The following is a 71313-nucleotide window of genomic DNA, read 5'->3' on the forward strand; positions in this document are numbered from 1 at the left end:
TATTTATTGCTATTAATTATTTATTGCTATTGTGTTATTTATTAATCTATTGTATAGTAGATTATCCCAAAACTTGTTAAAATTACATATGTTTATTACCTCAGTTTTGGGTCAGGAATTTGGGCACCGCTTAGCTGGGTGCCTTTGCTTCAAAGTCTATCACAAGGTTGCAGTCAGAGTACCAGCCAGGGCTGGGGTCTCATCTGAAGGCTCAACCAGGGGAAGGTCCACTTTCAAGCTCACCCATGTTGTTGTTAGTAGGATTCAGTTTCCCACAGCCTATTGGGCTGAGTCCTTAGCTCCTCACCAACTTTTGACCTGAGGTCCCCTTGGGTTCCTTGCCACATTGGCCTCTCTATAGAGCAGGTTACAACACGGGACCTGGCTTCCCTCAGAGCAAAGAAGGGTGAGGGAGCATGTGCAAGACGGAAGCCATGATTTCTTTTCAACCTAATCTCAGAATTGATATCCCATGGTTTTTGCCTTACTTAAACGGCAGAAGCAAATCACCAGGCACAGTGACTCTCCAGAGGAGGGGATTACACAAGGACATGAATACCAAGAGGTGGGAATCACCAGGGGCTGTCTCAGGCTGCCTGCCATCCTGTGTGGAGAGTGGGCTGAGGACAGGTTGTGGTCACGTTGCGAAGAGCCATGTGTGCCAAACGGAGGGATTTGAGTTTCATCCCATCGACTTTTTGGAGTCATGGGTGATTTTTAAGGCATGAGGTGCGTAGATCAGTTTTTAAAAGTTCACTCTGTGAGACTGTTTGATGCTGCAAAGAGGAATCAACCCACAGGAACACAGCAGCAGTGACGTACCCTGGACAGGCACGTGGAATGCACGTCCCAGCCATCCACAGAGCTTATTCTCTCATACTCTTCAGGTCTTTGCTAAAATGCAGTCTTCTCCATGGGACCTCCTCTGACCACCTGATCCAAAATTGCACTTCCCAGCCCCACCCAGCATCCCCTATCCTCTGCTTTATTTCTCCATTACCTATCCCTATCAGGCCCATTATAAATCTTGTCACTTAGTTCTTTATTTTTTGGTATTGCTCTCTCCCCACTAGAATGTAAGCTCCATGAAGGCAGGGATTTTGGATTGCTGTGTGCCTGTCTGTATCCCAGTGCCTGAGCATTTAGTAGGTACTCTATGAAGATTTGCTGAATGAACTATTTAATAAGTAAAGTATATCTTGTTTCTCCAAATGCCATTTCCTTACGGGAGTGAATATAAAAGGACTGCACCCTGTGAAGCATGTGGGTGCAGAGAAGCATGAGGAGGCGGTGAGCAGCGTGCTCTGAAGGGATGAAAACATAAGAAGGATTCTGAATCTTGAGAGAGACCTGTAGAAAGGAAATCTTTCCTCCTCTGATCCTGATGGGTTGCAGAATTAGCTAATGCTTTGGGAATGACTACAAATAGGACTTTCTAGTAAAATAAGAAAAACTACAGATGTGGCAAACTCGATGAGATGGTATGAGTGGTGTAAGTGTTACTGCTACAGGCTGATTGGGGAGAGTTCACCGAGGCCTCTCCAGGGCGCCCCAATGGGCAAACACCTAGCCTTTTTAGGACTAAACTGAACTTCCCCCAGCCTCTTTCCCTTAGAGATGCGCAGCATGCTGCCAAGGGAGGAATCTGTGGCCCAAGATGATTTTGCCCAGTGTGCCAGGAGTAGCAGTCCAGCCTGATTAGGATGCAGATGGGGCTGGGCCTGGGGTAAGGCAAACCAGGCACCTGGATCCTAGCATTTAAGGAGGCACTCACTCTGGGGATCATGACAGTGCAGACTCAGCACTTGCAGGAACCTAAAAATGAAAGCCTCCTTAAATCATGTTCCCTGGGCACCTCATTCTTCATAGGATGCTCATTTTCAAGGCAGAAACCATTATGACTTTTGGGGGCCCTAGGCACTTTTGCCTTTGTAGATTCCTTCCTCTATCTAAAAAATACCTATACATACACACACAAAATTGTATTTTAGAACTGCATTGATATAGAGACAAAGAATTCAAGCTAGATTCGATTTCTTTTTTCTGATTATAAAATACATTAAAACATTTTCACAGGCTCTAAAACTATCATGGGGCCTGGCACAGCTACTGCAGGTGGAGGACAAATTCAACAAGGCAAGGGAGGGAGAGAGGGACTAGTAGTTTGCACCCTAGGTGTTTCACTTGCCTCGCCCTCGTCCCAACCCTGGGCACAGGAATCTCTCAGCAAACTTCATTGAGGGAATTCATTTTCTGCACTTTTCTGAGCTTCAATGTCTTTATGTTTAAAACGGTTCTAATAAAGTAGGAGTTCTTTATCACAATATAAATAAGAAAATATAATAAAATTGGGCCAGGCACAGTGGCTCACGCCTGTGATCCCAGTACTTGTGGGAGGCCAAGGCAGGCGGATCATGAGGTCAGGAGATCGAGACCATGCTGGCGAACACGGTGAAACCCCATCTTTACTAAAAATACAAAAAATTAGCCGGGTGTGGTGGTGGGCACCTGTAGTCCCGGCTACTCAGGAGGCTGAGGCAGGAGAATGGCGTGAACCCGGGAGGCAGAGCTTGCAGTGAGCCAAGATTGCACCACTGCACTCCAGCCTGGGCGACAGAGCGAGACTCTGTCTCAAAAAAACAACAAAAAAAAGAAAATATAGTAAAATTACCACAAGATCCAGCAATTCTACTCATAGATATATACTCTAAAGAATGAAAAGTAGAAACTCAGGCAGATATCTGGACACCAATGTGCACGGCAGCATTATTCACAACAGCCAAAAGGTGGAAATGACCCAAATGTCCACTGACAGATGAATAGACAAACACAATGCAGTCTCTACATACAACGGAATATTATTCAGCCATAGGGAGGAATGAAATTCTGATACGTGCCACAACATGAATAGGCCCAAACACATTCTACTAAATGAAACGAACCATACACGAAAGTCCAAATATTGTATGATTTCACATATGTGAGTTACCTACGTTAGGCAAATTCAGAGAGACAGAAAGTAATTGAGCTTCTGTTCGGAACAATGCAAAAACTCTGGAAATGGATGGGGTGATGGTTGCACAAGGTTGTGAATATACTTAATGTCACCAGATTTTAGACTTAAAAATAGTTAAAATGGTAAATTTTATGTGTATTTTCCACATTAAAAAAGAGAATGCTGTATCGGCATAAGCGTTTTATACAGGGTAAAAAGGCACACAGATGTAAGAAATCCTTATTGTCCCCATTGACAATTACCATATTGCAGTGGTGAACGAGTCTTCCAAAGTTCACAGACAGATTGGCAGGCATAAAACTGCTGTGTAAACACAGCCTTCTCCAGCCCAGACCTGTTGCTCACCGCCCACTATGGCCCACAGATTTAATGACCAAGTTGATGAATGGACGATAGCCAAGATTCTTGAAGCTCTGGGTGGCACAGGGCGTACACTTCCTGGAAACCTGTCACTCCTTGCTGTCTGACGGCATTCCCTTTGGGGGCCCAGAGATTATGGTTTTGGCCAAGACATCTTAGATAGCCCTGGTGTTGGTAGCATAAGGAGTGACCCACAAGACGCCAAGTTACCCACCAGGCCCTGACAGTGCACTTTGTACTGACGTTGGGCTGATCCAGTTTCCTGGTTAGGAAAGAATGTTCTGATCTCTGAATAAACTGAAAAGGGAACTTCATTTTGACCTGGGACAGGGACCTGTAGGCCTCAGTGTCTGAGCTACTTCTTTTGCCACTGAGCAAATCCTACTTTCAAAGATGAAGTCTTAAAAAACATACAGAAGAGGTGACATGGTAGAGGGGGATCCCTGGGACCAAAGGACCCTTCACAAAACAATTCACTCCAGGGTTTCTTCAGTAACAAGTCTGTCTAGTGCAAGCTGGGTTTTGGGGATGCCCTGCCTCTCACAGGAGCCTGTGGACTCCCTGGAATTTGTAAGCCTATGTTGGTATTTGCAGAGAGAAAATCCATAGTTTCCATCAGATTCTCAAAGGGATGCAAGACCCCCAAACTGCTTTAAAACCACTGTTTCTGTGAATTTAAGATGCGATCATTGCCAGTTTTCAGGGGACATCTAGATTGGCCAAACCAGATACTGGACCGCACACATCTGGTGGCAGGAAAGGTTCAGTGTTTCAGTGGGGCAGGGGTCAGGGGTTACCACTGAACCCTCCTACCTCTTCTCCTAAATGAAGTGATTCATTTTTGAACAAACTATGACCATGAAGCTGTTATTTTACATCTGTGCAAAAATGCTGGCCCCAAGTGACAGCAAAATCTCCTTGTTGACCATGATTCCTCCTCACTCAGCCAGACTTTGGTATATGTGTGTAAATGACAGGCCCAAGTCAACAGTTCAGAACAGAGTCTGAAACAATTCCTCCTAAAAGAAAGATCCTCCAGGCCTTGCTGATCCCTTTAATAGCTCCTTGTGGTCTACTGTAAGCCACCAAACAGAGTCTTGGTTGGTCTGCAGAGTCTTTTGGCCAGGCTGGGAAGCATCGGGCAGATGGCAGTTCGCCGGTCCTGCAAGGGAGGGTACGTGATGAGGAGAAGGGTCATAATGAATGGGTAATTTAAAGGCTCTGAAGAATGACTCAGACATTCCAATGGAGCTTTATTTTTTCCTTTTGTTGATGTGTGAAATGTAATTGTAGTCATTTTTTCCAATGAGTTGATAAACAGTGATTATCCATGCAGCTTGTGAGCTGGGTCATCGTGAACTAGTTCACATGCCAACATTTTTCTCTCCCTCACCTCCAGCACCTGAGTTAACTGCTCCAAGCCTGAGGTTGGAGGTTTCTTGATCCCAGGAATTCTAGCAAAGGTGCAGGATGCAAAAGGTCAGAGGAGGCTGTCTGGGAAGGGTGGCCATAGGGAGAACTGGAAACTTGTGAGTTCTGTCTTGACCCTTTGCCCTACCAGACAGTCCCTTTGTTACCTAGGATAAAGGTTAGAGCAGAGAAGTGATTTGTTTGGCATCAGAAAGATGGTCATCAAGAAAGGGAGAGAAGGCAATATCTGGTGAGCACCTTCTCACCACCTATGGGCTGGGTGCTGTGCTAATGAACCCTTTCCACAGGCATCAATTCATGTCATGCTCAAAATAGCAAAGAAGGGGTAAACCTGAATACATACTCATACCTGATCTTTGCAATAATTCCCCTAAAGAGTTGTTGCCTCCTCCCCATTTATAGATGAGGAAACTGAAGCACAAAGAATTAAGTCACATGGTCAGATAGTGGGTGGTGGGGGAATCGGGACTTCAACCCAGGTCTGTCTATTTCCAAAATCTGTTATCTCACTACCATACGAGGCTGCCTCTCATCAGAGACTGACCTCGCTGGCCCTCCTGGCCCTGTAAGGAGGACGATCTTATATGCCTGGCTGTGGCAATGTGGTAGAGCCACAGGTAGTTCCTCAGCACCAGCTGCAGAGATGCAGGCTGCCACAGTGAACCTGCTCTGCCCATCACCTGGGCGCTGGTTAACAGACCTGCAAGGGAATGACGAGAAGCAAAACTGGCTTGGGAGCTGTGTGTCATTGATGTGTCTGTCCTCCTGTAGGTGAGGGGACAGGAGTGCAGCTCCTTAGATTGGCATCACAATTGTATTTGAGTTCTCCAGAGAAACAGAATGAATGAAGCAATTTTACACACACACACACAGACACACACACACACACACACGAGCAGATTATTATAAAAATTGGCTCATGCGGTTATGGAAGCCCAAAAGTCCCACAATCTGCCATCTATAAGCTATGGAAACAGGCGTAATTCAGTGGTATATTTCAGCTCAAGCCTGAAGGCCTAAAACCCAGGCGGCTGAAGGTATAGAGTCTGGGTCTGAGTCTGAAAGCCTGAGAACCAGCAGTACCAGTATCCAAGGGTTGGGGAAGCTTGATGTCCCAGCTCAGGCAGAGAGAAAGAATTAATCCTTACTCCACCTTTTTGTTCTGTTTGGGCCCTCAGTGGATAGGATGATGTGACCTCCACTGGGGAAGGCATCAGTCCGCCAATTCACCAATCCAAATGCTGATCTCTTCCAGAAACACCCTTGCAAACACACCCAGAAATAGTATTTTATCAACTACCTGGGCATTCCTTAGCCCAGTCAAGTTGATGCACAAAACTAACCATCTCAGCAATGCCAGAGCACAGCCTTCACTCTGTGGGGAAATTGTCTGTGGTGGCAGTCAGCAATAGCAACCCTAAGACTACTGTGGGGACTCCCAGGACAGGATCCTGTAGTCCAAATCTCACTGCTGGCATTGCATAAAGGACAAAGAAGTAAGCCAGGACTGGGGTGGTTCCATTGGGGCTGTGTAAGGGTGTCCTAGCTGCACTGCTCTCTCGAATCCACTTAGTGAGAACCCCTGACACAGTCTGGGTGTATGGGGATGAGGCTAGCCAAGGGTGGGACAGTAACAGTGGTGAGAGATAGAAGGGCTTCGGGGAAGGAAGTCTTGGTGAAGATTGGACTGGGCAGGGCAAGAAATTAGGGAAATCAGAAATGAAAAAGAGATCTGAGGTAGAGATTACAAAAAATGGAAAGATATTTTTCAGTTAAGTGTGTACTAAAAACTAAGTGAGGTTTTGACTTCCAAGCTAAAATATGAATCAGATTCACAAGCTCGATAATCACAAATTTAAAGAGAGCATTGGGTGAGGAGGAGCAGGTAACTTAGAAGAGCCTTGGAGCCTTGCAGCAAGAACTGCCACTAACACCAGGGGCCCTGAGCTACTGTTCCTCATCATTGAACAGGGGCTGTAACTCCTAAAAGCAGTTGATGACAACATTTCACATGTAGAAGGCACATGATACATCATCATACCCTTTCTAGGAAGGGTGGGTACATCTATAATTATTCGGATGATGTGGAAGCTGCATGTTTAACAGACAAACTGAAAAATAAATCATTGCAAAGTCTATTTATATGAAGAAGAAGAATTGGGTGCAGGAAGAAAGGGACAGCAGGCCTCTGTAGCTTTATGGCTCAAAGTGTGGTTTGTGGAGCAGAGGCATCGGAGTCCCAGTAGCTTGCTAGGAATGCACACTTTCAGGCTCCACCCAGACCTGCTGAATCAGAATCTGCATTTTAACCAGAGCCCTATAAGAGTCACGTGCACTGCAGTTTGAGAAGCGCTTCTGCTTTACAAATTTGGTAGAGAAAAGCAAAATCACCCGAAGAGTTTTAAAAATACAGATGCCTGTGTCTCACTCCCACAGATAGGGATTTCATTGGTCTGGGCTGAGGCCTGGGCACTGAGATTTTTCTAAAGTTCCTCAGTGATTTTAATGCACACGAGGATTGGGAACCACTCCTGTGTAGCCATCTCAGGCCTAAGGGGCATCTGGCAGGGGGAGAAGCAGAAGAAATGGAGAATGGCAAAAACCTCCCAACCAGGGCAAGTCAGCCCTGGTTTTTGTTCCAAGGGCACCTTGAAGATAAAAGGAAGGAGGTTGTCCTGGGATTCTGAGTTCTAATCTTAAATTTGCCTCCCCCAACTGGCTGTGTGTTCTTGAGCCCAGTTAATGCTGATCAAATAAGGAACAAGTCAACGAACTGTCCTTCTCTGAGTCCTCAGTGTCCTCACTTAAGCGTGAGGCTATTTATTTCCTCCAGCCCAAACATCCTGTTTCCCCTGCTTTTTCTGCCCCGATTCTGCTTCTTGATCCTGCTGAAGTGGAATCATTCGCAGCTTCCGTGGGATGCGCTCCTAAGGGGCATGGGGGCCTGCTTCCATTCACATGAAGGTCAGACTCAGCTATGTGACAAGGACAGAACAGTGGTTACTCTTTGGAGGAGTGGTTGACAGCGAGGGATACTAGGGAGCCTTCTGGGGTGTGATAGCCTTCTGTGTCTTGACCTGGGTAGTGGTTTTATGGGTGTACAAATGTTAGCTGAGCTAGTCCCCCGCAATTGAGCACTTTGTGTAATTTATACTTCAATTATCAACAAAGAATGAGTAGTGCTCAACAGGCCCCCAGGAGAAAGCCAGGTCCTCAGAGTGTAGGTGGGGAGCGGAGGGGGTGTCTTTGCTCCTAGCGCTCCAAAGATGGTGGTGGACCGCTTCCAAGACGGTGGCGGGCTACTTCCAAGATGGCGGTGGACCGCTTCCAAGACGGTGGCGGGCTACTTCCAAGATGGCGGTGGGCCGCTTCCAAGACGGTGGCGGGCTACTTCCAAGATGGCGGTGGGCCGCTTCCAAGATGGTGGCAAGCCTCGTGTTCTCTGACCTGGGGTTCTTGGCCTCACGGATTCCAAGGAATGGAATCTTGGGCCGTGCAGTGAGTGTTATAGCTCCATTAGAAGCTGTGGGTCACGGAAGAGTACCGTGGAACCCAGTGACTAGTGTTCAGCTTGATTGGTCACTGTTGCCAGCTGGAATGCCTGGGTTTATATCCCGATCATTGTCCCCTCTGCTATGTTTTCAGGCGATAGATGCTTGGTGATTTCTTTACCTCCTGGTTTTGCCTAATTAACATTTTAATGAGCACTCTTTACTACCTGATTGGTCGGGAGTGAACTAAGTTGCAAGCCCTGTGTTTACAGGTGGATGTGGTCACCTTCCCAGCTAGGCTTAGGGATTCTTAGTCGGCCTAGGAAATCCAGCTAGTCCTGCCTGTCTCTCACAAGTGCTGGGAGACAGGAGCTGGGGACATTGGTAAGCTTGGGAGCTAACACAGAAATTGGGTAGAAGGTGAGCGAGTGACAGCCAGAGAGAGACAGATGGGAACAGAAATGGAAACTCAGATAGAGAAGGTGCTATGGGACTAACTTGACCCAAATTCCAGGCAGTTGAATTAGTACTAGGTGAAAAGGGTGGGGTTTGGACCAATTGTACCCATTTGCCCTGGGACTTTCCCCCTTCTTAGCACTAAAATTTCTGTGTCTCTTGAAACCGCTAGGCCAAGGTAAACGGGGACATGCCCCTGCTCCCAGGCCCAGGGCTGTGGGTGGCATTTGGATTGCTAGGGAGGGAATGGAGCAGGCCGGGGGGAAGCCACTCCCACCCAGGGCCACCAAGCTGTTCCGGGGCAGCCCGTGTCAGTGTAGGTGGATGGGCTCTCTCCCCTCTGGCCAGGAGTAGGTTGTGAATCCGCCAAGGGTCTGAAAGGAGGCAGTGGCCCCCTGTTTCTCCGCCCTCCAGATCCCACTCCAGCCCTCCCAGGCTTTCCCAGCCATGCCATCTGCCCAGACAGTCTCTGCCTTCACAGCACCCATTAGGCTAGTGTGCAGTTGTTTCTTTGCTTCTGGATATTTCTATCTGGCACACTACTGTAGTTCTACTCAGGGCTGGAGCACCATCTTCCTGGGGAATTTCATCTTCATCTTTTTTGTGCTGAGGATCTTTTTGGCAGCTTGAAGAAGTTTTAATTCCCTTCTCAGAATAATGCTTTAAATGCATAACATAAAATACAGAGAGTTGCAAAGAAAATAAAGTATGCTGAGATATAGCCATCAAAAAAATTTTAGAAACACATTTGTAAAAAAAAAAAAAAAAGTCAGAAATATCCTTCTTTATTAAAGCTTTACCTAATGAGATCCAGTAGCAGCTATAATTTTGAGGTAGCCATGACTACAAATGTCATTTCATGATACCTGCAACAAGTGTACTGTGAAAATGAAAATACCTGTGATTTGTTATTAGTGACAAATTGCAGGTGCTGCGGACACCACTGAGGTTTGTTGCCTGCATTCCTACGAACAGGAAATGCTGAATTTCGCTTAGTAGTTAACTAAAATAGAGATGCAATTTTTTTGTCCTATCCAGTGTCACATGCACCCCTGAATTCTAGGAATCCCAGGTTAAGAAATGCTGTGTAGGTAGATGGAAGATAAGAACTGTGCTTTGTAAACTGTCGAGTGGAAAGTCCTTGTGAATACTGTTCATCCTTGAGGGATGTGGGTGCTCTTAGGATAGGTAAGGGACGTTGAGAACCAGGCTGAAACTAGATGATTAACCAGCAAACTGTGAGATCAGAAGCAAACAGGGGACCCTAGTTTCTATGTGTCAGAGCCAGCTGCTAATCCTCAATACGCTTTGTTGTAGTCAAGTAAATGATAGAGTTGGATATTTGTCCCCACCCAAATCTCCTGTTGAAATGTAATCCCCAGTGTTGGAGGTGGGGCCTACTGGGAGGTCGCAGGGGTGGATCCCTAATGGTTTGATGCTGTCCTCGCCATAGTAAGTGAGTTCTTGCAAGATCAGGTTGTTTAAGTGTGTGGCACCTCTCCCATCCCCTTGCTTTCTCTTGCTTCTCTTTCACCACATGACGTGCAAGCTTCTGCTTTGCCTTCTGCCATGAGCGGAAGCTCCCTGAGGTCTCCACAGAAGTCAAGCAGATGCCAGCACCATGCCTGTACAGCCTGCAGAACTGTGAGCCAATTAAAATCTCATTGCTTTATAAATTATCCAGTCTCAGGTATTTCTTTAGAGCAATGCAAGAATGGCCTAATACGGTAACGTCTGATGTAGCTCTGCCTTCCACACCATTCATTGGTGTGTGGGAGGATGTGCCAGCTGGCAGGGATCGGGAACCATGGGGAGCCTGTCTCTTTGGTCTGGAAAGAAAGGTTTGGAGAACAGTGGGAAGTGCTTTTGGGTCAGCACGGGGTCTGGGGTCATAGCCTGCCGTAGCCAAAGGAGAGGCTTATAAGGCTGCTGGGGCTTTCTGCACAGCCCCTACCTGGGACAATCCTTTGGGTAAGAACTGCTGGGGCCTTGTTTTAAGATGAGAGTCCCCCTGGGAGAGGTGGTTCATTCAGACCTGAAGGTCTTGGCATGAGTGATTTTTTAAAGTACCACCTTGTGCAAGAGATCAGGGGAGGAAAAACTCTGCAGGCAAGTGGCCCCATGGCTGGCGCCAGCCCAAGTGACCTTGGGCAGGAAAAGTGCCCTCTAATTAGCAATCAGGAAATCAAGGCACAGCACGGCGCCAGGCAACATGACCCCAGCTGTAGCCTGGTGACACTTCAGCCCTCTAGATGGCATGCCCTTGCCCCTGCACGGCAGGGCTGGGACCCCGTGGGTCGTTTTTTACCTGATGTCGCTATTGTTGGTTGTCTGGTAGCTGCTGCAGTGGGTGCCAGCAGCGACAAACATGCAGTGAGGGTTTCCTGTGTAGCTTCCGCCTCTTTCCCCATGCACAGTTCCCTCCCTCCTCCAGGGCTCAGCAGCAATTTGAAGGCTACCCAGAGTGTAATCCTGACCTTGGAGGAGACCAAGGACATAGTGGCCTTCCCAGGCTTGTCCCCTACACACTGACAACACAGTCTCCACCCTTGGGTGTGCCAGCCCCATTTCCTTTGCAGAGAGGTGTATTAAGCTACTTTTCCTAGTTGCCTGTCTCACACTGCCATGACTTTACTAAGTAAAAGTACTGCTTTCTAGAAAGCCAGTTTCCCCAGATCAGTGGCTCTCAAACTGTTTTGACTGTGACCCACAGAAAGAAAAGTATTTTTTTTTCATGACCAAGTACACACACTCATCCATATGTAGGGATGAAACAAAAAAAAAAATCAGGGAATAACATTTATTCCTCCTATATGTGCCGTACTCTGATTTTTCCTTTTCTATTGTCATCCTTTCTATTTGTTTTCTTTCTTTTTAAAAAAATTCTGGTTGCAGCCCACAAATAGATTACTTTCACAACCCCATAATGAGTCATGATTTAGCTTGAAAAATACTGTGCCAGATAACTTTTCAGAATGATTTCTCTTTTCCAAATGGATGAAGGGCACTAGAGTTTATTGAGTCCTTGTGAACTAGGCACTGTCCTGGTTTTTTAGTGATATCCATCTTATTGAAAAGGAGACTGAGGCTCAGGCAGGCTGAGCCCATGTTCTTCTAGCATAGAAGTGGAGGATCAGGGATTCTAGAGGTGTGCTGCTATAGGCTTGCATTGGCTCCCATCTCATCCCAGTCCCACAAAATCAACCATGGTGGGAGCTTTAAACCATGGAAATTGGCAAACACTACAAATCAGGGCTTTTTTTTTAATTTCAGAGAGCTGGTTGTTACACATTTTACCAGCACACCATTTGTTCTAATTCTACTCTTTTCCAAAATCAGTGTATATTTTGAAGTTCTCTGACCTCAGCTTCCTCGTCTGTAAAGTAACATTAAAAACGTCCACTTTGTAGGAAAAAGTTATACTCGTTGAGCACATTCTGGTAAGTATGGGGGAACAGTGACTGGAAGGAAACCAAAATGCAAATAACTGATATGTTACCATGATGGGATTTGAAAGATGAAGTCCCTAAATTTCACCATCTTTTATAATTTCCATCATTGCTAAATGAACTTTGTGCAAAAACGAAAACATTATGTATATGAAAACCCACACTTTGCAAGAAGTGTGATGAGAATTAGAAGAAATGGAGGTAAACCAGTACTCTGTACTTGGCAGCCGCCAGTAATAGAAAAGTGTGAATTCACAGTTTTCTGACTGAAAACGGCAAAGGAAGTACTGCAAATGAATTGCATGTCAAAGTAGGACCTTCTATCCAGGTAAACAGAGAGAAGAGAGTAGTCTAATGAATATTCTGATTCCAAGACTATACTGATGATCATATCACACACAAATCACTAATTTTTGAAATTCTAAAATAAAGGATCTATAGCCTCAAATTTATCTAGTCATAGGTCAGTCACGGTCCCCTCCATCTGACAGATACCTCTAGCTAGTGGCACCGAGAGAAGACTGAGCCTTATGGGAAGGTGTGGGCTCCAGCTGCTGGATGGTGGCCTCAGCCTGCCTGCAACCCCTTCCATTCATTCCCTCATCCCTGTTCTCTGAGGCCATGCGGAAAAAGTCTATCATCATCATTATCACGGTTATGATGATAAAGGCTGAATTTGTTTCCTATTGTAGCTGTTAGCAAATTACCACAAACCTCGTGGTTTACAACAAATTTATTATCTTACAGTTCTGGAGGTCAGAAGTCCAAAATAGCTGTCACTAGGATAAAAATCAAAGTGTTGGCAGGGCCTCATTCCTCTGGAGGCTCTAGGCAGAATCATGGCCTTGCCCTTTCCTGCTTCTATAGGTGCCTGCATTCCTTGACTGGCAGTCTCTTTCTCTGTCTTCAAAACCAACAGCATTTCATCTTGACATCTCTCTGACTCACTCTCCTGCCCCCCTTTTTCATTATGGGGACCTTTGTGATTACATTGGGCTCAAAGATAATCCAGGAGCTCCCTAAACCAAGGTCAGCTGATTAGCAACCTTCATTCCCCTCTGCCAATTAACATTACATATTCACAGTTCTTCAGATTAGGACATGGACATCTGTGGGGGTGGAAGACATTATTCTGTCTACCGCAATGGGCTAACATTTCTTTTTCTTTTCTTTCTTTCTTTTTTTTTTTTTTTTTGAGATGGAGTTTCATTCTTGTTGCCCAGGCTGGAGTGCAATGGCATGATCTCAGCTCACCACAACCTCCGCCTTCTGGGTTCAAGTGATTCTCCTGCTTCAGCCTCCCGAGTAGCTGGGATTACAGGCATGCACCACCATGCCTGGCTAATTTTGTATTTTTAGTAGATGAGGTTTCTCCATGTTGGTTGGGCTTGTCTCGAACTCCCAACCTCAGGTGATCCTCCCGGCTCAGTCTCCCAAAGTGCTGGGATTAAAGGCATGAGCCATTGTGCCTGGACTCACAATGGCTAACATTTCTTGAGCACTTACTATGTGTCTAGCAAAGTTCCAAGCATGTTACTTGTAATATGCATTTAGGTGTCACCACAACCCTATGAGTTAGGTACTTGTTTTACAAATGAGGAAAGTGAGGCATACAGAAGAAAAGGAACTTGCTCAAGATCACACAACTAGTAAGAGGAAGGGCTGAGCTACAGATCCAGGGGCCTGATCTCAGAGCCAATGCTCTTAGCAACAATCACCCTTCAGTAATTTAAGGACAGATGCACAGACTGAATTCCACCTAATTTAATCCTCCTCTGATGATCCAGAAGACCTTTCCGGATATGACAGTGCCTCAGGTCCATCAACATCGACTGCCATAGGCCACCAGTTGGGCAACTTTAAGTGAGCTGACCAGTGGATTTCGGGGGCTGGGATGCCTGGTGAGCCTGCGTCCTTCCCTGAAGGCTTCTCACAATGGGCACCAGTGATTCTGAAACTCACCTTCATGAGGATCCATGAGGCACTGCTCTGTGGTGTTTGCTCTTATCTTTCTCTTTTTGTCTACTCCAGACATTCTAGTTTCATAGACATTCCTCAAAAAGATGGAGACAATCTCTACCCCAGGGCCTTTGCACTTGCTGTCTCCTCACCTGGAATCTCTTCCCAATCGACTCAAAGCTCAACTGTCATTTCAAACAGCTTTCTGCCCAAGGATCCTCTCTTTAAAGAGGAGTCAGGCAGAGCTATAGACCCACCCTGATGAGAGACCTTCCTCCCTTCCCTCTCCAATGTTTGGTGGGCAGAGGCATTACAGTTCTCTTCTCCTTGCCTTTCCCCTCTCAAGTTGATGAAAAAAAGGAGGCAGACTGAAGGAGCTGAATCTTGTCTTCACTTTGAAACTCCATTTGTATCTAGTGTCCACAAAGGACCCAAAGCAAAAAGCAGGAGAGAGAAGGCAGAGGTTAGTTCCTTAGCCACTAGACCCTCAAAAGAGAGAAAGAAAACATCCTGACTTGTGAAGCACCTACAGGGTGCTCAATCTGCACACCCCTATGCAGGAGGTATTAGTCTTATCTCCATTTTACAGACAAGAACACTGAGGATCCTAGACATTAAGAAAATGGCCCCACAGCACCTATGGAGGGGCTGCACAGGACTCAAATGCAAGACAACTCGAATAACACAGCAAAGTCATCCAGGTGCCACCCAATCCTTCTCCTTCAGGGAAAAGGAGGCAACTTGGGGTGAAGCAGGAGGGTATTGAAGCAACTGGCTAACCATGAAAAAGAATGATGAAACTTTTTTCCAAACAAATAATTATTTTGTTTAAAAGTCATACGGAGACAGTGGGAGACAGAAGTGAAGACTCATCTTGCATCACCAGGGGCTATTTTCCTATGGATATCCAATTGTTCCAGCATCATTTGTTGAAAAGACTTCCCTCCCTCCACTGAGCTGCCTTGGCACCTTTTTGAAAAATCTGTCAACCACACATCTGTGGGTCTATTTCTGGACTCTATTCTGTTTCACGGATCTATTTGTCAATCTTGATGCCAACACCACACTGTTTTGATGACTATAGCTTTGTATTAAGTTTTTGAAACTGAGAACTGAGAGTCCTCCAACTTCATTTTCCTTTTTCAAAGTTGTTTTGGCTAGTCTGGGTTCTTTCCATCTCCATATGAGTTTCAGAATCAGATCATCAATGTCTACAAAACAGCTTGCTGAGGTTTCAATTGTGTTGAGTCTATAGATCAATTTGGAGAGAACTGACATTTTAACATTGAGTCTTCAGATCCATGAACATGGTAGTGCTTTCATTCATGTAGGGATTCTATTTCTCTCAGCAGTGTTTTGTAGTTTTCATTGTTTTGGAGGTTTTGCATATCTTGCATCAGAGTTACTCCTAAATAGTTTATATTTCTGATGCTAATGTAAATTGCATGTTAAATGTCAATGTTCTGTTATCTATTTTTTTATTTTTTTTAAGTCCTGGGATACATGTGCAGAATGTGGTTTGTTACATAGGTATACATGTGCCATGGTGGTTTGCTGCACCTGCAACCCATCATCTAGGTTTCAAGCCCTGCATGCATTAGGTATTTGTCCTAATGCTCTCCCTCTCCTTGCCCGCCACCCCCCGACAGGCCCTCCCTGTGTCCCTGTGTTCTCATTGGTCAGCTCCTGCTTAGGAGTGAGAACATGCAGTGTTTTTTTTTTTTTTTTTTTTTTTTTTTTTTTTGTCGTTGTTACCAATATATAGAAATGCAGTCCATTTTTGAATATTGAACTTTGATCCTGCAACCATGCTAAACTCAAATTTATTAGTTCTAGTGCCTTTTTTGTGTAGATTTCATAGGATTTCCTACATAGATGATGTCATCTGCAAATACAGTTTTCTGCAGGGGTGTGTTCAAGGAGCCTGCATTCTAATAAATTCCATCTTCAGGCTGCTGGAGAAAAATAAAGGGGCAATCCATATGAGGAGGGTAAAGTCCTGCCAGTTATCCTTGGGGCAGCACATCTGTTGATCTAGTTGTTTCACTAAGGCTAATGTTAAATTGGGTCATTATTCTGTAAATCCTGGCGGACACCTTCAGCACAAACCACTGGATTTTCTATATTTACCAAGGTTAAGGAACCCAGAAGAGGGTTGGGTGAAGGCAAAAAGGGCCTTGGGTTAGAAAAATGACCCCAAATCCCTTCTGTGAACCACCATTCTCTCACTCTGACCTCCACAAAGCCTCCTGCCTGGTCTCTAAGTTTTCATCTTGCCCCCTCCTATCCCATCTCCACTGAGCCAGGTGGTATTAAAATGTAAAGCAGACCATGCTAGGTCCTCCCCTTAGAATGAAATCTAAACTCTTAGCCAGTACTGAGTAGCCCTCTCGCAAGCTTTCCTCTTCCACCACCCCACCCCATCTGCCAATCCCTTGCCAAGCTGTTCTCCATGTTGGAATCCTTTTCCAATGCCCCCAACTCCCCTCTGCTCCCTGCCACCTAGTACCTGGTTAACTTCTCCTTGTCGCTGCTTCCAAAGACCTTCCTGACCCTCCCAATTGATGTTCACTCTCGGGGCATCCCAGTTTGATCCTGCCTTGCACGCACCATATTCGTCATTTAATTTTTCACTAAGGCAGTGCCATGAGAGCCAGGGCCATTGTCATTTGTGACCTTGACCTCTTACCAATGCCTGCCAAGCAGCAGGTGCTTGGTAAATGCTTTACATGATGGCCTGCGCTTGCCACATGCCCACCCACTCACCCTCCAGCCTCTGTGAAGGACCTTCTGATATGTCTCGGGTTTTTCTTCCTTTAGAAGGGTAGTTTACACCTTGGCTGTGGGTTAAATCCCCCCAGTGCATTCTCCCCGGACAAGCCATCAGGTGAACTACATAAGGAGCGTCTCTTGGGACTCCCTCAACTCGGCCTCTTGCAGGACTTCATCTTGCTCCTGAGCTCACTCCATTCCAACGGAACAGGAAGGGAAAAAGGAAACCAGACCAGAGTGGAAAGCATTTTCAAACTTTATTTACAACTGTCACAGTGACAAAAAGTAGTTTGGAAAAAAAAAATGCTAGTTTCTCCCTGAGCCTCAAAAAAGAACAGATAGAAGTTACAGGAGGTTCATCTCACAACAGGCATTTTTACTGAAATGCTAAGAATTTTTTCAATACAATCAGTTAGAAATACACACAAATTACTTGGGAAAAAAAAAAAAAAAAAAAAGAGGAGGCCAGATAGGAGCTCAGCCACTTGTCCAAGAGCAGCTGGGTCCCCCCAGCAGGCTCCACCGCTGAGGGTCCTGACATTAGCTGTCAGCCCCTGGCCTGCTCAGACTGCAAACGGTCATACAAAGTGGTCTAGGGACCAGCAAAAAGAATAAATCACCCCCATAAACAGACACATACACAAAGTAGATTTGTTACGCAGTTTACAAGCATGTTCCCATCACACAGCAAGACCGGGACAGGTGATTCAGGGTAGCAGATAAGGGAAGACACCAAAACACAGGAATTGAAAAGGCAAGACCCCTGCCTCCGTCCACTAGGGGAGGCGAAGGAATGAGAGTATGGATGAACCACTCTCTGCAGCCAAAACAGAACGAAGCGGGGAGCAAGAGAGAGGAAAGCCCCTCTCGGTGCAGGCTGCAGGCCTCTCCCACTTCTGCGAGGAGTTGGAAGAAGTTATTGCCATTGATGTGTGTCACACAGGCAGACAACAGAGGGAGGAAGCAGGGGGTGCCGGCGACCATCGGCTTCCCAGAACGGAATCCCGCGAACTGCTGTGTCCACAGCACACCCTCATCCTCCTGCCCCGGCATCCCCAGAGCCACAATGACCTTGAGGTATTAAATACAGCTATATACACATGTCCAGAACTGAGGGTCAACCTGGACTGACTGGAGACCTGAGGGGACAAGCTGCAGGCCTTGGTTGGCCGAGTTTAGCTCAAAGAAGGCTCTGAGTCCACCTCTTGGCCACACGGTACTGCTCTCGGGTGGACTGCAGCGTTTGTCCTGCAACCTGCTGCTTCAGATGGCTCTTAGCTACGATAAGAAATGCTAAGTCCAAAGGCCAACTTTCTCATACAACTGGTGCCCTTGCAGGAAGCAATGGGAGGTGGGGAGGGATGAGGACCACCGTTGAGTAAGGACAGTGCAGGTCCCTTGCCATGCCTCCCTTCTGCCCTTGTCCAGGAACAACATGGGGAGAAGCCAGGGACCTCATGGCATCCTTTAGTCTCAAACTCGATCCCAAGGCTGCCACGAGAGCCTTGTCCCCACCATGCAAGTCACCTCCCCAACGAGACACAGGAAAAGCCACGTCTGCTCTCCACTTGGCAACCACAAGAAACACAGACCAAGAGCCCCCATGGGTGTGAGTACTGCAGCTGGGCAGACTGGCGGGAATCCACAGCTGAGCTGGGGACCCATGTGCCCGTGGCTGCTGTGGCTGGGGCAGGGAAGGTGGTGGTGAGGAGGAGGAAGGGCCAGCCTGGGAGAGCACACCCACTCCATCTTGGGAGCAAGTCTTGGGAAGGCAGCAGTAGAGGGAGAGACCTTCATGCCAAGTGTCCACCCTGGGGCTTCCAACAAGGGCAGGAAGTACTCTCACTACTCCTGAAAAGTGCTGGGAAGCAAAATGGATATATCAGGGAGAAAAGCTGAAAAGCACTGCCTCTGAAAAACCGATCACCTTGGCTATGTGAGCCTACCACAGCTGGGAGCAGACAGGCCATGGAGAAGAATGGGGTGGCCTTTCCTTTCCTGTACATCACCTCCAGCTGGCCTTGCAGGCAGCCAACGGCTCCTGCTCTCCTTTCCTCTCCTCCCTGTCATAGACCAACACACCTGAAATGAAAGCAAAGTGTGGGGTGGGTGAAACTGGAGAGAGAGATGAAGACTTTGTTTTCTGATGCACCAGCAGCCAGAGTGAATGTCTGCTGAGCGCATCCTGGCTGCAGTTCTCTGCTCAATGTTTTCTTAAAAACATGTATTTTTTTCTTTTGCCTCATGTTTGTTTTCTTACCCCAAATGTTCCTTGCTTGCTTTGCACATGCCCCACCTCCCACCCACCAAGACCCACTGGAATCCCACCACTGCCTCTACTAGGCTGCCTGAGTTCAGATAATGATCTCAAAAACAGCACTCGCTCCCCCCACCCCCTAACGCCCTGGCTCTAAGCAGCTTCCTTTCTCAGAGGGCCTTGCAAATTGTCAGAGGGCTCCACTGCTCGGCAAGTTTCAAAAAAAAAAAAAAAAAAGGACAAGAAAAGAAAAGAAAACCAACTCGGTGATCTGCAGCTGCAAAACAGAAGCCTCGTTTGACATTTTCAGAATGATTGTGGCTCACTCTCTTCTTCCGTCATGATGGGAAAAACACAGTTCAGGAACAGATGCTGGCTGGTATGACCCATGGGAGTCCACAGGGACTCTACTGCTCTTTATTTTCTTTCGCTGTCTCTTCGCAGTTGTCTTGCTCATCCTCCTGGACCAGGAACTCCTCAGGGGGCCACCGGAGCTCCCCGCTCTCCACCTCCCCTTCTGTGGGTTCCACCACTATGGAGGGGAGGCGGTCCTTCAGTTTGCAGCAGCGGTCAAAGTCTGATGGGTCTGGGAAGATCTGAAAGAAAAGCAGAGCAGGTGCCTGGTCATGTAGATATTTGAAAAGAGAAATTCCATTCCTTCTTTGCACATCCGTGTGGCATACTGGGTGCATGCCGTAGGCCAGGGACTGTGCTTTGCACTTGGGAGGCTGTGGGGTATATAAGGCGGGAGCCACGGGAGAATATTCTGGGGCAACATAGGAAACTGTCCCTCAGTGAGACTCTGATTCTAATCCTGAAGCTGAAAGTTTGGGGGCAGTGCCACTGAGTTTAAAGGTTGATGTGACTCTGTTTGGGCTCTGTATTTTATTTTCAGATAAAATAATCCCAAACCATGATATCCACAGTAAGTCTGGTCTCTCTCTGTAGGAAGTATTTTACGCCAGCAGTGCAAAGAATACAACAGGTGCCACAGCATTAAGTGCCTCCCGGAATAATTACTGGCACTAAGTGAGCAGGCTACCTGGTGCTATCCATGTATCACTTCCAAGCCACACAGTCATACTGAAAAATACGTGTTGCTAATGCTAGCTTAAAGAATCTCAGGTTTGGAAGAGTAGGTGGTCCAAGATTAGACAGCCTAGAAATGAGTGAGGGATGGGATGAGATTGAAAACTGGGTCTGCGCTGTGCACGGTGGCTCACAACTGTAATCCCAGCACTTTGGGAGGCCGAGGTGGGCGGATCAAGAAGTCAGGAGATCAAGATCATCCTGGCTAACACCGTGAAAACCCTAACATGGTGAACTACTAAAAATACAAAAAAAAAAAAAATTAGCCGGGCGTGGTAGCGGGCGCCTATAGTCCCAGCTGCTCGGGAGGCTGAGGCAGGAGAATGGCATGAACCCGGGAGGCGGAGCTTGTAGTGAGCTGAGATCACGCCACTGCACTGCAGCCTGGGCGACTGGGCAAGACTCCATCTCAAAACAAAAACAAAAACAAAAACTGGGTCTGTTCGATTCCCCTGCCCCAACACCAGCCTGTCCCTCAAGTAGATGGGTCCTGATCCCATTGCAACTGTAAAGTCAAACCCAAATCCTGATGAAAGGCATGGCCCCCAGTCACAAGTGGGCTGGAAACAAAATCCAAGAATCCTTTCTTTTTCACCTGTGAACATTCCTGGCTTCTTGCCAGCTCTACACCTGAAGGACTCTACTTCTTTTTCCAGAGTCCCGTCAACCAGGCTTTGTTTTTTCATGCCTACTCTGTGTCCTGCACAGAGCTGGCAGAAACTCCAAACCTGGCTATAAAATCAGGGTCAAATCTGGCTCTGCGGATTCCCTTTGCACACACTGCCCTGTGACTACAGCTGACCCAATTCTTTGTCCAGCAGTTTAAGTACTTAATCTGCTGGGCTGCTGGTCCCTGCCATTCACAGCCCTCAGTGACACACTCCAGAGCTAGAGAGAGGAGCTTCTGTCTGCGATGCTGGGCTCACAGAATCAGGCACTTGGCACCTTCACGGCCATCTCTTCCCACCTCTCCATTTGGTAGATGAGCAAACCAGGGCGCCAGAGGGGTCAGGAGACCTGCTCAAGGTCACACAGTGTGTTCATGGTGCAAGAAAGGAAAGCAAAGCTTTCAGTGGGTGGAGACACATTTGAAGAGATCTAGGGGGCTGCCTGCTCCTGCCTGCACCTTGATCCAGATGGGGACAGGCCCATGGCAGCAGACAGGAGTCCTCTACTACCAGGACAAGGAAGAAAGGCCCTTTTACAAACTCAGGCCTTCCCAATTCTGTGGTGCTCTGAGGGTGCCCGGTCTTACTGCAACCCAGCCCCAAGCAGTGCTGCCCCAGCCAAGTCACACTCTCACCACATCACAGGCCACGAGGGGCTTCCAGGAATCACAGGCCTCAACGAAGCCTTCCCAATCCCTGCAGACGAGTGATTATTAACCATTTATCCAATAAGGCCTATTGCTGGGGATTAAGCCTTAAGCCAGCTGTACAACCAGGCATCATTAAAGACTTACCGAGGCTCATAAAAGGTATCATAATGGCAGCCAGGAGGAAAACAAGCTCAGGGACAGACTGGGCCAGTGTGGGTCACGGAGGCAGGGGGACAAGGACCCCAACTCTGGGCTTTGTCTTCCTGACCTGGCCAGCCTAGAAGTTCTGCCCTCGGACGGTGCTGTGCCCGGACACGCATGTGCCAAGCGAGGAGTGGCCACATGGGCTTTTCGGGGGTTTCCTCATTTCTTGGGTGAAGTCAGAGCCCCCCATGGGCTGTGAGTACACAAGGCACCCTCCAAGCATGAGCTCTGGGAGTGGGTGAGAGGGACCCCGATGGAGGGAAGTCCACTACAGGTAACAAAGCTCTTTCAGATGTCACCTTGTTCTGGGCTCACTGTCACCCTAGGAATAGTAAGACCCGGGACACTGCAGGTCACATGGCAGAGCCAGGATTCAAACCTACATCTGCTGTTTTCAGTGCCCGAGCCTTCTGGAAAATGGATTAGGCTGCTGCTGGGTCTCCGCCCCATTTCACAGATGGAAAACTGAGCAGGGAGGGAGAGCAAGACTCTGGGCCTTGACTGCCCAGGCAGCTGTCAGTCAGGGCCCCAGCCCAGGAGGTGAGCTTCCCAGTCCCGATGCTTGTTCTAAACCTTCAGGATCCAAGACAGCACCATAAGCTGTCAAGAGGAGAGGGGCACCTACCCTGTGCAGAGCCTGGCCCTGCCTCCACCCTCTGACCTCAGTGCCAGGATTGTGCCTGCCTGTGCCAGGGCCACATTGCCAGGGCTGGGAGAGTGAAAACCCAATTCTAACTATGATGGCCAAGGGAAAGCAAAAGGCATGACAAGCAGGGCAGAGCCAGCAAAAGGAGGAAGGGGAGAAGGGGGAGGAGGAGGAGGAGGAGGAAGAGGAAGAGAAGGAGGAGAAGAAGGAGAGGGGTGGGAAACATTGGATTTCATTTCAAGCTGGAAATAGGTCTTTCATTAAAATAAGGAGAAAAATCTAGTGATGATGATGATGGATGCAATTTTTGCTGAGCAGAATCTCAGACCTCGAAATAGTTCTAGTCACCACCCCCAACTTATCCAGTTTTGCTTTCAGTTACCCATAGTCAACTGCAATCCCAAGATAGGTAGGTACAGTGCAATAAGATACTGTGAGAGACAGAGACTACATTCACATAGCTTTTGTTGCAGTATGGTGTTATAATTGTTCTATTTTATTGTTAGCTATCATTGTTAATCTCACATTAAGTCTAATTTATAAATTAACCTTTATCACAGGTATGGATGTATAGGATAAAACGTAGCATATGTGGGTTTGGTATTATCTGGGCTTTCAGGCAACCACTGTGTGTCTTGGAACGTATCCCCCAGAGATAACGGGACTACTGTAACCCTATTTTGTGGATAAGAAACCTGAAGCACAGAGAGGTATGTGACTTGCTCAAAGCCACGCACCTGGGAAGTAGCTGAACTGGGATCCAAACTCAGACCTGTAGGACTTCAAATGAAGCGTTCATTTGATAACAAGGGTAAGCCACATAACCCAGGCGCTCACTATGTCCTTGATCACCATTGTATAACTCTAGTCAAGTCCTCTCAACCCCAAACGCCTCAGTTTCTCCTTTCGAGATGTGAGGTGACTTTCTTGTCTCACAAGAAAGATGGGTACAAGTTCTTGGCAAATATAAAGATGATAAAATACTTTGAGGACATAAGCAAAATTAAAACTATAATGTCCTCTTTGGAGCAGTTTCAACAGAACTACAGTAAGCATCCAATCTCCAAGCAAGAGGCAGTCATACATACACAGTAATTAAAATAATTCCAAACAGCGCCATTCGTACCGAGAACTCCACAATTAAGTCTTTAAAGTCCTTGGAAGAAGTCTGAGAATTGAACTTCTGATAGTGCTTACTGCCAGAAGACTTTGCTCCCTGAATTGCTTGAAGCAAGCACTGTTTAAAAAAATTTTTTTTTTTACAAAGCCTGTTAATTGTATTTTTAAAAATTCCTATAATAATCAAACCCTTCCATCAGAGATCTTATTTTATTATCAGATTATACCCATTTGGGCCTCAAAATTGTAGCTCTCTCCAAACACAAAAAGTACCCAGAACCAACAGCTTCTGGTTTCCTTACAGACAGACAAAGTCTTGCAAAGTGCTGCTGAGTAATTTGCCAGCACAATCTTATCTCTGACAGCTGCTTCAGAGGCTGACCCCAAGGAGGTCAACATTTTTCCACTAAGTCATGCTTTTTAATCATCTAGGCAGCAGAAAAATGAGAGGTTGCAACTGCAATTTGATGGGTGGGGAGGGCAGTGGAAAAAAGGACTTGAGTCAGACTTGCCAAGCACATGACAGGTAGGGTTGAGGCGGCAGGCCAGCCAGGCATGCTGCCTGCCTGCAGGAACTGGCAGGGAGTAAAGAACTGCCCCTGTTCCCAAAAGAAACTGCTTCTGGTTAAACCTCTTACCCCTAAAGTGCTCCTTCTCTCTGTACTACAGAAAGGCAAAAACAAACACAAATCATTTTCCCTTCTCTCTGCGGTGCTCAGAGCCATTTCCCACCCTCAGCCCAGGCTAGGGCAGGTCTAGAAGCATCCACTGCCAGCTGTGATTCTCCCAACCCTACAGCTTCCTCCCTCTGCCAGCCCTGGACTCCATATCCAGCAGCCACATTGGGCTGCCAAAGCTGATGGCTGAAATGAATCGAATGGACACCAAGTGCTTTTAGTCCATTCTCATGTTGCTATGAAGAAATCCCCCGAGACTGGGTAATTTTTAAAGAAAAGAGGTTTTTTTTTTGAGACGGAGTCTCGCTCTGTCACCCAGGCTGGAGTGCACTGGCACGATCTCGGCTCACTGCAAGTGCCACCTCCCGGGCTCACGCCATTCTCCTGCCTTAGCCTCCTGAGTAGCTGGGACTACAGGCACCCACCACCAAGCCCGGCTAATTTTTTGTATTCTTTAGTAGAGACAGGGTTTCACCATGTTAGCCAGGATGGTCTCGATCTCCTGACCTCGTGATCCTCCCGCCTTGGCCTCCCAAAGTGCTGGGATTGCAGGCATGAACCACTGCGCCCAGCCTAAAGGAAAGAGGTTTAATTGCCTCACAGTTCCACATGGCTAGGAAGGCCTCAGGAAACTTACAATCATGGCGGAAGGGGAAGCAAACACATCCTTCTTCACAAGGTGGCAGGAGAGAGAAGTGCCGAGCAAAGGGAGAAAAGCCCCTTATAAAACCATCAGATCTCATGAGATCTCACTTACTATCACGATGAGAACGGTATGAGGGTAACTGCCCCCATGATTCACTTACCTCCGACCAGGTCTCTCCCACACACGAGGGGACTACGGGAACTACAATTCAAGATGAGATCTGGGTGGTGACACGGCCAACCCCTATCACCAAGTTCTATCCTTTGCAAATGGAATGAAGCCTCGACGTTCACACACACCATGAACCTTCCCAGGTCTTGCATGCCCCACAATGGAGAAAAGTAAGCACCATTCTTGTCTCCTTAAGCTCACCCTCAGGCCCAGGATTCTCTGCTCCAACAGCCTCTGCTGTTGGTCGGTCAAACAAATGCCCTGGGCTTCCCTGGAACATCCTGCTGCCTTCACCATCCTCATACTAAATCATCAATCCAACAAGGCAACCACTCACCACAAAGGGCCAAAGTTACTTAAATTGATGTTTATATTATATCACATATAAATTTCTGTTAATAAAAATTAAATAAAAAGTTTAGCCACCTTTCTTATTTTTTATTAGTTTTTTTTTTCTTGAGATAGGGTCTTGTTTTGTCACCCAGACTGAAGGGCAACGGCACAATCTCGGCTCATTGTAGCCTCAACCTTTCAGGCTCAAGTGATCCTCCCACCTCAGCCTCCCAAAGTGCTGGGATTACAGGCATGAGTGCCTGGCCATGGTGAGGGTGAATTTTACAGGGGATACCTCTTCGGAGGCATCCTTTGCCTGGTGGCCTCTAGTCCCAACAAGCCCCGGCATTCAGGGAACTCAAATGAATTCACTTGAAAGGTCAAGGGAGCTTCAAGACTTTGTAGCAGGAAGAGATGGTCTGTAAGATAGTGGAATTTCTGGCTGTATAGATCAGTGCTGCCCAATAGAATGTTCTACGTATGGAAATGCTCTCTATCTGCCCCATCCAAGACAGTGGCCACTTGCCATGTGTGACTATGGAGCACTTGAAAAGTGGCTAAAATTGGCCAGGCACAGGTGGCTCATGTCTGTAATCCTAGTACTTTTTGGGGGGCTGAGGTGGGAGGATTGCCTAAGCCTGGAAGGTTAAGGCTGCAACGAGCAGAGGCTGTGCCACTGCACTCCAGTCTGAGTGACGAAGCAAGACCCTACCTCAAAAAAAAAAAAAGAAAAAAAATTCTACTGACAATAAAAAACAAGAATGGTGGCTAAAAGTTTATATTTTATTTAATTTTTATTAATAGAAATTTATATGTGATATAATATAAATATCAATTTAATGTAACCTTAAATGGCCCCATGTGGCGAGTGGCTGCCTTGTTGGATAGATGATTTAGTATGCGGACTACGAAGGCAGCAGGATGTTCCAGGGAAGCCCAGGGCGTGCGTTTGACAGACTAACAGTGGAGGCTGTTGGACCAGAGAATCCTGGGCCTGAGGGTAAGTTTCTGGAGACCAGGAATTCCTCAGCAGGCTTCTCGCTTAGGCATAAAAGTTGCCAGTGAGCCAGTTCCCACCCAGTTCCTGTGTCGCCCATGGAGGAGAACTGAAAGGCAACACCAGGGCTTCAAAGGCCCCAAATTTGGGGAGCTGGCTATCAACTGTCTGCCTGCACGCCACGTGACCTAAACCTGCCTGTCCCCGGGGTGGGAGAGGAGAGAGATGCCTGGCACCTGGCATGGAAAATGTGAGCAATTCTGGTCAGAGCTGCCCTCTCCTGAGTGTGCATCTCTCAGCCATCATCTCTGACAAACAACCTGAGCTGGCCACAGAGAGGCCAAGGGCTCTGCAAAGAGCCGAGAGATGCTAATGGGGAAAGCGGACACCAGCAGGTAGAGGAGATGAAAGGTGGTTAACAGGACACAAAGGGCTAATTACCAGCTCTGCAAGCTGAGACCTCAGGAGCCTGGACCTCTTGCTCTTTTTCTCAAGGGTGTAAAGAGGAAAGAGGAGGGCCGGGGGTGGAGAGGGAGGGGAGAGAGCCTGAGATACATAACCAAGCTAGCTCCCTAAGGCACTGTGGACAAAACCACACAGTAAGCCTCTACCCTCTCTTGTTGCAGAGAAATAAGAAAAATCAGCCCAAACCCACTCAGGAAAATTGCTCTTCCCACAGGCAGACCACAGAGTCTGCAGGATCTGGCTTTTTCCTCGTCTCCATCTCTCATTATCTCTGTGACCCTGGTCACATCATTTTATTGCCTCTGAGCCTGAGCTGCCTCCTGAGTAAAATGAGAAAACCATTTCCACTTTACGATATGGTTGGCATGGTCACAGTGCTGTGCCTTGAGAGCCAACACAGTGCCTGACAGGCTCATCGAAGCGGTGGCCCATTCTCCTCCTCTACTCCTCTATAATTTGGGTCAGTGCTAATGCTGACCTTGCAGGGCTTTGGAGAGAATCAAATACAGGTATGTGTGAACATGCCCTGTAAACTCTACCTTCCTAATGATGGTTCTTACTAGGTAAAGCTGGGGTGGAGCATTTAGAGTGAAGAACCAAGGGGTCAACAGCTGTAGCTTGGGACAGGAGCAAATATGCAGCACTCCGGAGCTTGTGCCCACACATCCTAGGCCAAGTTCTTTGGAGAAACGGCTGCAACTTCATCACTTCCCTCCCAGTGCCTCTGTTTCCCCAGGGCATGGGTTAGGCCTGCCAGAATGAAAACCATGCCCTTGTCACCACCCCACCCCTCACCAGAGGCCTTCCTCTTCTTCTACCTCTTCCTTCTACTTACTCCAGGGGCCTGCCCCTCAGCTTCCCCAAGTCTGGATTTCTTCTCCTGGAGAACAGCAATGAACCGCCTTGTGTGTTCCTTCCTACGAGGGGCTGGCTTATAACAATGGGCAGATCTCTACCAGCATCCTGCTCTGCCAAGGGATGAATGAACAAGCAGCAGCTAATTCAAATAAAAAACACACCTATTCTTTGCCCCCTAATAATGTGTGAAGGCAAGAAATTCAGTTTTTGAAATACTTGCCTCCTGCTATTTTATTATCATCATCATTATTATTTGCATTTTACTGGCTTTTCCACGTAGAATGTGGCTAATAAGAACAGAAAGAATTGTAGCAAAGGGCAGCAGGGCTACTGACTAGATGCAGGGAAGGAAGAATATTCTCCAGTCTCTACTCAGAGACTTGTCCACTCACTGTCCATCTTTAAGACTCTCATCTTCCTTAAATCTCCCCTGCACTGGGGTTGCAGAACATCCACCTCACTCTATTCTGCCTCATCCTGGTGCCTCTAATCCTATAGAGGACTTAAGTAAAGATTTAGGGCTTATAACAACTGCGAGACCTCCTTCCTTTGGATCAAAGATGCTTAAGCCTCCAGCCTTGAAACTTGAAAGAAAAGGAAATCCTTTGGATAAACACCATCTTTCATAAACATCTCTCGAACACACACCCATCCTGCGAGTCAGGAGTTCCAAATTCTAATTAATTGCACTAATTTCTACTGCTAACTCTGGGCCCAGTAGAATGAGGAAGCTTTTGGAATGTTAGAGAATTTTTTCAAAGTTCTCTGGGGCAGTGAGAAAAGACTTGTTATCAGGCACAGATAACAAAAGACAGTTTTCAGGCACAGATGACTTCAAATATTCATGACTTTTTGACAGCATCATCATTACCTTCTTGAAAAAAGATTGGCCCCCTGTCACCTCCAGGCATCTGTGGGTGGCACATCCCTCTCTCTATCCTCCCTCCACTGGCACTACCCAAATGTCCCATGGTCACACCTCTCTCAGCTGCCATTTCTAACTATCCCCTCATTCTTTGTTTTGGAAACACAAATCTTGAATATTTAGCCTGTCCCATTGCCTTCCTTCCATTTCTTGTCTGGTTCTCTTTCTAACCCCCACCACGTAGCTTCCAAAAACATCCCTGGGTGGAAACAAATCTCGAAGGCCTTCCTTGCAGTCCTGCCCCATGGCCTTCGCTCCACTTTCATTCCATCTCTACCCATTCTGCAGTGCACTACCAGGACAACTCACTTTGTCCCCCTGACCCCCAACATTTTTTTGCCCCACACAAGAAGTCTTGCTTGATAGTAGCTCCCATAAAAGAAGCTTGGAGATTTTAGTTGATCACAACTGCAGCATTGAGGCTAACAACTGAAGCAAACAGGGCTATATTCCTAGAGGTATATGCCTTTCAATGAAACCATCTATGCTAACAGAGGAGCTGATGGCCCTGCTACCCTCTCATCAGGCATATTCTATTTAGCCTAGGGTAGCCATTCTCCAAGCTCAATTGCCAAGATCCTTTCAGGGAGAGAGCCTTCAGGGAGGGAGCCTCCACGGAGGTAACACATTTGCATAGTACTACTAAAGATGTCGTTTGCCTTTTCCACAGTGTTAACACTTGCACTAAGGGGACAGAAAGCAACAGTGGAAGAAACTGCTGGCACCTTGGTGAGAATTAACATAGTGGCAGCAAACCATACTTGGCATCATCAGTTGTTCGCCAGCTCACCCTCATGATTAAAATGAAAGCAAGCAAACAAAAAAAATGAATGCCCTTGATGAAGCAGTAAAAAGTAATTTGTATTAAATATTGACTCCACCACATGTCACTTATATATGTGGCACAGTAAAATGGACAGTCAGCCCACAACATTTCTGCTGCTGACGGAAGTACAACAGCAGTCGCAAGGAAAGCGGTCATGTGACAGAGTTGCCAGCTGAACTAGCCACTTGTGCCATGGAGCACCATTCTTCTTGAAAGAATGACCAACAAATTGTAGTTATTCCAACTTGGGTATTTGGCAGACATTTTCTCAAAAATGGACAAAGTGAGCCTGTCAGTTAGAGGAAAATGGCTGACAGTATTTATCACCAATGATAAAAATAGAGCTTTCAAGTGAAAATTAGAATTTTGGAAAAGTTGTATCAGCCACCACGAGCTTGATAGCTTCCTAATGCTTGAGATCAGTGGAGACATTAAGAAATGTGATTTTATGATATCGTAGTCAACATTTTGAAGACCTGCATAACTCAGTGAACCCATATTTTCCAAATGATCAGAGCATGACACTGAGCATGAGTAAAAGATGCACTCAAAGTGCAAAATAGACTAATTAATTTTAGTGCACAAAAAGGTCACTGATAAGATTTCAGATATCACATTGCCACTAACATTTAAGAAACTACCACTTGTTGGCTGGGCACAGTGTTTCACGTCTATAATCCCAGCACTTTGGGAGGCTGAGGTGGGAGGACTGCTTGAGGCCAGGATTTCAAGACAAGCCTGGGCAAAAGAGTGAGACCCCATCTCTACAATCAAAAAAAAAAAAAAAAAAAAAAAAAAAGCCAGGCATGGTGGCACATATCTATAGTCATAGGTACTTGGGGAGGCTGAGGCAGGAGGATTGCTTGAGTCCAGGAGTTGGAGGCTGCAGTGAGCTATGATCATGCCATTGCACTTTAGCCTGGGTGACAGAGCCAAACACTGCCAAAAAAAGGAAGGAAGGAAGGAAGGAAGGAAGGAAGGAAGGAAGGAAGGAAGGAAGGATGGATGGAAGGAAGGAAGGAAGGAAGGAAACAAACAAACTACTACTTGTTGAATTTTATGAAGTACCAAAGAAACAAATCTGCATAGGCTAGACTTCAACCAACACATACTGCAACCGATTGACTGGAGAAGCACATGAAAGTCTAGCCTAGTCTTCTATTAAACTAGGCATTAAACAGACATGCAAAAATGTAAAACAATGCCTCCCTTCTCACCAAACATTTTCTGTTTTGGAAAATATATTTTTTATTAAAAACTTTTATTTATATTAACATGTAACAGTTTTGTTACTCTAAATGAATAAATAAAAATTTTTGAAAATTCTGTTTTAATTTCTGAAACAGTAAATACCAAAAGATATAATAAAAACAAAAGACATAATCATGAACAAAAGCTCTTTGGGTGGTCTTAAATAACTTTTAAGAGTGTAAAAGGGACTGAGACCAAAAGGTTTGAGAATAGTTGGCTTGGAGAAATAATCCTCTCAGTAAGACGACTATGGACCAGGTGCGGTGGCTCACGCCTGTAATCCTGGCACTTTAAGAGGTAAGGCAGGCAGATCACTTGAGGTCAAGAGTTTGAGACCAGCCTGGCCAACATGGCGAAATCTCGTCTCTACTAAAAATACAAAAATCAGCCAGGCGTAGTGGTGCACGCTTGTGATTCCAGCTACTTGGGAGGCTGAGGCACGAGAATCCCTTGAACCTGGGAGGCAGAGGTTGCAGTGAGCTGGGATTGTACCATTGCACTCCAGCCTGGGTGACGGAGTGAGATTCTGTCTCAAGGGGAAAAAAAAAAAAAGACTACGTAAGTCAAGGTTGAAAAACAACATATTTTAAAACTGGTAAAGATTTGATGGGAACATAAAAGGTGCCTTCTGATATCTGAAAGGCTGATTGGTAGGGGAAGAACAGGTTTTTGCTTTTGTTTTTTAAACTCCAACGGGCACATCTTAGGATGAGGATGGTGGATTTCGTGTCATTATTCAACTTCTAAAAAACACAATAAGGATTAGCTCTCTCACTTACAGACATGGAAATCAGGCCCAAATAGGTGATGTGAGTTGCCTGAGATGACATAGGTAGCAGCAAACCAAGATTAGAAACCAGTTATCCAGATTCTTAGTCTGTAATCCCTCTGTGCTGAGAGGTTCTGGGCTCTGTGTCACAGTGTCCAAAGAATACCTGGGTGACCCGATGTCAGGCTACTGTAGAGACATTCCTTATCAAGCTCAAAGCTGCCCTCCCCTCCGAGAAGCTACAGTGCTATGGCTTTGATTCTAAAGAAAGTATACATATCCGTGGTTTCCAAACTTTTAGTGTAGTCCCCAACAGAATTCTGAACAACTCTGTCTCCTTTCACATGTTCTAAAACCCCGATATATTATAAATATTAACATTTTAAAACAAAATATACATCCCACTCTTTTAAATGTACTCAGTGGATTACAAATACCATAAGAATTTAACAGCAACCATGACCTATTAAAAAACTCAAGAACAAGCTCTTAAGTCAAATCTTGTATTCTTACTTTCTCTACATAAAACTGTATTTCCATTGTACTTCTCCACATAATTTTTTCTTAATGTAATATATTTTTATGTTTGAAAGTTTTTCATCATTAGCTTTTCATACTTCTCTACAATAAAAAGATGTATTTATGCATATACATTGACATTTTAAAAAATGTCCTATGACCTTAAGGCTTTGTTAATTTACAAATTCTGGATTGGTTTATTGTAGCTATTAGTATATAACTGATCAACAAACATATCACAAATAATTATTAAACACAAAGGTAAATTTTTATTGAGGTTTCTTTTTTTTTCTGTTTGTTTGAGACAGGGTCGCACTTTTACTCAGGCTGGAGTGTAGTGATGCGATCTCAGCTCACTGCAGCCTCCACCTCCTAGGCTCCAGCGATCCTCCCAACCCAGCCCCTCAAGTAGCTGGGACTACAGGTGCACGCCACCATGCCTGGCTTTTTTTTTTTTTTTTTTTGTATTTTTTGTAGAGATGGGGTTTCCCTATGTTGCTCAGGCTGGTCTCAAACTCCTGAGCTCAAGCAATCCGCCCACCTCAGCCTCTCAAAGTGCTGGGATTATAGGTGTGAACCACACATCCGGCTTTAATGAAGGTTTCTTACTGTGATAGTGAGTTGAATTGCGGCAGGTTCTCTTGTAAAGGGGAAGAAGGGCAGTTTTGAAGGAAAGGTAGGACAAGGAAGCAGGTGAAGCTAGTCTTCAGGAAATGCAATTTGTAAAAAGCAAGGGAAGAAGGCTTAAGATGTGGAAATGGATTTCCTGAAAACCCTCCCTGCTGTCATGTCCTTTAGAAAGTGTCCGTGAACCCCAGAGGCAGCTGTCCTCCCATTTTAACATTTTGTTAAAATGTGAGGTAGTACAAGCATTATTAAGATGTAATTTGGCATACAAATCTCTAACACTCAACTGCCAATGAAAACAGGAAGGTTCCTGATGCTTCAACTGTCATACCCGAGGGGCACATGACCAAAGAGATACAGATTTTAGAGGATCCTAAAAGGATGGTGCTGTGGAATTTCACACTCAGTTTGGGCTGGTATGTCTCAGCCTTGTGATACTGCCTTCATCATTCCTGTTATGTCCACATACATGTCTTAGTTCTCCTTCACTCATTTGTTTAAAACATCCTTGTTTAAAAATCTACCACTACATAAATGGAAAACTAGTCTTACATTTTTCAAGCTGTCTGTATTACACCTAAATGAACTTTGTAAACCATCAGGAGTATGTGGACCCTGCTGGAGCACTGGCCTAGGCCATGTGTTGCAAAGCACCTAGACCCTTGGAGAGTTGTTGGGTAGAAGGCCCTTCGACACTGAGTCCAAGACTTCCATTATGTTAAGATCTACTTTTAAGAGTCCAGCCCAGGCTGGGTGCGGTGGCTCATGCCTGTAATCCCAGCAATTTTGGGAGGCTAAGGCAGGTGGATCAATTGAGGTCAGGAGTTCGAGACCAGCCTGGCCAACATGGAGAAACCTGTCTCTATTAAAAATGCACAAACTAGTCAGGCATGTAGTGGGCGCCTGTAATCCCAGCTACTCAGGGGACCGGGGCAGGAAAATCACCTGAACCAGGGAGGCAGAGGTTGCAGTGAGTCGAGATTGTGTCACTGCACTCAAGCCTGGGCGACAGAGCAAGACTCCATCTCAAAAAAAAAAAAAAGAGTCCAGCCCATCCTTAATTCCAGGGAAGGAATATTTCTCAACCATGAGTTATCCATGAGCCAGATCTGGAACCCCAGGAAAGCCGAGTTGGTTCAGAGACAAAGCATGCATCTGGTGAACCTTCTTGGGTCTCCAGAACAATGTAATTTTACTGGTCTTCAAGGTTTACACAATGCTCAATGTCATTAATAGAATAAAGGAGACAAGCTGAGCAATTGCTGACCCACGTACATTTTTAATCCACAGAGGGTGTCAGTGTACCTACTATGGGACAAGAATATGATCACGAGCTATTTTGCAATGCTGGCTAAATGTTGCTTGAACATCATCAACTGTATCATCACGCTTGAAATAAGTCATTAACAAACAACAGGAAGATGTACAATATCTCCTAAACACTTTAAAATAGCCAACTATCTTTCTGACTCTATCCAAAAAGCTCTACCATTATCCCGTCTTTATAGATGTTCTACCCTGGAGATTCTATTTGCTAGAGCTTTCGATGCTGGGGGTTTATATTTTGATAAACTCTTTGATGTTTTCTGTTTTTAAGGTGACATATAATCAGGAGGCTTAATGATGCTGTATCTCTTTGAATCAGTAATTCTACTTCCAGGAGCGTATGCCAAAGAAACGAATCAGACCTGTGCAGAGATTTCTGTAAAATGATGTTCAGAATAGTGTTCTTTGTAAGAACATAATATGCCACAACCTAAATATTCAGCATTAAGAAATGTTACATAACAGAATTTTACAAAGAAAACCAAATGACAAGAACATAGTCACGATATTATATTAAGTGAAAAAGGGATCCACTACAGCATGTACAGTACGGTCTCAATTTTATTTTTTAACTATCAGTGCATAGAAAAATACTGAAAGTAAACATACCAAAATGTTTCAGTGATAGAAATATGGGTGTGGATTTTTTTTTCTTCACATGTCTCTGTATTTTCCTAAATTTCTATAAACAATAAATATTGGCCGGGCATGGTGGCTCACACCTGTAATCCCAGCACTTCGGAGGCTGAGGCGGGCGGATCACTTGAGGTCAGAAGTTTGAGACTAGCCTGGCCAACACGGCAAAACCTTGTCTCTACTAAAAATACAAAAACTAGCCGGGTGTCGTGGCACATGACTGTAATCTCAGCTACTTGGGAGGCTGAGGCAGGAGAATCACTTGAACCCGGGAGGCAGAGGTTGCAGTGAGCCGAGATTGCACCACTGTACTCCAGCCCGGGCCACAGAGTGAGACTCCATCTCAAAAAAAAAAAAGAACAAATATTACCTTTATAATAATAACATACATGTAACAGTATATATACACAATCACACTTTTACCTTTTTTCAAGAAATCCTATTCCACAGACTCGATTCTAAGGAAACAGTATAAAGTATGAACAAAGATTTATAAAAAATTGTATATAAATTTTTATATACATATTTGCATATTTATAAAAGAAAATATATGTAACCTAAAAATTTCAACAATTGAATGATAAATTATGTTTTAACTTTATGATATATTATACAGTTATTAAAAATGATAGCTTGGAATTTTTTAAGATAAATTATCATGATATAGTGCTAATGACTTAGATGCCATTAAGTAAAGCAGCAAAATACAACAATGTGTGATCCTGGCTACATAAAAACGTAAGTGCACTGGGAAAGAAGGCAAAGATGCTAAATTGTTAACCATTGCGCATTATGCATGGTGAAATTGTGGTGACTGTAAAACAAAAAAGTTTAAGAAAGAAAATAGGTCTGGCGCGGCGGCTCCTGCCTGTAATCCTGGCACTTTGGGAGGCTGAGGCGGGAGGGTCACTTGAGGGCAGGAATTCGAGACCAGCCTGGCCAACATCATGAAACCCCATCTCTATTCATAAAAATACAAAAATTAGCCCAACATGGTGGCACACACTTGTAGTCCCAGCTACTCGAGAGGCTGAGGCAGGAGAATCCCTTGAAACTGGGAGGTGGAGGTTGCAGTGAGCCGAGATTGCGCCACTGTACTTCAGCCTGGGCAACAAGAGCAAAATTCCATCTCAAAAAAAAAAAAAGAAAGAAAGAAAGAAAAGAAGAAAATAAAAACAAAAATTCCATAATAAGCATATGTTTCTTTTAAAATTGGAAAAGTAAGCATAAAAAGAATAAAATACATATTTTATCAATAAAAATATGAAATTGCCAACAAAGAGGGAAAGGGAAGGAAAAATTTCCTGTAATTAAAACGCTAATCTAAAACAACCACTCATTAGCCCCCATCTGCCCTTACAGTTGTGTGTGTGAATGTGTGTGTTGGTGGATGTGGGCTGGCACCACTGCCTATATCCATGGGGATAAGTGGCTGACCTCAAGGCCACCTACTAAATTAGGGCTTGTATGCAGGGCTACATCTAGTGAAAATGCTGAGAAATTTGGGAAAGCCAAGGATAGCTCTTAAATCCAGTTTGAACAAGTGCTTTAAGCTCTCCTAAGAAAAGGTAGAAGATGAATTCAAGATATATTTTAAATTCTGTTTGGGAACCACCAAATCAAGTTAGGAGAAAGTCAGGCTTAGACACCAACTGTATCTGTACTGAAATTTATGACTGCCCTCTTTGCTCAAACTAATTCCATTTTATGTGAGAAATCCAGAACTTTCCTTCCCATTGGTCCAAATAAAATTCCTGGCTGAGAGGCAAGGAGTGGATGAGTTTCAGCTAAATGCTTGGGGTCTCTTCTATACAGTTTACCTAAATAAGCTACTGCCGGTGCAAGGCAATTAAGTCCACCGGAAAGGGGGCTTCAGGGGGCTCCCAAAGTTTCCTTGAGGTTAAAATGCTAGCTTGAAAACAGTTTGGAGAAAGCTTTGGGCAAATTTAAATTGTTTTTCAAGATGGGCCTGTGTAATAAGGGGCCCTCCCTCAGCCCAGGAAGGAAGCAGAGGATTTGATGTGCTGATAACAACGCCTTCCTGAGCTGTGCTTGAGGACAAGGGAAGGGCAGGTGGTGAGGTGAGAGGCAGGCAGAGGCAGCACAGAAGCTACTAGACTGGGAAGGAATGAAGCCCCAGCAAGTCTAAGCCCTGTGTGAATGAGGGCCTGTCTTCATATCCTCTGAGGATTACTTCAGGACTCAGGCCTGCAAGATCATTTCAGGACATTTACTAGACACCCAGGAATAGCTCTTGGCTATAGTCACAACATTCGCCACCCAAACTCATCCCTTTCCCTAACAGTACCATCCTTTCTGTCCAACGTGGGAGACCGGGCCTACTGGGAGAAAATGCTGATCCTATAAAAATTGGCTTCCTGAGACTGCCAAGATAAAAGGATTCTCAGTGCAGGATGGGGAGAGAGGAAGGGCCAATCCATCATCCAGGCTCATTAAGTAACTATTTGTAGGACACTGTGCCCAGCGTCTTAGAAACAAAGAGCAGTCTAAGACACAGCGCCTGGCTCAGCAGAGAGATGAACACATAACCTCTTGGAGAGAGAGGCATCAGGCCCAACACAGGCCCCTTGAGAGGAGGCTGGGATGTATGGCCCTAGTATGCAACATGTTGGCTGGGAAAGTGAAGAAAGCTTGTTCTCTCCCTGGCCAGGCTACAGACTCACTGTTGTACCAGGGGGCTCATGGGGGCCAGGAGGAAAGCCCCGTGGGTGTAATTCCAGCCCTCTGCAGGGTAGTGTAAGAGGAAAGGTGATGTATCCTCACACAAAGCAGACTTGCTCTGAACAAGGTGAACAATGACTCACATAGAGGCAGAATGTGCAGACACGGGCCCAGTGCCACTCAGAGAAATACATAATTTGTGCTTTTGAGACCAGTGGCCCTAACTGCCTGTCCTACATCCCATTCCTATGATTTTTATCAAGGAGAGAGGCGGGTGGAGGGAGTAGGGATAGGAGAAAAGAAAGTTGTTGCAATTCCAGGAACATGTGTCCGTGGCTGGATGCCTCCTGCCAAATGTTTTGGAATTTTAGCTCTATGTCTCTCCAGGGACTACTGAGGCCTTTTAAGTCTGACATTGTGAAAGATGTTTCCTGGCGACCATGGGACTTGCGTGCAGCTGCTCAGCAGCGCCTCCCAAACTCTTGAGGACATGTGGGGTACTACAGCTGGGAGTAACCAATGAGACAGGCGTAATGAGGAGGGAGATAGAGTGTATGTGTTATGCCCAGAATGGCCTCGTGAGCTGGTGGCGGACAGAGGCCACAGACCAGAAACCTTCCCAAGGGCTTAACCCGTCACCTGTTTCCACACACGCATTCCACCCAGGTAGAACCAGCAGAGTGAAGCCAGGCTCACGAGGTCTCCATCAAGAGAGGCTCAGCAGAGATGTGAGCAAAGAGAAGGGGTTTCCGAGCTACCGTCTAACTTCAGCGATGAAATCGAGCCTGTTCTTTGAGAGACGAGTTGCTGCTTCTGACAAAGAGTGGGAAGGGCCAACACGGAGAGACCTCGTCTCTACTAAAAATACAAAAAATTAGCCGGGAGTGGTGGCACACTCCTGTAGTGCCAGCTACTCGGGAGGCTGAGGCAGGAGAATCGCTTGAACCCGGGAGGTGGAGGTTGCAGTGAGCAGAGATCGCGCCACTGCACTCCAGCCTGGGCGACAGAGCAAGACTCCATCTCAAAACAAAAACAAAAACAAAAACAAAAAAACACACAGTTGGGAGGAGTGAGAGAAATGAGGTGGCTATTTCTGGATCTGAGAGATAAAGGGGCAAGAGATCCTGTGCTGGGAGAGGCTGGTTGTCCACCCCCAGTGGTCCTTCAGACCACTCCTCAATGCAGGGCCATAGCTGAGGCTCTCAAACTGCACGAGGCAAATACTAAGGCTGAGGCAAGAGAGATCAGCCCCCTAGCCTGCTCTTCCCTACCACAGAAAGCACCAGGACATCACTCCCTCCCACGTGAGAATGCAGGAAGCTCTCAGCTCTGTTTATCAAAGGGAATGAGGGGCGCACACGAGCACTGTGCTGTGTGAAGAAATCTCCTCCTGGCTTCCTCCTTCCCAGAGCATCCTCCCTCGCTGCCCTGAGGAGGGGAGCCCGATGCTTGCCTGACTGACAGATGTCAAATGGAGGGGGACGTGACCAAGAATAAAAGCAGAAGGAATCCAAGGGCAGCCAGGAAGGGATGTTGCTGATTAAAGAAACTTAAAGAGCCTGGGGAGGGATAATGTGTTCAGACTTTGGTCCAGGTGCTTTAGAATTAACAATTTTAAATGAAAACCAAGGAGCCACACTGTATCTAGACCTTAGCTGGGGTGATGAAACTATAGAAGCCTTGGCTGCTTTGCTGAGGAAGTTAGAGTAGCAAGGTCAGGGTCCCAGTGCCCTTGGGTGGAGGCAGTGTCGGTGCTCACAGGTAAACTCCCAGGACTCTTCCCCAGACAAAGCCCAGGCCAATTCGGGTGCAGCATTGAAGGAGACCCAGTCGCAGAGGCATTCCCCAACACCATATTTTTAAGAGTCCCTGGAGACAAGCAAGCAGCCGCTGACTTGCTTCCTTGAATTAGGGTGAGGAAGAAGGCACTGGGGCAGCAGAAATTCCTGTTCCACAGGCTGGATGGAGGTGGGGAGGGAGCTGCTGCCATCAGGGAAATCAACATCCTGCTGGAGACCCTCCCACTCAGCTGGTTAGCTGGCCGCCACCCACAGCCCGCCTGCCCAAAATGTACTCACACTTTCTAGTAACCATTTACTCACCCACCCCACAGGGTGTCACAATTCATGTTGAGTGAATGTGCACACGTGGATTTCCCTTACTAACAGCCTCTCCAAATGAATGTTACTACAAACCAAGGCACCAGCCCGCAACACAGCCCTAACTGCCCCAGGACAGCAGCTAGGGCTTCCTTGAATCTTTCAGGGGATTAAAAGGGCAGCTCTCTGAAACCTTGGTAGGCATGAGCCTGAGCAGGCCCTTTCCAGAAGCTAAGGCAGAAGAGAAGGTGGCCAGCTTTAGAATCAGGAGACTCAACTTTATGGAAACAATCACTGCCCACTTATAGCACTTAGGCACCTTGGGTGCGGGTGGGGTACAAAGATGAAGATAAGTCCTCCCTTGCCTTCGAGGACCTAGGCAAAGAGAAGGTAAGGCAGAACCCATATCCTTGAAGCAGCGCGGTATCATTGGTAAGTATAAAATGCCACAGGCATTAAAATAAAGGTCACATCTGGTACAGAGAAATCAGGAAAGCTTCATTCTCGGTAGATCTGCAAGGCGGGGATGTGACTGACGAAGTCCAATGTGCCATTTATTTGATGACTTTGTTTTCAAGGTCAAATCACAAGCCTGAGATCCTATTTCATCTGCCAAGTCTGGACTGATGTCTCCTTCCTACTCTCAGTTCCTTAGAAAAGCAGGTCTCCGTAAAAGTCACGTACTATTATTATCCTTAGGAGGAACGCCAAGAACAGAGCTCCGAGATCTCCTGCCCCCAGCCCTGAGCCGAGCCGGAGCATGCACAGGGAAAGGGCTCCAGCCAAGTGCCAGTCCCAGCCAATCCCCAGAGCTCTGGTGGGAATGTGTCTAATTGGATGGTACTAGCTTTGAGTGGGCGCAGAGAATATCTGTCACACAGCAATTGTCAGACCAGCTCTCTGCACAGCCCTGCCCCCGGCATAAACTGGGGCGAGCCCAGGGGGTTTGAAGGTACAAGAACATTACCTTAGAGATGGAGCTGCCCTCTCAAAGTCCTAATTTTCTTTCAAAGCCCAGCCCCAGTCTGCCCTCCCTCTGATTCTGTCAGCTGGATTTCACTGTTGCTGTCAATGCCTGGACTCACTGTAGTTTCTCTATGTCCCACACCTGGATTGACTGCACCACCTGTGTTCCAGATGTTTATGTAGATGCTGGGTTCTTACAAGGGTCCTGGACCCTGGGCACAGAGGCCAGCACAGCAGGTTGCACAGGGAAAGTGCCCCTAAATATTGCATGGTTAAATACTACAGTCTCCCTTTCCTCTTCACCAGGCAACCATGAGACCTTTCTGAAATCAGAAAAGTTGTGAAAAATTGTGACCAGAGTGCTTTGAAGTTCCAAGTAAGATATTTTGGAACTGGGGAGTGGTCCCCACCAAGGCAGCAGAAACATTTCCTGGGAGGGGGCTCTGAGAACTGGGCCCTCAGTCCAGCACCACGAGGGAAGATTTGAGGATCCTTTGCTCAGGCAGTGCCAAGATGTGTCAGGCACCCAGAGGCGATTTTATTTTCCTCCTGCCCTTGCAGCCCCAGTGTGTCCTTCCTCCCCCAGCTCCTCCCTCCCTCATCACCTGCCCTGAGTCTCAGGTCCTGCAGAATGGCCTGAAGGACTTGAAGCATTGAGAAAACTGCCCTCTCGGGCCTGGCCCTTTATCCTGGGATGTGTTTAAAAGGAAAATATGAAAAGCACACACAAGACGAACAGATGACTACATTTGGAAAGGTTCTGTGATGGAAATCTAAAACCCAGAACCGAAAGAGAACCTCACCTGTAACCACAGAGATTCAGTCTGACTCAGGGGCTTGGAAACTGCTACCCAAAACCCCCTGGCTGGTGGGCCAGGAAACTTCTACCCCTCCCACCAGGCTGGGGGGCCCTCAACTGTATTCCTCAGACCCACTCTGGGGGAGGAGGGTAGAAAAGTCAAACGGTAGGAAAGACAGTTCCCCCTTGCCCCACACACCCCCTTCAGGCTAATGGCTACTTATTTCCAGTCAGCAAGACTGCCAATATAGACAAAACAAAGGCTTAGCCTCTCAAGTGTGTCTGAAGTTATGTGACCCTGCCTGAGCTTCTAGCTTGGTTCTATCTGATTACTCTCCCTCCATGGCACCCACCCTGGCTCCCTGGCTTTCTATTTGTTTTTTGTTGTTGTTGTTTTTTTAATTTACAAAATAAATGTCCCTGGAACAGTTCTAAGGAATGACCAGCCAGAGTCAACCTAGACCCTAGCGGAACCAAGCCATGGTGTGGATACACAATACATCAGAAGGACAAGGCTCTGGGGTTAGACAGACCCAAGTCCAACTGACTCAGGCTCAGCCATTTCCTCATCTGTGAACAGGGTGAGGATACCCACCTGGGAGCTGTGGTGAGGTGTGAGCAAGGTAGCATCTGTAGAGTACTTGGCGTGCAGTGGGCATACCTTCATGTCTGCAGCATGGACCCATCACACTCCCTTTCGACTCCCCTGGACTGGCCATCCTACACAACTTCCCTAGCCCCAAAGTCTTCCTTAAGAACAGACTCCTCCCTCTCCCCAGTTTAACAACATAGGAACTCTCCTCCAAAGCCCTAAACCAGCTCACAGCCCAGAGGGAACTGCAGGTGCTCCACTGCCCCCTCCTCCCCCACCCAGGGGCAGTAGAGAGGCAGCAGGGCAAGCCACAGAAGAGGGCTGGGGTGAGAGTCCAGAGGGCTCACTCCGGTCCCTTTTTGTGGTCCTTGTGCATTTTGGATCCACCAGACAGGATGATCTCCAAGCAAGATCCCAGCAATAACATCCCTGAGCTAGCCTCCCTTTGGGGAAAATCTCTTCCTCTCTAAGTGGTTTGAATGTTAACTCTGAATCAACAGGTCAACAATCAACCCAAGGAAGAAAGCAGCATTGGACATGGCTATCCCCACCAGACCACCCTTCTGCAGAAGCCCCCGACAGCAATGCTTCTACTACCCCAGGCATGGCTGGGAAGGAAAGTTCTGGCCTCAATCGACTACACAAATCACTTGCTCCTTTGCTGCGGTCAATGGGAAAGTTCACAGAGCCAGTAGGGTTAATTCATCACAATGGCTAATGCTCGCTGAGCCCTTATCTGTCCCAGACACTATGAATGCCTTCTACACATCCACTGGTCACCGTCATGGTGAATCTTTACCGCAATCTTAGGAGATAAGAACGATGTTGCCCCATTTTACAGATGAAGAAACTGAGGCTTACTGGCATTAGGGGACTCTGCCACAGTCCATGGCTCTTACAAGTGACACTGGGATGCAAAACCAAGTCTGTCCCCCCACCCCAACAAAAGCCACTAGGCTCTAAAGAGTCAAGAGGGAAGCCAGGACTTACTCACCTGGTAGCAAAGTCCATCCTTGCGGGGGCTGAGGCCGATCTCCTCCATGGGCTGGGTGTTCATCATCACCTCAGTCATCTCGGCCGATCTCAGATAGTCGGGGCTGCCAAGAAACCCAGACCAAAAGTCAACAAACATAGGCACTTTCACATTCCTAACTCTTCATGCATTCACTGCTGTGGGATCAGGGGACTGTCTGGAGACAGGAAGAGAGGTGTTCAAAACAGAACTTGCAGAAAAACAAGCTCACACCCTGAGGAAGTGCCTTGCAAGCCCACAGCCCCAGGGCTCAGCCCCAACAGACAAAGCTCATTGTCTGCAGACCTCTCAGGCAAACCTCTTCTCTCCTCTCTTACACTCTAGTCCCCACTGGCACAGAGGGACCCTGAATGTTTCTTTAAATGACAGAACTAGAAAAACCAAAACAATAGGTAGCTGAGTCCATCTGTCTATATTAAAACCAATTCAACCACATCTCCCTTCACCTCTCCAACTAAGAATAAAAATAATTCTCACATGAATTTTCCAAAGGGGAACTCTATATATTATTATTACATAATAACAATAACAGGTCAACTGGAGGGAAACAAAGTCCAATCATACAGCTTTCCTAAATTTCTGTCTCTCTGGTGCTCCTTTTGGCAAAATGTTCCACGTAAAGCCCCAAGGGGTCAGCTTTTCTACAAGTTTCACATCTGCCATCCAACCCCTTTCTCTAGCCCCAGACACAGCAGCTGCTTGCTCGCAGCTTGAAAAACATCCCCTGGATTAAAAGCCTTAAGGATACCCGACTCTGATTGCAAAGGAAATTTCCAGAGGGGCCAAGTTGGCCCACCAATAGCTGACATGTAAAAGTGCCTTGTACTCTCTAAGCAGGATACGAATATTCCGTTATCCTTGCACAAGCTCTGGGCACATATAGGATCCTGTGCACATAATGCTGAACATAAGCACCAAATCCAGGTACCTGCTACACAGCACCCAATGCTTTCCACCACCGTGCCTGTGCACACGGTTTAAAACAAAAATGTTTTTTTGTTTTGAGGGGGGATATCTGAGGAAACAGGGGTACCAGATTCCTCTTCAATTGTATGGTTAGAAACAAAAACAATAGGTTCTAGGCTCTGCCCCTCAAGAGCTGTGTGATCTTGAACAAGTCCTGTAACTTCTCTGAGCCACAAGTGTCCTGTTTGTCTGTTACTCTGATGCTAACAGTGCATACCTCACAGTTAGGTTAAGGGTTAATGTCTGCACAAAAGCATTGCAAGCTACAAAGTGCTAATCGATGAAATAATCTTAAATCTTAATTTCTCATAATACTTCTAATGGGCCCAAGCACCCACCTTGGTAAATTTTGAGCAGCCAAAGGCACAAAGCCTCCAACAGCCTTTAAAGTCTCACCTATAATAAGGTACCTAGGGAGAGGCAAGGGAGGGGCACCCACAAGAAGGGTACACAAGCCTCGGGGTGGGGGAACTTGAACTGTTGAGAGAGGGAAGTTCAGTCCCCTCTCTAAACACTGACAGGCTGGGATGGGGACAGGGAGACTAAGAAGATGCGGGGCTTTGGGGCAAGTTTAGGTTCGGGAGCTGGGCCCTGCAAAGGCAGTTTCCTCCCGGGTCCTGGAAAGGCTGTTGGCGACCTCCAAAGAAAGGAGCCAGAAGAGCGCCCACAGGGCGAAGAGCCTGACGTAGGGGCGGCTCTTCTTCGCTCGGGGCTGTGGCGCCGGCCCGAAAAGTTGAAGCGAGAAGCATGAACTTTCCGCTTCCTGGGCCAGGCCGGACCCCGCCGAGGCTTGCGCCGGGTTTCCCTTCGCTCAGCGCCTGCCAGAGACTCGGGGCCGAGCTCCCCACGTCCGCACCTGAGTGCGCGCTCCGGGGCCGCCAGCGCTCGCCCCCGGCCGCTTCTCGTCTAACCCAGCGCAGGAAGGAAGAAACCGCGGCAAGGAAGTCCCAGCAGCCAGAGGCCTGCCTCTCTCTGCATCCCTCCTGGCTCCGATCCCTAGTCCGGGGCAAACCTCCCGACGCCCCGCGCCCGGCCCGGGCTCCTTCCCCCACAGCACGGCGAAGGCGGCTCCTCCCAGTCCCGGTCCCCACCAATGTGCGTCGGTTTTTAGGGGCCATGGAGAGGGCAGGGGTTGAGAGGCTGCAGTGTGTGCCCTGCTGCTTGTGGCTTTGGTGGGGTTACGTGTGGGGAGAGCGTTTCCCGCCCCCCACCCCCTGGAGCTCTGCAAACCCGGCGGCTGCACCAGCTCAGCCCCGCTGCAGCCGGCCTCGACGTTGAGACTTGCATGCAAACAAAAAGAAAAAGAGGAGGGGCGCGGGAAGAGCAGGAGCCCCCTGCGCCAAGCGGGGCGCGCGCCTCCTGCAGCTCTCCGCATAGGGGGTTTCACCCGGGGGGGGGGGATTCACACGTGACCCCTGGCTCCCCCGCCAACCAATACAAACCCTCCGGCCGTCACTTGGGTGAGGGCTCCGAGTTCACGTCCTTTGTCTGGATGTTCTCAGCACCCCTCCCCCCACCCCCACCTTTGCAACCTTGACGTTGACTCCTGCACGGGCTTGGGCGGCGGGTTAGCGCTGAGCGCCCGCGCAGCCGGCTGCCCGCGCACCCGGAGCCGGCACGAAGCAGGCGCCCGGACCCGCAGCCACCGCCGCCAGACGGACGCCCGCCGCAGGCGCAGGGTACTCACCAGTGAATGGGGAAATATATAGACATGAAGTCCTAGGGCAGGCTGACACACGCCCCTGTGATTTAAAAACGGTCCCTGCGTCCCGAGTGAGGATGACACTGGCGCAGACAGGCACGGCAGGCGGCCTAGTGCGGGCACCTGGCGCTCGCCGTCCGCCTTCCCAGGACAGCCCCACGGCCAGCAGCGTCGGCAAGGCGGACACAACTCCCCACTCTCCACTGAGCTCTCAGCCCCACAAAGAACCCGGGAAGCCGTATTTATAGGGGCGGGGGCGGGGCTTGGCCCCGAGAGGCCCCGCCCTCCCTCGCCCACTCCTGGAATAACGTCACCAAAATCATGAATGGCTTCAGCGCTCGCAGCTCCGGAGGGCGGCGGCTCGGGGGCGCGCTCGGCTCTGCTCCCGGGGCCGTGGTTCGCTGCGGCTCCGAGCCCGGCCCCCTCCCGCCACTCTCCCACGCGCACACGCGCTCACTCACACCGGCCCGGACTCCGCGTCCGCACCGGCCCGGACTCCACGTACGCGCCGCTTCCCACTCACAACCCTCTCCGCGTACATCCCGAACTCCAGCGCGGCGGAGTGGGCGCGAGGAGGGCGCGGAGGCCGCTCCGGACGTGACCGCTCGGCGGCCGCGCTGCGCAGGGGTAGGGCGCCCGCCACTCCTCCACCCCGGCCGCCCGGCGCCAGCGCCCTCCTTCCCGTCCACTGGTTGTCCCCAGCCCGCACCTCGGGACCCCTCTGAAGCGTTTGTTCCCCCGACTAGGCCTCTCCCTGGAATCCTCGCCCGCAGCCTTGCGATAAGCGCGGGTAAACAAGAGCATGGTTAAAGAAGAAGCGGTGGGAAGGTGGGAGAGACGCGGAGCCGGGGGATCGAGTGCCCACGGAGCGCGTTGGCTTGCGAAGGGCTGGTCTGCAGCCCTGAGTTCCGTGGAAGGTTTTATTTGTGGGAGCAAGGATGTGGTGTCGTCCTGGGTAGGGTTTTTCCATTGGAGACACACACACACGTACGCACGGTCCGCAGCGGGGGCAGGGGGTGCGGGCGGGCGGTGTGCGCGCCGTCCCCCATCCTTGACTCCAGCGTCTCCTCCGAGGAGTCGCTCATGACAGCAGAAACAGAGAGCTTTAGCCGAACGCCTCCCACACTGCCCAGGAATTGCAGCTCCGGGCATCTGTCCAGGAAGGCAAAGCTGCGCAGCCCCCCAGAGCCACATGATGGGAGTCTCACTCCGGACCCAGCGCTGCCCCTCTGTGGCCTTCCGCTTCAATTACGCCTGTAAAATGGCTTTAGAACCCTGACTTACCCGTGTATAGAGGCTGGGGAAAGGGGGCGCTGGGCGATCAAAAACTAAGCAAAATTAAATCGGCTTTGAAGTTAATCAGCTCTTTAAAAGAAAGGCAGTGAGTGTATTGAATCCCTATATAGGTGCTTGAAAGTGGAAACGCATAGCTTATCTTAGGCAAAAGAATGACAGAATTAATGGTGAGGGTTCAAGAGGGGTAGGACCCTGAAGGAAGCCAGCAAAGAAGACCCTCATAATTTTCATCATTCCCCGCAAAAGCAGCCCAAACAAAAATTATAAGAATTGATGAGAATAATTTATTTAAAAATAACTGGGCTATTTTCAATCACGTATATGCTTATATGTACAACCTGAGTAAAAATAGTGTGCTTCCTATGAAAACACAGCTTCATGACAAGCCCCTGGCTGCCCGCTCCAACCAGAGAAATTCCCCCACCTCCCAAGCTAACCGCATTCTCTTCCTCTGGGGGTGGTGCTTGATGGAGTTGCTAAATGGGAGATGATGCAGGGCTGGGGTTATTGTTGGTGTCCTGCACAGAGGGTGGGGAAGCTTCTCAGTGTGTCACTGGCCAGGTGGGACACATTGTCATCTAGGCAGCCACAAGAGAAGCCAATGCTTCGAGAGCTAGTTTCCAGGCTGAGACTTCCTGGTACTCGGAGGAAAATGTCTGGACTAGACCCCGGGTGGGCAGGATGAAGCCTTCTGCCATTTCTTCCCAGTAGCAATCTCTGGTGAGGCTGGGATCAAAGACTGTCGCGGCATTTTTACACATAACAGACATACTTTACGTGTTTATGATTATTGCCATGTGAAGCTTTCAAAACTCGGAAAGCTATTTCCCCCCTCCCCATTTTCCCAAATATCTAAATGTTGAAATGGCCTTATTTTGGAGAAGAGGGTGGGGAGTAAGGCCTCCACCAGCTGTTATGTGGCCTCTGGAAAAATCCTCTATATTGGAGTGCATTGAGGGAATTACCTGAGGCCTACGCTTTGGGAAACTTATTAATGCCCATTTTAGCTAAAGTTCATCTCTGTCAGTAAGTTAAAGTAGAAAATAAGCCTGGGGTTGTGATCCCAAGTCTACATTTTCTGTTTCTCCTCTGGAATCACAGTGACACATCCATTCATTTGAAAATATGGCAGGCGGCTGGGCACGGTGGCTCACACCTGGTAATCCCAGCACTTTGGGAGGCGGAGGCAGGTGGATCACCTGAGGTCAGGAGTTGGAGACCAACCTGGCCAACATGGTGAAACCCCGTCTCTACTAAAAATACAAAAATTAGCTGGGTATGGTGGCAGGTGCCTATAATCCCAGCTACTTGGGAATCTGAGGCAGGAGAATCGCTTGAACCTGGGAGGCAGAGGTTGCAGTGAGCTGAAATTGTGCACTCCAGCCTGGGTGACAAAAGTGAGACTCTGTCTCAAAAAAAAAAAAAACAAAAGAAAATATGGGATGCATGGTGCTAAGCTTTGATGCAACCATGACTAGCATGCTGTTTCTCAATTATTCTAGTCTATATGATGCCTTGCATGTTTTTCTGTTGTTGTAGTTGTTGTTGTTGTTGTTGTTATTTTTGAAGCATTTCATTGTCTTGGCTTTCAAAAGAATGTGATAAAGTTAACATAGCACAACTTATGGTCCTCAGTTCACAGATATATAAACTGAGGCCAAAATAAATTAGGAGGCTTGCCAAAGATCACACAGCCAGAAAGACGTTGAGCTGGGCCTGGAAGTCAGAGGTTGTAGGCATACTCAGCTTCCCCCTCTGTTAACATAGCTCTGGCTGACTGCCTTTCCTTCATATCTCTAAAGATACAGAGTACTTCAACATGCACACTGACCATTTCTTCCAAATACCCTATGAGATAGGCTTCTGTCCCTACTGCCTTTGAATAAATGAAGAAACAGAAACACAAACGAATGAAGTTACTTACAGCCCCAGAACCTTAGAGCTGAACGAGACCTTCCAAATCACCTTGTCCCAGTCTCCTCGTTTTACAGGTGAGAAGACACCTAAGAGATTAAATGGCATGTCCAAGGTCGCCAGGCTATTAAGTGGTATAGATGGAACTTAATGCAGTCTTCAGACTGCTGGTCAGATGTTCTTTCCACTTTAACACTGCATCTTGCACTGCATTTGCCAAGAAGTCAGCAGCAAAGGTCAAACACAATGTCTGGACTCTGTAAACCACCACAGTCCATCACCAACATTTACTAAACATCTACTAGATGCAGATCAGTGAACTAATTACCCAGTCAGAGCCCTCTGCATTCCTTCCCTTCTCCTTTCTTTGTCTTTGGAGACTAAAGAGTTGAATTGCAATTTTGCTTCAATAGAAATCCAGGTGTAATCAGAATTGCCTTGCTTTCTGACATTACATACATCCATTTTGCCAGCACCTTCTCTTACCTACCTAAAATACAAATTAAAAAAAAAAGAATAAAGGCAATGAACTTAAGATCTTATTAGAGTTACCTCAGCTGCAAGGATGCTGTGTATACAGGACAGGTAGCAAGTTCATTCATCTAGTTAAAAAAAAAGTCTCCATCTAAATTCATTTAGCAGCTGGGTGCGGTGGCTCATACCTGTAATCCCAGCACTTCGGAGGGCTGAGGCAGAAGGATTGCTTGAGCCCAGGAGTTTGAGACCAGCCTGGGCAACATGGTGAAATCCTGTCTCTACAAAAACTAAAAAATTAGCCAGGCGTGGCAGCGTATACTTGTAGTCCCAGCTTCTCAGGAGGCTGAGGTGGGAGGATCGCTTGAGCCCTGGGAGGTGGAGGTTGTAGTGAGTCATGATCGCACCACTGCACTCCAGCCTGGGCAACAGAGCAAGACTCTGTCTCAAAGAAAAAGATCATTAAGCAACACATTCCCACTTCTCATCTCCCTCTGGGTTGCAAAAAGACAGTATTGCATTTATTTTGCCTAATGGTGGTGAAGCTGGCATTTTGGTTACTAATAAAGGACTTTACGAAGTAGCTATTTGACCTTGGGGAGGAAAATAGGAGAAGGGAAGGGGCAACACATGCTGAGGTGCACTGGTATTTCTTACTACACCTGTGCCTCACAACAGTCTTAGACAGAGGCACTATTGCCCCCACTTCACAGATGAAGCAACAGAAGCTCTGAGAAGTTAACTACTTTGGCCATGGCCACGTGGCTCTCAAATGGCTGAACCAAAATGTGACTCTGGGCAGGGTGTGGTGGCTCATGCCTGTAATCCCAGCACTTTGGGAGGCCTAGGTGGGCAGATCACTTGAGGTCAGGAGTTCGAGACCAGCCTGGCCAACATGGTAAAATGCTACCTCTACTGAAAATACAGAAATTAGCCGGGCATCGTGGTGGGTGCCTGTAATCCCAACTACTTGGGAGGCTGAGAGGCAGGAGAATCGCTTGAACCCAGGAGACAGAGGTTGCAGTGAGCTGAGATCGCGCCACTACATTCCAGCCTGGGGGACAGAGTGAGATTCCATCTAAAAAAAAAAAAAAAAAAAACCCAAAATGTGACTCTGAGGCTTGCTGTTTCCAAAGCTGATGTTTTCCCCACCATACCACACTTACCATGCCTCTGTGGTTTTGTTTGTTTTCACAGCTACACTATGAACTGAATATAAAACCGCTGGTTCCAATAGCAAAGACCCGGACCACTGGGATCCATCCAGGAGGGCAGGGCTGGCAGGATAAACAACTTTCTCACCCTGGGAATCTGGGAGCTTCTTAAAGAAGCTTGGGGTTAAAAAAAAAAATGAGTAGGAGAAGGGAAGTTTCTAGCCAATTTTTCGGTGAAACTCATTTGCGTACATAAGAAATCTAAAAGGCAAGAATGTGTGTGGGTTGAAGTGAGAATGAAATGAGATAATGTTATGAAAACACTTGGTAAATTGGAAATCACTGAGCAGACGTAGGGCTTGTTTTTAAGGTGTTTGAGAAAAAGAGGGGGTTTAGCAGAGCTGATTTCATCTGCTTCAGTTTTTTACTCATTGCCATCACAAACTGCCCCATTTTCCTCCTGGAGTCCCTTGATTGACATGTCTAGCTTTTAGGGAGCAGACTTTAGAGGCAAGTAGTGATGCTGTACCTGGTGGCCACTCTTGCAGTCGCAGAGTCCAAGCATCTTCTCTCACCGTCATGAGTTCCTCTGTCTTTGGTGCCTCCCAGGAAGTACCTAGCTGAGTACTGGCCACACAGAGAATGAATGAGGCCCGAGAGTGTGAACCTCCTATTTTGGTCATCAGTGAGTTAGCAGTCAACAACACAAAGCAACCTGAACCTACCAGACAAAATCCTCCAGCCTTTTGACTTACTTTGCTGTAAGTCCTCAGGCAAGTGGGTTGACCTCTCTGGGTCTGAGACATGGAAAGCAATAAAAGCAGGCAATAGAAGTCTCTCTTTTAGGCCTCGGGGTCTAGTAGGGCTGAGATAAGTTGCTTCTATAAAGCGTCAAGAAAAAAGTGCTTTATGTCCTTACCATCGGGGCTCTGCAGCCCACCCTAAAGCGAGTGGCCCCTCTTCCCATGTGGCAGCGCAGGAGGTGCCTTCATCTTTCAGTCCAGAATCCTTTCATTGCCCCCGAAAGAAGCCTGAGATCTGGCAGCTCATAAACTCTTGCCTTCCCAAATATCAAAGAAATTCAGTCCTGGCTTTTTCTTTATTTCTATCAAGGGGCCTTTGAACCAAAGGGATTTTTCTGACAAAGAAAACTGTATGAAATCTTTAGGGTCCAGGCCCTAAAAGAAAACACTCCAACTGGAATCAGTTCAAGGCTCTCATGTCCAATTAAGGAAATACTCACATTCCTGTCCTAGCCCTGGCTGTATCTTGCTTTCTCTCTTTCCACATCCGCACAGGAATGCACTTCAACAGCCAGAAAAGAGAGGTTACTATCACCAGGATGCAGATCGTATAGCAGAGTCCTCCTTGGGGTATAGGCTGATACCTTCCCTGAGTTAGACAAACAGCACAGACCACAGCCCAGCACAAACTCCCTTCATACCACTTTGTCCACGTCTCCTGCTATTTTACCCACAACTCTGGACCAGAGAAACTCCATCATACCTGGGGCAGTGGGGAATGGGGGAGGATTATGAAAAAAGAGGGAAACACAATAGTTTCTTGTGAAGAGAAATACTTTCGGTTTTCTTTTCAAGTACACAGGATGCTGCTAACTTCCTCCAGGGGCAGCTGTGTTGTTGCTCTTGGAGGAGTGAGCTGCGTGTTATGCACCGGAGAGCAGCCTGAACACTCTGCCAGCTCCCTAACTGTAACCCGAGCTAGCACTTGCTGGCTGGAGCCCCTGGTGTACTTCACACCCACATGGCACCCAGCCTCAGGATCAGATAGCTGGATCCATGTTACACCCTCCGGCCCTCTCAATCACAATTCTAACAGGCATTAGTACCCACTGTGCACCAGACAGGTGCTGGCATTTCCAAGGAATCAGCTTAGGAGACCTTTAGTTTTCTTCTGTCTCCATAACTCCCCGTAACCATCCCAGATAACCACAGTCTGTGTGATGGTAGCATGCCTGCAAGGTCACTGTGGCTGTAAGACAAATTCCCTAAACTGCATTAGTGATCCCCTCAAAGAATCACAAAACTAAGGCTGGTCACGGTGGCTCACGCCTGTAATCCCAGCACGTTGGGAGGCGGAGGTGGGCGGATCACCTGAGGTCAGGAGTTCGAGATCAGCCTGGCCAAACATGGCGAAACCCCGTCTCTACTAAAAATACAAAACTTAGCCAGGCGTGGTAGTGGGCGCCTGTAATCCCAGCTATTCTGGGAGGCTGAGGCAGGGAGAATCACTTGAACCCGGGAGGCAGAGGTTGCCGTGAGCTGAGATCGCACCATTGCCCTCCAGCCTGGGCAGTGGAGCAAGACTCTGTCTCAAAAAAAAAAAAAAAAAAATCACAAAACTAAGTAGAACTGTCACACATGCTAGCAAGTGCATTTTGAGGTAAGTCCCCTAGCCTCTGCCCTTCCTATGCAAATTGCTACCCCTGAGTTTCTTTTTTAAAGAAATGAGAGACTGCCTCTGGTGCTTGGTAAGGCATTAGGCACTGGGGAACCAGGGAACCAAGATGCCACTCTCTCTAATACCATACAATAACTGCTGCAGTAGACTCACTTGAGCATGGGAGAGGATATGATTAGTTCGGTCCTGGGCAAAGGGACTGGGAGAGGGGTGCTGACGGACAGAAGAGAAGCTCTCAAGGGCAAGGCGTGGGTCTGTTTTGTGTATTACTGTGTCACCACCACTGGAAGAGTTCCTGGCATCTAGCAGGCACTCACGGAATATCTGTTGAAAGAATGGTAGCAGGAATAGCTAAAGGGAAGGGATGGCAACTGAGCTGGACTCAAAGGATGGGGAGAAGCTAGAGAAGGGCAGTCCTGCCAGCAGAACACCATTGGCCAAGGTGTAGGGGTCAGAAAGGGCCAGGTGTGTCCCAGGAACTAGGGGTGGGCAGCCGCAGTATCTATTCTAGACCTTGGGAGAGGCACTCCCCTGACTCCAAGTCTACATGCTGAAGGGAATAACTCTTCGTGAGGACAAGGCCTCATGCTCTGTGGAAGGGACTGTGCACACAATTTCTAGCAGAAAGAAAAGTCTGTTACTTCCATTAGCCAAATCAATCCAGGTTCCCGCACCTCTATGTTATTTGAGCTAATATCAGCATTTCTCTTCCAGCCAGGTGGGGCCTCAGCAGAAGTGTTAAGTAGGTCAAATTTCATGTATGTGAAATTTGTCTTTTGAGACTTCCCCTTTCTAACCCCTCTTGTTTCACACTTCTCTTCAGTGGGCCCCAGGCACCCACTGAACTCAGGAAGCCCCACACTCGCCTCATAACAGCCTCCAAAGCCCCAAAACCACTCTTTTCTTTTCCACTGAAACTTCCATCCTGCAGCTCTCTAAGCCCAGGCAGCTGCCAGGCAAGAGAACTTGATCTGACAAATGAATTCACACTATTGTGAGAATGACATGCAGGCAGCACCTCAAAGGCCTCAGTTTCACGGTGCCACTGCAGACAGGGTAAGTGGGTAACAGGAAAGCCTCTGGTCCTGGAGGCAGATCGATGGTTGATGGTAGAAGCCTGAGGGGAAACCATGTCATGATGAGAGAGAGAAAGGGGGAACCACCTGGAAGGGCTGGGGTGGGTGCATCCAGTGGGTACACTGTGAGGTGACTTTCCTTGTCCATCACAGTTCTTCTGGAGGGATCTGATTGGAGTTATTGTCCCTAGATCTAGTGTGATCATAGCACTTTTAGCGGTTTAACTCCACTGATCTACGGAAGAGGGAAAAAAGATCTGGGCATACCATTTCCTTCCCTTCCTTCCTTCCTTCCTTCCTTCCTTCCTTCCTTCCTTCCTTCCTTCCTTCCTCCCTCCCTCCCTCTCTCCCTCCCTCCCTTCCTCCCTTCCTCCCTTCCTTTCTTTCTTTCTTTCCAAGGGACAGAGCTTTAGACCAAAGAGACCCTGGGTACTCAGCACCCCTGCCCAGGGGTGTAAGTCCTGTATGAGTCTCAGCAAAAGCCAGGACAAGTCATGACAGCAGAAAGACCTTTCCACATGCTTGCTGAGGCTGCAGGGGTGGTTTACATGCAGGGTTTCAGAGCCCAGTGAGCAGCCAGTGTGGCACATTTTGGCCTCAGACAGAGCCGGTGGCCCTACTGCCCTCAAGTGCTGCAGATGGTGGGGCAACTGGCCACCCACACCTCCTAGCCTCACCAAGGGCCCTGGATGGGTGATTTCAGAGGCACAGCCAGGTAGGAGCCTTGGCTTGCACTTTCCTGAGTGAGTGCCTGGCTTTCTTGTTCATTCTCGTCCAGGCCTCCTCTTAGAAAGGAACACAAGAAAGACAGAAGGTGATGCACCTGAAGCTGTTTTCTAATCTTCTTCTTTTTTTTTTTTTTTTTGAGACGGAGTCTCGCTCTGTCGCCCAGGCTGGAGTGCAGTGGCTGGATCTCAGCTCACTGCAAGCTCCGCCTCCTGGGTTTATGCCATTCTCCTGCCTCAGCCTCCCAAGTAGCTGGGACTACAGGCGCCCACCAACTCGCCTGGCTAGTTTTTTGTGTTTTTTAGTAGAGACGAGGTTTCGCCGTGTTAGCTAGGTTGGTCTCAATCTCCTGACCTCGCGATCCACCCGTCTCGGCCTCCCAAAGTGCTGGGATTGCAGGCTTGAGCCACCGCGCCCGGCCTCTAATCTTCTTCTTTAATGCCCATGATATTATTACTGCAAAAAGCTAGAATGTTCTGTGTATTTGAGTCTTCCCGGGGGGGGGGGCGGGGGGGGGCTACCAATGACAAACAGGTGGGAATGATATCACCCGATTATTTCATCTGGGATGGTTGCAGGTTGTACCAATAAAAGCGTTGACCCACTCGGCTTCCACTTCCACCCTAGAGAGGGCACCTTCATACCCACTCACCAACGTTATCCTCATTTTATTGCCTTCATCTCCAGGACCCTAATCCTCCACGATGCTTAGTAATTTCTCCATTTAAAAAGAAGAAAGTAAATGGATTACACACCAGATATGAGGCTGCCAGGCATTCTTAATAAGAGAACCACCAGTTCCTTTCACTTATTGGGGCTCAGTTTGCTTCTCTGTAAAATGGACCTGATATATCCTGCCCTCCGCTTATGGCGCAGTAAGTATTGTGCAACCATGACAAACATTCAGCTTCCTTGACAGAAAAGTGCAGTAGTAAATTATCCTCTATTGGGCCTACTTGAAGAACAGTAAAAAGAAGGGAAAGGGAAACCCAAATTAATGATTTCATGTTGTTGCTGGTTAACAGGAAAACATAGCAAAGGCAGCAAAGCCCTCTCTTGGTTTCTGAGAGGCCAAGCCTGTTCTCTTAGCAGAGAATGATGCCAGATAGAATGGTTGATATTCCATCCCTCTCTCTTTCCAGCACATTTTAGAGTATTTGTTGACACCTTGCTGACACCTTGGCTACACGTACACAGCTGTGGCATTTGTGTGGCCTAATGGGGAGGTTATACTAGTCCTCTTTCGACTAGAATGTATGGTGCCCTACCTTCGCAGCTAGCCCTCTGTACATAGGGAAGCGGGCATTTCCTTCAGCATTTTGCAGCTATTTGTTCAACAGGAACATTAAGAAACACCTGGGTATCAAGTGCCAGCATGTTGCCCAGCTCTTCTTTTGTTCTTGAGACCTCCACATGTCCATACAAGCACATTCACTTACGTGCCAGGGGCATCTCCTCAGTTGAACAAGTGCTCTGTTTTCTGGGTCTATGCTAAGGAAGTAACACTGACCTCAATCCAAACAGAAGCAGAAAATTCTCATCCAATTCACATTGTTTTACCACCTTTTGTTTGTGTTTGGGTATTTCTAACAAGCAGTAAAGAACACCTCCCAATGACTTCGGGGAAACAGGTGTGACTCCAATTTGTCATTCCTTCCTTCCACAGAGCAGTGACCCATATGGTGGGGAGCGCCAACAGGAATCACAGTGACAGGACCTGCACCAGGGATGAGCATCTTATAGTAAGGAGGGAGGGGTCCTCGTGCAGTTGCTGCAGTAGCCCATGAGGGAGGTGGTGTATGCAAAGGTAGAGTTTCAAAACTTAGCAACTGTTCAGATGTAGGAGCAGAAGGGAAAGGAACTTGGGAAAGGCTTGGAGATCTTGAGCTTGGGTGACTGGAAAACTGGCATCATCTGCTGGAAAAACAAAGCCAAGAGGGGGCTGGTTTGGGGAGAAGAGGGTCATGTCCCTTTCCCATGTGATGAACGGCCACTGAGTAGCAGCTGTGGCCAGCGGTGCTGGCAGACCATCCATGCTGGTTGTTTCTCTAGCTCTTGGGTCCACAGTGGCTCAGGTGTTTGTTCCAAAGGTCATAGGCCAGGCAAGTCTTTGTGCTTGGGTGCTTGGCTTCTGTTGCAGATTGGGTTCTTCAGAAGCAGATGCCAAGACAGGTTTTGGGACCAACACCTGTGCAAAGAAGAAGGAAGAAGCTGGCTTGGGTAGAATAAAAACTCTAAAAGAAAATCTAGGCAGTACCATTCAGGACATAGGCATGGGCAAGGACTTCATGTCTAAAATACATGATTTGCAATGGCAACAAAAGCCAAAATTGACAAATGGGATCCAATTAAACTAAAGAGCTTTTGCACAGCAAAAGAATCTACCACAGAGTGAACAGGCAACCTACAGAATGGGAGAAAATTTTTGCAATCTACTCATCTGACAAAGGGCTAATATCCAGAACCTACAAAGAACTCAATCAAATTTACAAGAAAAAATATCAAACAATACCATCAAAAAGTGGGCAAAGGATATGAACAGACACTTCTCAAAAGAAAACATATATGCAGCCAACAGACACATGAAAAAATGCTCATCACTCGCCATCAGCGAAATGCAAATCAAAACCACAATGAGATAGCATCTCACACCAGTTAGAATGGCGATCATTAAAAAGTCAGGAAACAACAGGTGCTGGAGAGGCTGTGGAGAAATAGGAACACTTCTACACTGTTGGTGGGACTGTAAACTAGTTCAACCATTGTGGAAGACAGTGTGGCGATTCCTCAAGGATCTAGAACTAGAAATACCATTTGACCCAGCCATCCCATTACTGGGTATATACCCAAAGGATTATAAGTCATGCTGCTATAAAGACACACGCACACGTTTGTTTATTGCAGCACTATTCACAATAGCAAAGACTTGGAACCAACCCAAATGTCAATCAATGATAGACTGGATTAAGAAAATGTGGCAGATGTACACCATGGAATACTATGCAGCCATTAAAAAGGATGAGTTCATGTCCTTTGTAGGGACATGGATGCAGCTGGAAACCATCATTCTCAGCACACTGTCACAAGAACAGAAAACCAAACACCACATGTTCTCACTCATAGGTCGGAATTGAACAATGAGAACACCTGGACACAGGAAGGGGAACATCACACACTGGGGCCTGTCGTGGGGTGGGGGGAGGAATAGCATTAGGAGATATACCTAATGTAAATGACGAGTTAATGGGTGAGCACACCAACATGGCACATGTATACATATGTAACAAACCTGCACGTTGTGCACATGTACCCTAGAACATAAAGTATAATAAAAAAAAAAAGAAAGAAAGAAAAAGAAGTCTAACTGAAAGGCAGGCTCAACAAATCTTGGCCAATTCCGTGAGGAGTTTTGGAGCTAATATTACCTCTCAGAGTGATCTGCACAGGGACAAAGTGGCTGGGCCTTTATTCCCCCCTTGCACTCAATCCACAGCATGGGCTATCCTGGGAGGGCATGGTCTTATGGGAGGCAGCTCTCTGCAGCCGTGGCAGACTTTGAAGGAACAAACAGCTGGAGGCAGGCTGCTGGTTCCACACCCGCAGCTGGGCAGCAGGCCCTCCGTAGAAGGGGGATCTGGGTGACACATTTCATGTCTTCCACAGACCCCAACACTTCCAGCCCTGCTTCATTGCCTGTCTTCAGCTTGCCATGCACTGAAGAGCTCTGCAACCAGGAGGATCCTCACAAAAAGGACAGATCAGATAGTAGCTCGTCTGCTCCCCTTCACAGGCGACAGAACTAAGGCCCACAGAGAGGAGTTGTCTTTCCCAAGTTCCCACAGTCAGTGACTGGTGAACCCAGGACCAGCACTTAGTCCCTCTTTCTCCTCGGCCTTGCTTGACCGGAGACTACTCTGTGGCCAGAGGTTGCGATGGGAAGACTATGGGCCTGGCCTGTGCATGGGCTATGTGCTGTGCCTCTGTCTTCAATGACTGCAGCTTTGCTGGAAACCCTAAGGACTCCCTCCCAAAGCAAAGAGCAAAGCTGGCACAAGACCTGGGGAGAAGCCTGAATTCAGATTCCCAGAGAGGCAGGGCCCCTCAGATTCCCAAAGCAGTTTCTTTCCTCTGAGTTTTGTCGTAGGAGTAAGCCAGCTCAGCAGAGGTCATTCTGGAGTCTCCTATAATTGTTCTCGCTGGACCAGGCATTGGCATGGCCAGTAGCCTGCACTGGGATGTCACAGGAACCATCTCAGGAAACTCCAGCCCGGGAAACTCCCTATGGTGTACGGTAGGGCTGTTGTTGGGGATGTTCTCGGTGGCCTTCCACTGCGTCTTCCAATTCTTTCTCATGAAGCCCCATGGGGAGCCTCAGCATCGGGAGTAGATGTGCTTCTCTGAAGCAGCTGCCTGGTTTTTCTTATCACGGATGCAGTGCTACACGTGCATTTCTTGAACTTTTGCTTTGTGGGTTGGGAAGTCAGTGCTGGATTTGAAAGTGTACAGGAGCTTACAGCAATAAGATAGTAGCCACACTGGACTTTATCCTGTGTTATCTATTATTTTTCCTTTCCCTCTATATTCTATTTTTTAAACTTTGTTCTATTTTATGTGGTTTTTGTAAACTTGAATACTTTCTGCGAAGATGTAAAATGTAAAGAACAAAATTACATATGTCTTCTTTGGAGGCCTTCAGTTTGTCTTGGGACTTGGTGCTGTATTTTCTTCTGTGCAACAACTTCCCAGGGATGGAGTTGCCGTGGACTTCCAGGAGGGCCCAAATCTGGCCTCCCCACGCTGCAATACAAATCATACAGCCACAAATCATGGCTGCATCTTGGCACCACCAGGAATGAGGTTGTAATGTTAATGGGGCCCTGGAGCAGCCTGACTTGTTGAGTGGTCACCAAAATTCAGGTCTTCCAAGGGGCTGGAGGGAGAGTATCACATTGTCCTCACGTTTTCCTGATGATAATGAGTGGCCAGGGTCAGCCAGTCAGGCCGCCTCACTCCTTGTGATCCAGACATGACTCAAGTTTCTACGTGGAAGCTGCCTGGGTTTTTGCAAGGACACACCACAGTTCTTCAAGGTATTTAAATACCTCCAGGTGGGTCAGTCTGGTTATAATTGCCTTCACTTTGATGTTTCCACGAGCTGGGGCTTTTTTGGTTTTGTTGTTCTCCTGGAGTTCTGAATGGCCTTTACGAGGCATTCTTTCCAAGCTGACACATCAAAGCAACTCCTCCTGGTATTAATAACTTTCTCCAACTGCATGTCCTAGGGGTGAACACATCAGCACCAGAGGGATCTGAAAACCAGTCTTGTCCCCCTTTTGGAGGAACTCTCTTTTGAAGAGAGGACCTCCTAGGCCAAACGTTGATAACCAGGATTTCTGAATTCCTGAGCTTGGCCCTGACAATGTACAGACGAAATTACTCATTTCCAGGTGCCAAGAGGGCCGATCACCACCAGCAGACAATGCCCGTCTCTGCCACAGGCGTTTATTATCTTTTGTCTTTGGGTTATGTCAGATCACTGTGAAAGGAGGGAAGGTAGCAAGGAAATCTTTTGGAAATTACACATATAATGCATGAATTAACCTCTCTTAGCTTCAATTTCCTTGCCAGCCGAAGGGTGGGGGGCAGGGCGGGGATAATAACACCCACCTTGCAGAGTTGGTGTGAAGAGTTAGATGATAGCAAACATCTGGTACGGCACCTGCAACCTGCATCAGTGCTCCTTAATCAGTAACTATTTTGACTGTGTAAAATGCATACCATCATCTGAGCATTAAGACTTTGCAAATTCAGAGAGTGGTCCACAGACCAGCACCCCCGGCATCACCAGCCGCTTGTTAGAAAGGCAATTTTCTCAGCCATCCCAACCTGCTGAATCAGAAACTGCATTTAAATGGCATTTCCTGGGTGACCTAGTAACACATGACAGTTTGAGAACCCTAGATTTAAGGGACAGGAATTTTACCTTTGAATTTGGTGGTGATGGCATTTCCCTTGGCAACGAACAGTTAGTGAGTCCATCAATCAAGTTAGGGCAATATTTACCTAACACAGCGTGCTCCTGGGCCCGGGGCTCACCTTGCTCACCTGCTCTGCTCACCTGCCTCCTGCGGTCACCTGCTCAGTGGCCAAGACTCCTGGGAGATTGCAGGCTCCTTGTTTACCAGGCAAGCACAGATAAGGTTTCTCACAGCCCCACCTGAGCTCCTGTGCCAAGGTAAACGTGCTGTCCAGAATGGCTCCCTGACTGGAAAATGTGTCAGTCTATTTATTTCTCACTCCCACTGGAAAAAAGGTGGGGTGGGGGAGTGATTGGTCATGATGTCATTCTTTCCACAGAACTTCTCAAAGGCATTGCATTTCTCGGTGACTTCCAGGCGCTGCCTGTGTGTCTGCACAGTACGGAGCACAACTGGCCAAGAACGGAGTTTCTCTTCCTTCTCCCAGCATGCTGCCCCTCCTCCTCCTCCTGCTGGGGCTTTTATTCCCTGTGGGCCTTGCAGGCAGCACTAAAAAGGAACCTGGAAGCCATGAGGTGTGGGAAAGTTTTCTTGACATTTCTCCCAGAGGTGAACTGCAGAGAACTGGAAACAAAGGGTGAAATGATCCTTCTAAAAGCCATACAAAGAATCAACGACAGTTGCATTCATCAAAATTCTTGCTTACATTTCTCTGGAGAAAAGCTAAGATTTTCTCATTGGGTTTCTGGCTCCCCGAATTGATGGGAAATGGTAGCAGACAGCACTGGAGGAAATCTGGGCTCACCCAGAAATCTGGGCTTAATCAATGATTTCCGCCATTCATCCTTCTTACCAAGAGGCTCCTACAGTTCCACATTGCTTCCATCCCAAGTCAGAGGTACTTTTTGAAAACACAAAAGTTAATAAATTAAGAGAGGGGCCTTGTGCAGGCCAGTACAGAGAATTTTTGTGAACGAAGAAATAGAAACCCAGTCCAATTTAAAAGTATTACAAATTTTTTTGGTAATATTTCAACATGTAGATAAAATCAGAGACTGATCCAGTGAATAGGAGTGGACCCGTTTTCCAGCTCTATTCTCTAGGGTAGACTTGCAGTAACAAACAACCCCCAAACCTCAGTGGCTGACAGTACTTGTCTCCCACTCATCCTCCCATCCTTCTAGGGTTGCCTGGGGGTGTCATGCTCGCTCAGGGACTGGGGAGGACAGAAGCTTTGTCTCTGGGCTGCCATGTTTGCCATAGTTTTTGTGCACTGGCTCAGGAGGCCAGAAACATAAGTCAATTCCAGTCACATTTCATTGGCCAAGGCAAATCTCTAGGCTGCTCCTTATTCAAAGTGGGAGGGGAAATGGAATCCTACGATGGGCCTGGTAGGCCGAGAGCCGGAAATATTTGGTGGGTAGCACTAATGATGGCCACATCGGCTTCAGCAAATATTAACACATTGCCTTATTTGCTTCATGTCTTTTTACTTCGAAGAAAGTAAATACCAGCGAAACAATTGAGTTCCTCTCTGTACACCTCCCTCATCCCATTTTCTTCCCTCATTTCCCAGAGCTAAGCACTGTTTTGAGATCAGTGTTAATCATCTTCATGCATGTTTTTACACTTTTACTATTTTTGCTACATTTTTTATGTATCACAAACATTGCAAAGTATTATTATGCAGGCTTTTAAACTTTATATAGTGTATAATCATATCTATAGTATCATTATCTTCTGCAATGTTCATTTCTCCTTTAGCATTACAATTGTGAGATTTGTATCTATGCTGACACATACTGTGTTGTATTCCATTGTATAACTAGAATACAATTTAATTATCTATTCTCTGCTGATGGACATTTAAGTTGTTTCCAGTACTGCAGTGAACATCTTAATACATGTCTTCTTGACTATATGCCTAGGAGTGGAATTTCTGGACATGATCATCTTCAGCTGTATTAGTTGTTGCCAAATTGCTCTCTGGAGTACTTGGATCAACTTACAGTTCCACTAGCAGTGAATGAGACTCCATGATTTAACATCTTTCCTAACGCTTGGCATTGACATATACTTTTGCTATCTGGTGGGTGTGAATGGTATCTCATTGTTGTTTGGATTTGTATTTCTTTAATAGTGAGAGTAAGCATCTTTTTATATTTTTATTGACCTGGAGTTCTTCTGTGAATTGATAGTTTTGCCCATTTTCCCCCATATGTTGTCTTTTTCTTAATAATTTGGGAGATTGCTTTACATATTGTATTCATTGCAAATATTATCTTCCAGCCTATGGCTTGTTCTTCACTTCGTTCTCATGGCCTTTGTTGTACAAAAGTGAATTTTAATGTACTAGTCAACATTACACTTTTAAAATGAAATGAACCACGAGTTTTTATTTGCAGTGTTTTTAAATGAACTCTTCATCTTAAAGTCACAAAGAATTTTTCTATCTCTTCATCTTCTGTTTTCAAGTTGTGCTTTTTTTTAAGTTCTTTAATTCACCCAGGACTGATCCGACGTAGAAATCTACTTTTGTATTTTCCATATGGATAAAAGTTGCTCCTAGCACTCATTTATCAGATAGAACACCCTTTCCCCACTGGCGTGTAACATCATCTCTGCCCTGTCTTGTTTCCAAACATGGGCAGGCCAGTGACTGGGCCCTCTCTTCTGCTCCCTTACTTATCCCTGTGCTCAGACTATATTGTCTTCTTTACTAAATATTTTGATAGTAGATCTTGATATCTGGTAGGGCAAGTTCTTCCACCTTGTACTTTTTCAAAATTGTTTCTCAGTTATTCTTGGCCCTTTGCGCTTCCAAGGGAATTTTGAGATCAGATTATCTAGTTCAAAACAAAACCAAACACAATCCAAACCCAACAAAAAAAAAAAAAAAGTTTGTGTTGGACTTCAGTTGAAATTCTATAATTGATTTGGGAAGAATTGACATCTTTATGAGTTTACATCTTCCTTTTTATTTGTTTCCTTTTATCTGGCATGTGCTGATGATTTCCAAGCCCTCCAGAAGATCCCAAATTTTTTCCTCTTCTTTCCTCTCTAACTCTTCTTACTTTGACCCAAACATGACTTCCTTTCTATTTCTTGTTTTGGCTTCAGTATCTTTCCTTACCATACCATCCATCTCTTTCAAAAGTCTCCTAATTCTTCTAACTCTTTTCAGATGTGCAAAAGATAAAGCCCAGACACACGTCATGATGATAGGAGGGGAAGGGAGTTCTGGCAGCCTCCTGTGAGGAGATAGGAAGGCATAGTTCCACATGGGGGGTGCACAATAATCTCTCTGAGCTTCAGGATGTAGTATGTGCAGTGGTTAACAGCCCAGCCTGCTCGGTTTGAATTCCAGCTCTATCGTTTACCAGCTCTGATCTTGGGTAAATTATATAACCTTAGCATGCCTCGGTTTTCCCTTCTATAATGCAGGGATGAAAATGTTAATTCTCTCATTGGGTAACTGTGAAAAATAAATGAGCCAAAGTATGTAAAGTACTGGCTGGGCACAGTGGCTCATGCCTGTAATCCCAGCACTTTGGGAGACCGAGGAAGGCGAATCACGAGGTCTGGAGTTCGAGACCAGCCTGACCAACATGGTGAAACCCCGTCTCTACTAAAAATTCAAAAAATTAGTCTGACATGGTGGTGGGGGAGGGGGGGCATGCCTGTAATCCCAGTTACTTGGGAGGCTGAGGCAGGAGAATTGCTTGAACCCAGGAGGCACAAGTTGCAGTGAGCCGAGATCGTGCCACTGTACTCCAGCCCAGGTGACAGTGTGAGACTCTGTCTCAAAAAAAAAAAGTATGTAAAGTACTTGGGACAGTGCCTGACACATTGTAGGTGTCTCATACGTATTAACTATGATTATCATTACTGAGATACCCAAGGTGCACTGGAATTGTGGTTAGTTTGAATGTTCAACTTAGATAATGTCAGAGTAGCTCACTAATCTCAACGCCACAAATAGAACTTGCTGGTTAGTGTTGTATCTTCTCATTAAGCAGAAGGGCACCATGGTGTGGTGGATGATTTAATCATTAGTGATCCCCAGTGGTGCTAGTTTAGTACAACTGTGTTGTAAATTTCACAGAATTAATGAATTCAGGGTTGGATGGTGGCCAAGATAATCTAATCCAATTTCCTAACTCATGTGTAAAACCTCTTCCAATAAAGCTTCTACAGAAAAGGCAGATTTTTATGAGAGAAGATCAGAAAGGCAGGAATAGTGAAAGAACATCAGACCTATTGAAAAATGAAATTGAAGAGATGGTAGAAAATAGCATGAATTGATAATGGTTCAAAGGTTGCTGGAAGTAACCATTAAGAGAGACTGAAAGTGAGGGGGTGTTTCTGGAGAGCTGATAGCCTATATCCAGGAGAGAGGGACTTATCCAGGAAAAAGTCTGTGCCTGGGAAGCTAGGGAGTATTTCTTGAGATTCTATATGACTGCCTAAGTGGGCCATTTGAGGGGTTTGGAACATATCTCTCCCACCTCCCTGCCACCAGGTTGCCAGGGAACGGTGCCCGCTTTGGGTTAAGACTTCAGTTGCCGGGCGCGGTGGCTCACGCCTGTAACCTCAGCACTTTGGGAGGCCAAGGTGGGAGGATCACCTGAGGTCGGGAATTCAAGACCAGCCTGACCAACATGGAGGAACCCCGTCTCTACTAAAAATACAAAATTAGCCTGGCGTGGTGGCATATCCCTGTAATCCTAGCTACTGGGGAGGCTGAAGCAGGAGAATAGCTTGAACCTGGGAGATGGAGGTTGTGGTAAGCAGAGATCATGCCATTGCACTCCAGCCTGGGTAACAAGAGCGAAACTCCATCTCAAAAAAAAAAAAAAAACCAAAAGACTTCAGATGCCCCTATTGAAAGGACATATATATAACTTATAAGCAGTGAGACTCCTACAGGGCGGGATCTCCTTAAGGGGCTGCAGCCCCAGTAGAGGTCATGGGCCTGGGTGTGACACAGCACAGTCATGAAGCTGGGCTCCCGCCCTGGCTCCACAGCACCTCCTACTCCAGCCCTGTGGCCACCTCCACTTCTCCATTCTCTTAGTTCATTCATTCGTTTAGCACACAGTGGGTACTGATGCCCCAGGAGTACAGAGACAAAACAGCACTGTATCCCTGCCTTTCACGGTGTGGTAGAGGGAGGCCATAGCCAAACAGACAAGGACAGCAAAGCTGACCCTCTCAGAGCAGGTGGCTAGTGTAGTGGTTAGGAGGGCCGAATTTGGAGCCAGAAGGGGAAAGCAGATAGTGAAGGGAGGCTATATTTGGAGGTAAAATGACTGAGAATTTTTCGGAAATAAAGAAAATATAGAACTTCAGATTGAAAAATAAGCCAAGTGTTAAAGAAGACAAATACAGAAAGGAACTCTCACCTAGATATACTGTAGTGAAATCTAAGAGCATTAATGACAAACAGAACATTCTCAAAACATGTATAAAAAAACTAGATCAACTAAAAGAGAAAAAGAATTGGAATGACAAAAAAACTCAATAAGAAAATTGGATACAAGAAGACAATGACATTGTCCAGGCGTGATGGCTCATGCCTGTAATTCCAGCACTTTGGGAGGCCAAAGTGGGAGGACTGCTTGAGCCCAGGACTTTGAGACCACCCTGAGGAACATAGCATGACCTCATCTCTACTGAAAACAAAAACAAAAACAAATAAAAAGAAGAAGACGACAACAAAGTAATATTTTAAAGTGTTGATGGGAAAGAACTTCAACTATCATTTAAATAAAAGTAAAATAAAAATAGTATCAGGTATATAAGGCTTCAGATGGCTTATTCCTGAATCACTTTTGAAATATTCTTGAAGCTAATTTTTCAATAGAGAAATCTGGAAAAAAGGAAAATATATTCATAAAGACAGAAATGTGAGAAATAGTGTATATCAACAACAAGACATTGACCAAGTTGGTTTTTTGAAAAGGTTAACAAAATATATAAATGTCTGATGAGACCGGTGGAGAAAAAAAAGAGGAGATAAAACCATGCATTAAATACTGAAAGCCACAGGCCATGAAAAGTTTGAGACTAATGCTATTATGAAAAATTATAATTTGGAGGCCTACTAAAATTGATACAATTCTGAAAAAAATATAAAATTCCAAGACTGGAACAAGAATAAATAGCAAACTGTTTTGTCAAATATTCAATTAAGAATTACAATATAATCGAAAACCTTTCTGAAAAGCCCTAGGCTCGGGTAGTTTTACAGATAAGCTCCACCCAGTTTTAAGGATAAGATGGGGCCGGGCACGGTAGCTCACACCTGCAATCCCAGCACTTTGGGAGGCCAAGGCGGGTGGATCACAAGGTCAGGAGTTCAAGACCAACCTGGCCAACATAGTGAAACCCTGTCTCTACTAAAAATACAAAAATTAGCCGGGTGTAGTGACCCGTGCCTGTAAACCCAGCTACTCAGGAGGCTGAGGCAGGAGAATCACTTGAACCCGGGAGGTAGAGGTTGCAATGAGCTGAGATTGTGCCATTGCACTCCAGCCTGGGTGACAGAGTGAGACTCTGCCTCAAGAAAAAAAAAAAAGATAATCTCTTGACATATATAAATTACCCCAGAAAATAGAAATGAGTTCCTCCTTTGCTATAAGACTGCTCTAACCTTTATTACAAAGTCAGATAAGGATGACAGAAACACAGACTCATAAAACTATAAAGCTGTTTCACATTTAAATTCAGAATAAAATATAAGTTGATGGTATCTAATAGTGTATTTATTTATAGCCTAATGTGTTTTAATAACAAACATACAGGAACTGCACAGAAGACAGACAACATTAAAAATATGTATCTGTGGCCGGTCGCCGTGGCTCACACCTGTAATCCCAGCTACTCGGGAGGATGAGACAGGAGAATTGCTTGAACCCGGAAGGCGGAAGTTGCAGATCGCGCCAGTGCACTCCAGCCTGGGCAAGAAGAGCAAAACTCTGTGTCAAAAAAAAAAAAAAAAAAGTACTTGCATGTAGGGCTCAGAAAAGTATAGTGAATGGGTGGAATCTACTGTATGATAAAAATGCTGCAAATACCATTTAGTCAATAAGACATTTATTTATTCTAAAAAGTATTCAAGGGCTGACATTTTCCAGAAAAATTTAACAGGTTTATTTATAATTGTTATAAAGGTGAACTGCTAAAACTTACGCGCGGAAACATTCTGACTTGCATGAATGCTTTATGTGCCACCATCTGTATTAAAAATTCACATGAAAATGGAAAAGCTGCTGCTATGGTTTGGATATGGCTTGTTTGTCCCCATCCAATGTTACGTTGACATTTTTTTTTTTTTTTTTTTTTTTTGAGATGGAGCCTTGCTCTGTCGCCCAGGCTGGAGTGCAGTGGCGGGATCTCGGCTCACTGCAACCTCCGCCTCCCGGATTCATGCCATTCTCCTGCTTCAGCCTCCCGAGTAGCTGGGACTACAGGCGCCCGCCACCACACCTGGCTAATTTTTTGTATTTTTAGTAGAGACGGGGTTTCACCGTGTTAGCCAGGCTGGTCTGATCTCCTGACCTCGTGATCCCCCCGCCTCGGCCTCCCAAAGTGCTGGGATTACAGGCGTGAGCCACTGCACCCCGCCATGTTGAAATTTAATTTCCAGTGTGGCCATGTTAGGAGGCGGGGCTTAGTGGGAGGTGTTTGGATCATGGGGGCAGATGCCTCATGTATAGATTAATCCCCTCCCTGGGCATGGGGGTGGGGTAGGGATGAGTGAGTTCTCACCTTATTAGTTTCTGCAGAGCTGGTTGTTAGAGCTAGGTCCCCACAAGCTCTTGTTTCCTCTCACCTTGTCATCTCTGCACAAGCTGGCTCCCCTTGCCTTCCACCATACACGGAAGCAGCCGGACACCCTTACCAGATGCCCAGTCTTGAACTTTCCAGCCGTCAGAATAGTGAGCTAATTAAACCTTTTTTCTTTATAAATAGCAGCCCAAAATGGACGAAGACAATTGCCAATACCTGATGTTTCTCTCCTATTTTTCCACATGCAATCATATATTTAGGTACCTTTGGTCCCTTGACGGGGGGAAATCTAACGGTCAGAACTACCAATAACAGAAAGAAGATTTTTTTTTTTTTTTTTTTTTTGAGAATGAAATGTTTCCCATCATAACAGATTCTTACGCACGTCCTCCATTTATCTGGAGTGCGGGCTGGATATCTTTTGGCATAATTGTTACACATTTGGCACCACTAGCACACAGGTTGGTGTCTTCAAAAAGGTCAAGCAGATAGGCCTCACTTACTTCCTGCAGAACACCAATAGTTGTGCTCTGGAAGCACGATCTGTTTTGAAGTTCTGAGCAATTTCTCGCACCAGATTCTGGAAGGAGAGTTTGCGAATCTGAAGCTCAGTGAACTTCTGAAAATGTCCAAGTTCGTGCATTGCCACAGTGGCAGGCCTGTAAGCATGAGATTCTCCACCCCTCCAGGAGAGGGTGCCCTCCTGCCGGCAGCTTTTGTAGCAGTTGCTTCCTGGGTGCTTTGCTGGTGCTTTGTGGGCAGTCAGCTCTGTAGGAGCCATGCATGGCACCAGGCTTCCTCACTTACCCCTCCTCCATGGGCTGGAGCTGGTGAGCTGGAGGTGGCGATGGCGTTAGAGAGCCGCCACAGCGGGACAGCAGCAACTGTGGATACAGTTCTGCAATGGTGTATTTAAAAAGCTCTATAACCAAGTAAAGCTTATTCCAAAATACAGAAAAGTTTAATGTGAGAAAAAAATGAATGTAATTTTCACCATTAATGGACTAAAGGAGAAAAATTTTATGATTTATCTCAGGAAATGTTAATAAAGCATTTGATAAATCTAAATACTTTGGATTTTAAAGAAATTGCTCACAAAACTGGAAGAAATATGTATTTTTCAACTCAGTGAAGGCCATTTATTAATTATTCAAGGCAGATACAGTACATGGACAATTCATCCCTGCTATCAAAGGTACCTGCTATCAGCATAGTCCTAGAGGTTTAGCTAAAGCAATCAAACTAGAAAAATAAATAAGGACCATAAAGGTAGATGGATATTTCAGGTTATGCTAAGAATCAGAGTAGGCCAGGTACAGTGGCTCATGCCTGTAATTCCAGCACTTTGGAGGCCAAGGCAGGAGGATTGTTTGAGTCCAGGAGTTTGAGACCAGCCTGGGAAACATAGTGAGACCCTGTCTCTACAAAAAAAATTTTAAAAATTAGCCGGGCATAGTGGCACATGCCTGTAGTTCCAGCTACTCAGGAGGCTGAAGTGGGAGGATTGCTTGAGTGTGGGAGATCGAGGCCGCAGTGAGCTGTGACTGTACCACTGCACTCTAGCCTGACAGAGTGAGACTTCGTCTCAAAAATAAATAAGATCCAGAAATAGCTAAGTCAATTGTAAGAGAGACAGAGAGAGAGGGAGAGAGAGAGAGGAAGAAGAAGAAGAGAAGAGAGGAGAGGAGAGGAGAGGAGAGGAGAGGAGAGGAGAGAAAAGAGAATAAGAAAGAGAGAGTTTACCTTACTACAAAGCCATGGTAGTAAAAGGAGTGTGGTATTGCTACAGAAACAAGCAAATCATACAGAACAAACTAAAGAGCTCAAAAATATAAAAACCATTTTTTAATATGAAAACTTGACCTGTGATAGAGGTAGCACCCCAAAACAGTAAGAAAAACATGAATTTGGGGGCTTGGTGATGGGATCTAACTCACTCACTCTATGGAGAAAAATAAAAGTATACCTCAACCTTATATCATAGTCGTTTTTATATCATATTCTAAACTCCAGATGGAAAAGTGGAATATCTTTTTGACCTCAGGGTGGGAAAGCACAAGCCATATTTCTTTTTAGTGAAATTTACAGATAGCTGAGTGACAGTTTGGGAGAATATATTTGCGAACAACAAGGGATGTACACCTAGATTATACAGAGATCTCTTGCAAACCAACAGGAAAAAGAGAACAATATGTGGGGGAATGGGAACACAAACTGGAAATGATAGGAAAATGAAATAAAACAAGAGAAGGCCTTTGCACAGCTTGACAATGAGAATGTATTGTAGATTGAGAAGGGTGACAGATGCAGAGAAAGGGTCATGGGCTAGAAAATAACAGATTGACTCCTGGAGTCTTGGATTGCTGATATTCAAATCTTGTGCATGTTACAGAGTTTTCTCGCTGCCTCTAGGTCCTGAAGGCATCCTCCTGGGGGAAGCCTCTTCTTCAGGTGCACCCTGCCATCAGATATATCCTGACCAAAACGAGCCTTTGCAGCCATCCTCACTGGCTCCCTTCTGCTTTCTTAGGCTTTGCTGTCAGTGGTTTTACTGCACTGACTTCCAGACCTCTTGAAAACGATGTAAACAGCTAGAATGGCAGGCTTCTGCTCCCTGCTGGCCGCTCATGAGCCTTACCCTGACAGATAATCCAGCCCTCAAATTCCATCAAATCCATTTCTTCTTTGAGATCATTTTATTTCCTGAAGATACATATTCTGAGGATTTTTTCAGCTCTTACTGTATCTGAACAAAATAAAAATTATGATATTATACTATAAACAGATCAGACTAAAAATCAAGAAACCTGGACTTGAACCACATGTATCTTGTGGGATATTGGGCAAATCTTTCAGGTTCTTTATGCATCTTTCCTTATTTGTAAAATACGTATAATAATTTTACAAATTTTCAAGGGATAGGATGTATTTGAGAGTGTCACAGAGCTGGGACTGAGGGAATTCCCAGTTCATATTCGTTGATATTCATGGCTTTGCAGTGTTGTCACTGTCATTATTCCTCTGCTTATAGGAGACCCGAATTCAGTT

The 71313-nt window shown here is 46.6% G+C and overlaps 1 protein-coding gene, 1 long non-coding RNA gene and 1 pseudogene across 4 annotated transcripts; 1 reads left to right on the top strand and 2 right to left on the bottom strand.

The window, feature by feature from the left end:
- Window positions 1-17172: 17172 nt before the first annotated feature.
- LOC117062513 lies at window positions 17173-18021 on the bottom strand (annotated as a pseudogene). The gene has a single exon (XR_004428411.1). The product of XR_004428411.1 is annotated as an uncharacterized LOC117062513 (transcript).
- On the bottom strand, window positions 17173-45718 carry LBH (LBH regulator of WNT signaling pathway). 2 transcript variants are annotated; one of them, XM_033176146.1, is made up of 3 exons: window positions 45418-45718; window positions 42726-42828; window positions 17173-19787 (listed from the first exon to the last, which is right to left on the bottom strand). In XM_033176146.1, the coding sequence occupies exons 1-3, from the start codon at window positions 45441-45443 to the stop codon at window positions 19599-19601; spliced, it is 318 nt and encodes a 105-aa protein (XP_033032037.1). In that variant the 5' UTR covers window positions 45444-45718; the 3' UTR covers window positions 17173-19598. The 2 variants fall into 2 exon arrangements, with proteins under 2 accessions (XP_033032037.1, XP_033032038.1); XM_033176147.1 differs by lacking the exon at window positions 45418-45718 and adding an exon at window positions 44587-44993 and having other exon boundaries at window positions 19174-19787.
- Window positions 45719-53542: 7824 nt separating this feature from the next.
- Window positions 53543-64034, top strand: LOC117062515. The gene is made up of 3 exons (XR_004428412.1): window positions 53543-53747; window positions 55181-55368; window positions 58157-64034. It is a non-coding gene; the product is annotated as an uncharacterized LOC117062515 (long non-coding RNA).
- Window positions 64035-71313: the final 7279 nt, after the last annotated feature.

This window comes from Trachypithecus francoisi, unplaced genomic scaffold, assembly GCF_009764315.1.
Source record: "Trachypithecus francoisi isolate TF-2019V2 unplaced genomic scaffold, Tfra_2.0 Lachesis_group17, whole genome shotgun sequence".
Lineage (NCBI taxonomy): Eukaryota > Metazoa > Chordata > Mammalia > Primates > Cercopithecidae > Trachypithecus > Trachypithecus francoisi.

Excerpts from the sequence above, each read along its gene's own strand:
- LBH (XM_033176146.1), bottom strand. The coding sequence starts at position 45,443 with ATGTCTATATATTTCCCCATTCACTG. Across the intron at positions 42,829-45,417 it reads ATATATTTCCCCATTCACTG|CCCCGACTATCTGAGATCGG; the intron begins GTGAGTACCCTG and ends GTTTCTTGGCAG. Across the intron at positions 19,788-42,725 it reads AGGATGGACTTTGCTACCAG|ATCTTCCCAGACCCATCAGA; the intron begins GTGAGTAAGTCC and ends CTTTTCTTTCAG.